This window comes from Lutjanus erythropterus, chromosome 1 (genome assembly GCF_056507025.1).
Source record: "Lutjanus erythropterus isolate fLutEry1 chromosome 1, fLutEry1.hap2, whole genome shotgun sequence".
NCBI classification, from domain to species: domain Eukaryota; kingdom Metazoa; phylum Chordata; class Actinopteri; order Lutjaniformes; family Lutjanidae; genus Lutjanus; species Lutjanus erythropterus.
The window spans coordinates 14,799,049-14,865,728 of NC_139317.1; the positions used below are offsets into that span (position 1 = coordinate 14,799,049).

Genomic DNA, 66,680 nt, shown 5'->3' on the forward strand with positions numbered 1-66,680 from the left:
CTCATTGTTTATTGTTGATTAGATGGCTGCTCTGCTCTGTGGGCGTCTTTGCTGCTGCCCTCCTGATCTAAGGCTCTACATGTACGCACCGTTGACATAAAGATGGGCAACGTGAGAGCTCCCCAAAGGTGAAAAGTCAAACATTTTAATCAGTGCCTGGTGGCTGGCTGCAAAAAAACTCACATATCACACAGTACACGTCAAGTAGCACACATACACATAAACATCAAATAAAGGTTTGGCAAAGATGGTTTCTGTGTATGGGGCAGCTACTAACAATTATTTTAAGTAACAAGAAATTACAGCGCAGCCTAAATTTAGGCCTACATTTATGGGTGTTTATTAACAGTGTTGTAAGTACAAAGTTTGGCCACTAGAGAGCACTGACAAGTTTTGTTTTTAAAATGAAAAATGTCCCACTCTATACTAATATCTTGTTACTGTCCTGTGAAAACCAAGTATCTCCAAATTTGGTGATTTTGATTGTTTTGATATAATTGAAGGCAGGTGTGCTCCTTTATAAGTGGAGACAATTGTCATATTTCCTAAGCCAAATTAAGCCACTCAATGTTATGAAAAATGCATTGGCACAAAGCTGAAAACATGACATGTGGGTTTCACTGGACAGTGATGATATTTTTGTCACTGTTTTTTAAATTTAAAAATACCAAATTTAAAGGATCCTTATCAAAAATATTTGTTTCTACCTTGTGTTTATATTAGAAGTGAATTTTGACCAAACCAAAAGTTTATAATTAAGTTTTAAATAGGTTTTTAACATTTTTATAAATACTTAATAAACAATTGACCCTTCCTAAATCCTGCTCTGTGACCCAGTTACGCAAGCTTGGTGCCTCAGTCAACTTCCCCTTTTCTGTTTCCTGTACTGAGATATGTTGAAAAGAAAACCACATTTTGAGGATAAAAAAAAATGAATGGGGTGAATATATAAAACAAAATAAATCCATATACAACTCCCAGAAAACAATTTTGTAGTGTACTTTTTGTGTTTGAGCACAACCGGTGCTTTTTAATCCAAACCTAACGTCTTAATTTTCCAACACCTGTGAGTGTATTTCTGTCATAGTTGATGTGCGTTTCATCAATAAAGCTGAAAAAATGACAGATTAAAGGAGAAAACACAGAGTGAAAGCGGGCAGGACATAGGAAGGGTCAGTTATAAACAAGTTATAACACTGTTGTCATACATCCATGTAGGCTCACTATTTGCCAAGGTCCAGTCACTGCTTACTACTAATTAATCTTAATGAGTTACTAACATTTACAAGTGTGAAAAAGGAGCCTACCAAGGTAAACAATATTACCAGAGCCTTAGTGTATGAATCTGGTAAACTGATTTGTAAATTTGATGCCAAATTAAACTTTTTGACTACTGAGATATGCTGATGGTGTTTAAATGCTGTAAACTTAGGCATAAATGCTGCTGATGGGGAGGACAAAGTAAGGGAAGTAAGCAACGAGATCTGAGGGTCAACAGTACAAATAAATATGAGCTCACTTTTTGGCAAGAACCAGGTCATTATTTCCCTTTTTATCCAATGTGTCGTAATAGTCTGTTAATGATATATACAGTGTCTACAACCTAATTAATAACCTTATTATAAACCATTATAAAGCATTTATAAGTGTAAAATTGTAAAGTGATCCTATGATGAATACGGTAAGTTTGCCAGCATCCATTTCACTGGAAGGTGTGGTTTTCTGTCATCTTCACACCTTTATTTCCACTCCTGCCCCATTAAAATGAGAAACAGGGAAATTTAGCTTTTCATTTATGTTTGACTGATTAAAACTAAATGGAGAGAAAGAGAGGAATGAAAAGGAGACAGTGGTCTTACAAATAGATTCACTGTAATGATGTCCAAGGCACTTTTCTCTTCACAGCCTTTATTTTATTAGTTTGTGTTTATAAGTTTTGTTTCCTTGATCATCAGGGGGCCTCAAACATCTGTCTTCTGTTATCACTCTGTACAGTTTAAAGGACCTCACATGTTCAGGCCAGGATACTTCATCTATCTATACTAAACAATCTACGACACGATTTTGTTTTTTATAAGTTTTGTTTTGTTTTTTTTTATGAGAAACAAATGTTCACTTGGACTGAATGATGAAGCGACTGCATTTTAGTGGCCAGAGGTCAAAGTCATGATGACCTTACTAAACACATATTTGGCCATAACTCAAGACTTCAGTTGCTAATTAATGACAAAATCATGTGTGGTTATGGCTGATGATGTTATAAATTACAATCTCAGAAGAGCAGAGCACATGTGACAGTCGTCTGCACAGTTAATCAGTAGGTACTGCGGTTATTGAATGGAAATATGAGGATTTGAACCACCTTGTTGTTCTCAAAGGGAAACTCCATTGATTATACACATAAAGGTCATGCCATTATGGGGGAGAACTCAGTCTGTGAAATCAGTTGAATAATAATTGCTGTGGATCTGGAGAATATTAGTCAAGTCGCTAAAAATAATCCATGATGATGTCATCAATGACGCTATCGGTGGCATTATGGGGAGTAGAGGATCCATTGTTTTTTTTTAGAACTAGACCCATATACGTGAAGATAGGGAGTGCCCTGACTGTATGGAAATACAATACTGTATCGCTAGATGTTTTTAAATGGTTTTGGCTTCTCATGACACTGGAAAAAAAAAATGAAACAATGTTCACTTGCAACCCATTGCAACTGGTTATCCATTAACCTGACATGTCCATATATGATCAGTTTCTAAAATATGCAATAAACTACCCAACTAGTTGTTAAAATTAATTTCACCATGACAACATTAAACGTATGTTTCAGACATGATATTCTACAGTATAAATATAACACTCTGGATGGTGACATGTTAGTACTTATTGATACTTTGCATACATTTTACCTGATAATAGTTCTTTATTTTTACAAACACTGTAAAGAATAATGCAGGGATTTAAATTAATTGTTAATTATATTTAAATAATTAAACTTAAATATGCAAGTTGTATTTATTAAAGTTAATTAAGCCTGAAAATTCTAGTATTTATTTTCAGACCACTTCAGAACTCAAGAATTAGAGTACTTCTAACTTTTGACATGAAATGAGTTGAATGAATGTGTGATACACTGTTCAATTAATTCATTAAATTAAGTTCGTAAAGAAATTTGATCATATCAGTAGACTTCCCAGGATGCACTGTTTGAGAGATAAAGCTCTCCTGAGACCCCTCTTTTTTATAGTCTGCAGGAAACATAGGATGAAAACTTGCTCTAATACACCGTAAGATAAGTCATGGCGCTTTTTATTCTCTATAATGAACCATGACGAAGGCTAGTGTTGAATTCAATCACTACTGCATTTGTCTTGCAATCTAATTAATTATGTTTTGAAAAACTGTTAAATGAATGAATGAATTTTATCTACATGGCACTTTTCAGGCAGGAATTACAGCTTAAGGTGCTTTACAAGTCAGCAGCAAATAAAAGCACAACAAAAAAAGTTTTCTTTTTTTTTAACAAGTATATAGACAAGGAGGATGGAAGAAAGCGAGTGTTAGTATTAAAAACTGTAATCAACACAGTTTCTTTATAAACAATATAAATGTTATAAATGTTCATGAGTGTGAGTTGAGGGTTGTTGGTTTACCTCATTGAACATGTTTTCTCAAGTACAACTGAATAACTTTCTTAAATTGAAACAAATTGTATTCATCTTATTTTTATAGTGTAACTATTAATATTAGTAGTATGGATAATAGTATTAATGGAGTACTTTTTCACTTCAGTATTGCTACTATTTACATTTTGCGGCAACTACCAATTTAGCCGCTACCGATGTTGGTTTCTTAAGCTGCAGTTGGACGAAAGCACTGAGACAACTTGCCTCAGAGTGTCATGTGCGTTACGGCAAGTTTTAAAACGAGCCAGCTTTAGTTCAGAACTTTGGTTTAGCTGTCAAAATACACTCTGTCTGTATTCTGTGTAAAAATAATTTAATATGCTTACTTATCAGAATTTTATCATATTAATAGTGCAGTCAATGATTTTACTTTTATGATAAAAAAGAAAGAAAATTGTTCTCCGCTCAGATTACAGTGATATATACTGCATGTCAAGAGCAAAATGACTTCAGGACACTGCCTTTTTGCACCAGATGTTGTAGTAATATGCAGTTTTTTTAAATGCCGGTACACCTGTCCAGAGTTAAAGAGGCTTGAGTTGCACATGCGACTGTTTGATCTTCTAGATAGTAGCCTCTGGTGTCTGAGCCCAGTGTGACAACTTACCCTTGTGATAAGATGCCCTGCTCTCCCCTGCTCATTAATGAATTAGTAATAAAATGTCCATAATATATAAAAATTAAAACCCTGAATGACACCATGGTTCATAAAGTGTTTTGACTTCTGTACTTTTACTTAAAGGTAAGTTTATTATTGTGTCTCATTCCCAGGACATCAAATACTGACGTTTTGGGCTGGGAAAGCAGTCCAAGCAGCTAAAAATAATGAGGAATACAGGCAGAGGGCAGTGTCAGCCACCACCACACACTTCTGAGTCTATACATTGTTTGTTTGTTTTGTTTTTGTTTTGGAAAATATTGCATATTATGCCTTAAGATTAGATTTTAAATGCAGGACCTTTCAAGAGTATTTTGTCATTGTGGTATTTCTACTTACAAGATATCAGTACCTCTTCCACCACTGCATGAATGCAACAGTTGGTTGCATGCAAAAATGTAAAAAATAACTGGTATTCTTTTTATGACCGTTTTACACCAACTTCTTTCTGATCCAAACTGCTATCTTCATCTGTCTTATCCTCCTTCTCCTCTGCTTATATTCCACTTTCTAATTTTTCTTGTTTTCTCTTGAACTTGTTTCTTCTGCCCAGCTTCTGCTGAGAGAAGATGGAGCTCCCCGGTCTTAGGTGGACCCCCTATCACAAGGACTTAAATTAGTCAGTGTCATGCTGTTTCCTGTGATCATCTGAAGCGGTCATACACCTTGGCAGGGCGCGTAACGAAGCGGGTTTCCCTGCATGTTTCCAGAACGCAGCGATGCGTTTTTCTTGCTTATGTCACTGCGGATGACACGAAACTACACCAAAGGAAGGTATTTTTATAAATTCAGGTTTCATTTTTTGTCATTCGTGGTGGTGGAAAAAGGTTAATATGAGGAAAGCTACTTGTAAATCATGAAAGTAAATAATCACTCCAGAAATAGGTCGATAAAAATAGCCTGTAATTTTTTCTCGCTGGGAGGGATGCAGGGGGTGTTCACATTGCGGTGACAGCATGGCGCTCTTCCTTAAGTTTCATTTTTTCATCACCACCCAAAGTGGTTTGGTAAGTTTGGGGAAACTGTAATTCAGCAGAACTGCATCAGGAATTTGTTTCCTTCGCACGTTTTTGACTGCGCTCCTGCATGTTTGGCGTGATCTGCTGCAGGTGATCATGACGGTGAAAGCCCTGCTGGTCCCCCTGTTTCTCCTCCTTACATCACTGACAGGTAAGACAAAATGCTCGTAGTGGTGTTAAAGGGTTAGATTTGATTTGATCAGATTTTGACGCACTTCTCCATGGACAAGGTGAGAGAAATAGAGGAAGAGGGGAAAAGAAGGAAACCAAAACTTAACAGATTCAATCGAACATGATATGTTGGAAATTTAATAAAAAACACAAATTTCAATGAACTCCATAATCAGCTATATACTGCATGTTAAACGGTGTTGTGCTTTACCAGTGATAAAAGAAGTAGGGGAGACTGGGGACGGTTGCAACACTTTCTTCATTTCTCTGAGTTACTCAGAGACTAGACCACCATTTTTGTATTTATTAAACTTACATCTGACAACCAGTGGCACCTGACGGTGGGTAAAAGTTGGGACATTTCTAAGGGCCCATTTCAATACTGAATTATTAACCTATCATCAAAAATAAGGATTATTATTTATAACGCACTAAAGCTAACAGTTTCTTTTTGATTTCTTGTTTTTGACGAACAGAATCTAGAGAGCCTCTATTGCTCCCAAAACCAGAAGTGCTGTTGGAGCAGCATCATATCTAATTGAAGATAAATCTGGCTTCCTAAAATGGAAAGAAAGGAAAGGATGAAAGAAGAGAGGGAAGAAACGGTGAATTTTTCAAATTGGATGTTCAAATTTCACTTCTTGTTTAGCTGATTTTCAATCAAGGCAAACTTTTAGCAAACTATTCTTGCTAAATAAGTTTTCCCTGCTGCTCCTGATGCAAGGTCCCACAGATCCAGATTCAGCTTCGGGCTTAGCAGCCTCGTCTTCCAATCAGCCCAAATGAACCTGCCCTACTCCCAGCTGAAGAAGAGGAGCAGCATTGTGTTTTGTTTTTTTATGCATAGAATGTAAGCCTACCTTGAATCATTGTGTGGATGTTGAAAATGATATTCAAACTCTATATTTCAATGTGAGGCAGGAAGAATGGAACAATTTGCGATGCAACAAACCTTTCTTAAACATGTATTTATTGCACAAAACAATCTGTTTTGATACAGCTGTGGGGACCGTTGCAGCAACTTGTTGCAACCGTCCCTACCATATCAGCCATGACAGAGCATCATGGCAGCACATGAGGTTTTCGCTAGTGCTAGAAATACTAATCTGTTTTATTTTTTCTAATAAATGGAGCAGCAGATGTTGTCTAGTCTTCCTGGTGGGGAGAAGATCTAACAGAGTGTGTGCAGTATGAGTATCATCACTCTTAAATGTTGCTGATTGGAGAAATGAGACTTGTTGCAACTGTCTCCAGTCTGCCTTACTCAAAACTCTTTCATTCTTAAACAATACCACAGGAGAGAAATAATTCATTACAAGTGCTTTTGATGCTAAAGTGTTCTACCAAAAGTATAAGCACTGATTATGCAGAACAATCTATTTCAGAACGATGTATATATAACATTGAATTGAATTATTGCCATATAGCCATAATGTAAATTTATTGTTGCAAAAATGATTAAAAAAATAGCAGAGTGGTGTATACAATCATTACTGCACATTATGCAAATATTACTAACATTTAAAATATTATTTTCCTTCAATGTACCAACCGATGCTGACTTCCACAAACTTTGACCCATTTTTCTTCACACTAAAATCATAAGAGCAGTAGGCACCAACAATTTAGGATGTGGTTAACAACCCGCACTGTGCTTTCATAACAGTCTTATCTGTCAAGCTGATGCTGTTTCACAAATTGAAAGAATTATCTGATTTGGAGTATGAGATTGAAGCCCTTTCAGTCCTAAGCAAAACATGCATTTTTGTCCTGCTTCCAGTCTGACAGTTTGAACTATTAGATTAGTTGCATTTAAAAAGTATGGTGGATTATTTAGGCTATATATAGATGCAGAATTTAGGTTTACTAAATTTTGTTTGTTACATATAAAAACTCATCACAGAGCAGTAATCCAACTAATCAGTGCAACCTGTGGGAGTTTGTGAGAATCTGACATGAAGTGTGGGCTTAAAACAGCAGCCTTATAACCAATATAACACAGGTGAAAACTGAGATCAGTGCAAACACAAATATTCAGAGGATTCAAGGGTCAACACCCTGAAGGTGAAGTAAAGCAACCTAACCAGTAAATAACACAGACAACTATTTACTGACCTCTTTACAACCTCCTCCCCCGGTACAGAGAATGGGACACAACAAAACTTTGATGGATCTCCGTAGCAACATGCAAAGAGGGGTTTTACAACCAAGCCTTGTAGGCCTGGGCAATATGGACAAAAGCAAATATCATGGTATTTATTACTAATTACACTGACAACAGCACGGCAAAAATCATTTATAAAAACACAAAGGAGCTATTACCCATTTAAAGTTATGCAGAATTCAAATAATTTTCTGGTATGTGGGGCAACCATATGGCTCTGCATTGTGTTTTGCTCACCCAAGAGGGAAGTTTACCAGGTATTGTCCACTTGAAGGTAGTGTTGCATGGTATTTTTTCAATATTTTTATTTTTTTAAAAAGTAGTCCGGTATTAGAATTTCCCAAAGCTCAGTACTTACTGTGGGTCAATGTTGGTGCGTTCCCACAGATAGTGAAATTAATTTCTACCTCACACTGAGGCTTAGTGCAGCCTTGAAACAGTCCAGTGCGCTCAGCAGCCCTGCAGCGGTCTGCCGGCGAGCGGTGCCTCTGTCCCACGGCTCTACACTCTCCAAAGCAACACACGTTAACTTTCACTTAAGTTGAATATTTTCAACTTGCGCGTTCTTCTTCTACAATGTTGCCTGCCACACTACTGGAAGGGCACTATACCAGATTTTGTGCACTGGAAGGGCAGCCCAGAGGGCATTTACCACGTTTTGTCTGCTAGAGGATTGCACATTTCTCCTGTGGTATTAAAAATGGTATTGTTTATAAATATTTTTTTCAAGGTATTGAATTGAAATGACAAATTCCAGTGTCGTGACAGTGCTACCAGCTGCCCACAGAACCAGTTCATGTTATAGTTTTGCACACGACAATTAACTAAAATGTGTTACGTTCATTTCCAGGTGCGTGTCCCCATGAACCCAAAAAGATATATGTCAGGGCAGGTGAGATGGTGGCGCTGACGTGCCCACATGACGGCAAGATCTGGACCAGTTACACTACCCAGGAGATGAATCTGACCAAATCAGCAGAGCAGAGGCAGATGGGCGTGCTGGTTCACGAGAGGAGTCTTGTGATTTTAAAAGCTTCTGAAAACCATCAGGGGAATTACTCGTGCTCTCTCTGGTAAAGTCCAGTCAGTCCTACAACTGTAGGAAATATTCTGTGGGTGTTGAAAAATCTGTGAATTTTGTCAAGAATGCTGGTGCTGGCTTGATGCTGGTGAGGAAAGAGTAAAAAGGAAAGTTAATGGAACACAGTGGTAAACGTGTCCCTGTCACAACCTTTTTGGAACATGTTGCAGGCATCAAATTCAGAATTAGCATACATTTACAAAAACAATATCAGTTTGAACATTAAATGTCTTTTGCTGAATATAGGTTGAAATTTCATTATATTCTGCTTTTAATTACATTTTACACAGCATTACAACATTTGTGGAATTGAGGTTGTAATTTGAAGTATTTTTGAATGAATGTGCTGTGCAGAGTTAAATCAACTCTTAAATTAAGTTTCTTAAGAAACATGATCAGCATGTTAGCAGACTTTCCAGCACAGATTTTTGAGAGTTAAAACTCTCCTGAGAACCTTCTTTTCAATGGTTTGAAGAAAAGTATATGTTAAAAAGTTGCTGTGTGTCTCTAATTCACTCTAAGATAAGTCAGTTGCTTGTTTTCACAATAATGAAAACACCTTGAACCATGAGGAAGGTTAGTATTGAATTGCGTCCCTACCCCCTTACACTCTTACAGTCTGATAAATTCACTTGGAGCAGTTTCATGTTGGTTCAGCTTCATCTTGGACTCACTGAACATGTTTTCTCAAGTACAGCTGAATTAATATCAAGTTTATTTGACTAGAAAGTGTATTTGTTTTCAGTCATTGCAAAATTACCCTTTACACAAAGTTTTTTTTACAGGGTTTAATAAAGGTGAAACAGCCGCAGCTTCTCAGGAATTACACCACTGCTAAATGTGATTCTCTGTAGGCTTTGTTGTCTGTCAACATGCAGAGGGACACATTCATGTTTATGGGAGTGACAGATGAATTTGTGGATGTTGTGAAGGTCTTTTATTTCACAGCTGAGCTGTAATGCTTTGTGAGATTACAGTGCTGGATGTTTTATTCACAACAGTCTAGTAATGTCAGGCAATAAGCCACGTCAGGGGAAGCCATACATCATGATGGGTCGACAAAGATGGTGTCTTCAAATGCTTCTTGAATTTCAACAGTATGAAACTGTAAATTACTATTTTGTCAACTGATCCGTAAGGTCGTCATATTAACCTTTTCTTTAATGAAATTACAGGAATGGCGACATGCTGTCCTGGTTCAAGCTGATCGTGTGCACAACACAGACCAGAGAATGTGAAAATAGTACCCAGTACCCTGACACATGCTACACAACAGAGTCTTGCCGGCTGAATTGCCCTGATGCAAATACCCCAAATAAAAGCAGCAACAGCATTATATGGCACAAGGTATTTATGCACAGCAGATTCTTCAGTGTGAATGAGTGTTGTTTATATAAAGAGAAGTTCTAGCAGGGTTTCTGCAGGTTCTTAAAAAGTCTTATAATTTAATAAACTGAATTTTAGCCCTTAAAATGTTTGAAAATGTATTCAATAATTTTGATAATTCATTACAATTAATTTGATTAAGTTAACATGTTTATACAGTTGCATTTTCCTTGCTTTTAGGTGTGTTTTGGGGAGATTTTGTCTTCATCACACCTTAATAACTACAAAACAACACCGACATAGAACCAGTAACCACTTTTGCAAACTGTGCAGCCGCGTCACAATCCATCAGAATACTCCCAGCCACTGTTTGTGATATGGTGTGGTGTGTGGGCTAACATGGCATCTCCTCATCATAAAAAATAGCACTTGTAAAACTAATAAGTATATATTTTTTTCTATTAATGTTAGTCTCCTCTAATAAGACTCGCTCAAATTAGAAACTTTGGTTTTAAGGCATTACTCCACATGGCTAAATACCCCACATTTCAGAAGCAGAGACTTTTGTTCATCTGATTGCATTGACTTGCTCAGATGTTGTTGATTTGGTCATTTTTTTCATGTTTTTCTGCTTCTACCATGGGTGAGTAGCCTACGTAGTTAAGTTCTTTTTGTATGTTTTTATGATCGTGAGTCTTTTATTTTGAAAACTGACCGGAGTCTCTGCTGTATCTGTGTGACTTGCCACCTATTTGAACCAGAACAGAGTGGAGAGATGCTTCTGGGATGTGCTGCAGCGCATTTGGTGGAATCATGGCTGGACCACACAGCCTGCTTGTACCTGTGTGTAATAGCTGCCTCGCTGAAGTGCTGAAGCTCGCACACCTGTGGTGTCCACACAGGCGACATATTGCTGCCGCAGTGACACTGAAACTGTAGTAAAGGGTGCCATGTTGATGGTATCTTTTTGATATGACTGTCTGTTATGACTGGAGATCATTGTCACTGTGAGAAATGTAGAGAAACTTGTGCATCACAAACAGGCGAGACTCTGAATCTCTATGAAGCGCGTCTGCTACTCACACAGGCTGTGCGGTTGCTCTAATTTGCCAATATGGGCACCAAAATAATAAGCAACAGGTTCCGCCATGCACACACAATGTTCAAGCAGACAGTGTGACCCAGATGTCACAAGCACTGTATAGAAAGGCTGCGATCAGGCCAGGTGGCCATGGCTTGATTGAAGCGTTCAGTAAAATAACAAATTTAAATCCAGCTGCACCTTGTGCGATTTGTTTGAAGAACATAAAGCTGTCGTCAAAAGCTACCAGCAAACGCCTGCCATCACCAAAGTCTGGCTCCAGCGCAACTCTGCTCTGGACTTTACACACAGAAGTTGGTAGCATAACATCAGTCAGTTCAAATCATATCCTTCATACTTTTTTCCTCAGTGTGAACATGAAACTGGCCTTAAATTCTATTTATAATGGTCTTAAAAACATTTTAAAATCTTAAATGTACCTTACTGAAACCTGCAGAAACCCTGTGGTCAGGTGATCTTCTGACAGCATGTTTTAACCCAGTTGGTTTACAGATCTCCATATACACTGTTTTTTATTTTTTTCCCAAAGCATACCATAGTTTTAGAGGTTTTTGATTAATTTCATTTTCCATCTTGTAGGAGGGTAAGCCAAACACTGGTCACATCAACAGTGTGAAGGAGGATGACCGTGGTCTCTACAACTGTACCAGATCTTACCTGTTTGATGGTCAAATATATAATATGAGTTTTACAGTGCTGGTTGATGTCCAACCAAAGAGTAAGAACACTTTGCAGATTCGTTTAACTTCTTGTAACTGCATATTTTCAGAAAAAGATGTAATATTTTTTCTTCTTTTTTGCACAGAAATATTAAATGAACCTGCAAGGATCATTGAACCACGCATGGGTCAAGTATTTCCTGTAGATCTGGGTGAGTTACAATCTTGTAGTTTGCATGAACACATAAGAGTTTACTGCCTTTCTAAATTACTACTTTTAAATCTTGTGTAAACTCTGTTTTGCCTAGGCTCACCAAAGGTGATTGATTGTAAAGCTGAAACTTATTCAAAAGATGATGAGGTGTTCTGGGTATCCGTGAAGGCAAATAACACATTACCAGTTTTCTACAATTTTACAAGGTAAACACCTGATATACCAGCTCTTAAGACTACGTTTGGAAGTGCAAATGTTACAAATAACACACATAAACACCATACACACACATTAAAAAAATGTCTTTCTTTCCTCTCCATTATTTCCTTTACTTTCCAGGGAGTCTAATCATGGAAAGATAATGCAAACGGCATCTCTAATCTTCCAAAAAGTGTCAGAAGAGCATCTCTCAAAGAATTACACCTGTAAATTGGCAACTGGCAGCAGCCCCAGCTTGATCAACATCACGTTGGCCCAAAAACGTATGTAAGATTGATGGATACATAATGTACGTAACTCAAAACTCAAACCTGTTAAGTCATCTTGCAGTAGTAGTCAATTGTTGTGCTTTTATAGCGGGACTGCAACCAGACCAAGTTCCAGAATAAAATGAGTAGGTGTGCACTACTAGCTACAGCAATGAAAAATAGCAGGTGTTACAGGTGTGGTCCCTGATGAACAGATTGTGCTGGAGCACAGCTGTAAAAAGTTGTAAATACTACAATACTCGAACAATACAGCGTGTTGTTCTTTTTCATCAACCATGTGCTTTACAAGTCAAAACGGCGGCAGTTATAAAATGCTGTTAAATCTGCAGCCTCTGAGAAATGCCACGCCAGTGCAATGCATGCTTTTGCACGCTTGTAGAGTTGTTTAGTCTAAGATCTGCTTTTGGTCAATCAACTAATCAATGAGCTCATTTCAGCATTATATTTAAGCTTTCATCCACACAGTGTCTGTCAGTCTACTACCATTAATGAGAATTCAAATTACTTTTAATAAATGTATTGTCTCTCTGTCTTTCCCTCCAGCTCGCCCCTCTTACACTTCCTTGGCTCTTGGTGTCGTCTGCCTTGTGGTGGTGATGGTTTTTACGGTGGTCATCTACGTAAAGTTCAAAATTAACATCACTCTTTTCCTGCGAGACACTCTTGGCTGCCATAGCAGCGCTCCAGGTATATGTCTTATTTTAACTTACGGGTAATGCTTAAAATATTTTATATCACTATTTTTAGTAAGAGAAGACTAGTTACTTTGAGTTGATTTCTTTTATGAACACTTATAATGTCTGATAAATTCCAATCGACCCTTTAATTATAGCAGATGCTTGTAATAACTGTAATTTTATCCTTCTCAACTTGAGTTCTGCTTTTGACACTGTTGATCATGCCATCTTACTAGATTGCCTTGAAAAGTTGGTTGGCATCAGGGACGCTGCACTGAAATTGTTTAAATCCTTTTTTATTAAGTGTCTTCAGTGGCCTCACTGGCCTGTGGTGTTCCACAAGGCTCTATCCCTGGCACCTTGCTGTTTTGCATATACATGTTACCACTGGGACAAATCAAAGCACAAAATCCAGTACCATTGTTATGCAGATGATACACAAGTATACGTTCCATTAAAAACCAATGAAGTGACAGACCAGTTGTCTGTCAGAAATCAAACACTGGATATCCCAAAACCTTCACCGACTAAACTGGAATAAATCAGAAATCATTCTCTTTGGTCTCCCAAAGTCCATCGCTGTTGTACAGAAACATCTTGAATACTTGTCCTCAAAATATCAAACCAGCAGGCAGGAAATTGGGTGTTATATTAGATAGTGAGCTCTCCTTTACCAAACAGATTACAAGTGTTGTTCAATCATGTTTCCACCAGTTAAAGAAAAACTTAAAATCTGGGCATTACTCTCTTAGCCTGATATTGAGAAGGTCATCCATGCTTTTGTTTCACTTTGGTAAGATTATTGTTATTATTCAGGTTTGAGCCAGAAAGCAATATCATGTCTTCAGCTGATATGCAGCTTCTCAGAGTTTAATTAATACTGTTTTAGCCTCTGCACTGGTTACCAGTGTTTTTTTAAGATTTTACTGATCATCTTTAAAGAACTCCAGACTGGGCAGAGACAGGCAGGCTGCAGGGGCTCTGCAGGTGTGCAGGATGTGTGCAACCACGTAAACTGACAATAAGAAGCATCAACATATATTCAACTGTAAGCTGATCAGCTGTTTATAACTGTCAATTGTCTGTCAATGTAAAGTTAAAGCTCACCACTCTGAAAATACACTCTCTGGATGACAACTGAAGTGCCTGCTTGTCTCAGAATTCAGATTATTAATGATTTCTTACAGCTCATAAACAGACACTAATTCATTCAGAAAAAATTCTGCATTAATTTGAACTCTGAATCAAATAGTGAGTCAAATAGATATACAAAACAGTTATTACAGTCTGGACTTTCTTTTCTGAAATTTCAAAGAATGATTCAGCAGCTGTAGCATTCATGTCAAGTTCAGCAAGTATTTCAACTTTATGTTTCCTTGATGTGATGACACATCGTGGTCAGATTTCTCCTTCAAGTTTTTTTTATATTCTCATTTTTGGACTGCAGACATCTTACAGTAATGACATGAGCTGTTGTTGATTGTTTAGATGGAAAGAGCTACGATGCCTTTTTGATGTGCTACAAGAGCGACACAGATGCAGGACTGAACGAAGAGGACAGAAGCTGGCTGAGGAGTGTTTTGGAAGAGACATTTGGTTACACTCTCTGTCTTAATGATCGTGACGTCCTACCAGGGGATGGTACGTATTTGAGCAGTAGCGTACTGTGGGGTCTCAGTCAGGGCCTTCATTAACAAACCGAACAGCTAAACGTTGTCATACAGGTGCTGATACAGCTAAATAAGCCGCTGCTGCATAAACACCATCAAGATAGTCGATCTTTAAAAACCAGAGCATGGACGCACACAGTGCACTTTGGCTGCTACTGCAGCATCACTATCAGATCTTAATTCATGTCACTCAGCAACCAGACTGCACAGCACACCATACGGCACAGAAACATGCCCCCACAGAACATGCCCAGAGTTCACCAGTTGCTCGCACAACTTCAACTCATGAAGTAAAGCCACGATATTATCAGTGCACCAGCTTCTGTTCAACAGCAAAAATGAAACGTAAGTTTGGCCTATATGCATCACTATCTCCTGCCCAAACTCCAGCATCACCAGACAGATAAAACCAGAACAATAAACAATGCTGTATAAACTAAAACACCACAGTAACTTTATCTCTCTTGAACAGAGTAAAAAGTAACACTCACCCATTACTTGTAATAGGCAGGAGGTATAAATATCATTAAGTAGCTTGGTTTACTCCCAATACATCACAGGTGCAAACTCCATTGAAGACAACAGTGGGGGGTAGTATCGACACATTGCAGGTCCCTTGGGGCATTCTGTCACTATGCATGAAAATTTGACTGGCTGATTATACAGTCTGTCAAATTGTAATCAAATAGCAGCTTCAGGCTTCAATGAAAGGCTAACGATAGCACTAGTGCTGGTCCACGGAGTTTAGATGGCATATAGGAAATCCCAGCTCTGCCTCACAAGAAAATAACCATATTCGTTCTGGATAATATTGTCGTAGCTTAAAAAGTAAATTATTAAAAAATATATGATTTTGATTCTGACAGGGTCAGCAGAGAAGGCCCTGATGTCCCTGACAGCCCACCACTGTATTTAAGATATACTTTGGAGAAAATCTGCCAGAAAATCTCACTGAAGCGATGTGTAATCTGAAGTCTGTTTGTTTGCAGCTGTGGCGGAGGCAGTGTTGGAGTGCATCGAGCGGAGCCGGACGGTGGTTTTGGTCCCCACCTCTCCAGATCCCTGTCCAGGATCTGAGGTGCTGAGTGCCATCCATGAGGCCCTTGTGGAGCGGCAGACACGCTTGGTTTTCATCAAAACTGAGGCAGCAGAAGTGTCAAGATCAGATTCATTACCAGAGGCCTTACAGCTTCTTACAAAGGCTGGAAACTATGTCACCTGGAAAGGCACAAGCTCCAAGCCGCCCACCTCCTCCTTCTGGAAGCAGCTACGCTATTACCTACCTGCCCCACAGAGTGCCCCAGAAATGAAGCTTTTATCCCAGCCAGTCTAGGATACCTCATGGTAAATTGTTTTGCCAGTTGAGATAATAACCTGTATAACATCTTTTTTCCCCGCATGATAGCATTGGAGGAGATAGTAAAATTTTTCCCCTTGTAATGAGCCTGAGTCCTCTGCAGCGGCCATCAGTTTGACTCCTGCCTGCGGCCCTTTGCTGCATGTTACTCCCCCGCTCTCTTTCCCCATTGTCTGTCCTCACAACCCCCTAAGAACTGTCTCAGCTGGGACATGTGTGCCAGCAGCAAGTTCACTAGATTACATAACTAGATGAATTTATTTGGCTTGTAAACTTAGCATAAAGCTTGTCACTCAAACTCAGAAGAAAAACACGCAAAACTCCCTAAAACTCTGTCACTCTGTGTCACTCTTCCATCAATCACCAGCAAGTCGAAATAGATCCTTAATTCACCACAACAGATGTGTGTGAAAAGAGCTCAGCGCGCTCAGGGTCAAGCTGAATGGATGCATAATGTGCTGCTGGATGAGAATATGTCGCAGTGCAGCAGGTCTCATTCTGCAGACCATTACATTAGCAAAATAAAATGGTAAATATTGCCCGAAGCATCTCCCAAAAAGACGTAGGCAATATATTCATCCAATAACCCAAATCCAACTGGACTACTATTAAACCTTTACCATCAAAAAAGACTATGATGCATATTTTAGTTGATGAAATATCAAAGGAGGAATATGTGAAATTATCCAAATAGCAATTTTGAGTGATACACAGTGTGTTAAATTACAAGTGCAACATTAAACTTCAACAATAAAAAGCGATGATGAGTCATACACTGTAAGTTTACCCACCAGACTCCATTAAGATTTTGCTGAATTAAACCTCAGTTAAATATCTATTCATCCCAAACGATTATTAATGATTTCTCTCAACTCATAAACAGACTTTTGCTCATTCAGTGAACACTTGGCATTAATTTGAATTCTAATAAACATGAAACAGGCAGTGTGCAGAAACACACAGGCCCAAAGCAGCTTTCAAAATGGTGTCATGTTTACCGTGTTCACAGGAAAAGTACACTCCTGTGGTTTTCACAGCTTTGTAAATTGAAAACTTTCTGAAAGCTCTGGGTTTAGAAGTCAGGACTTTCCATGTCATAATTGCCAGTTCTGAAGTTCTATTTGAAATGTTGTTGGAGAAGCCCTACATTAATGACAAATAAAAAATTAAAACACCATTGTTTTCCATATAATTTATTATATATAATTTAATTTTTCAATATAATTTTTTGTCAAAGCCACAGGGAGCCACCGTAGAGAGGCAGAACTGCTGCACACGGCTCCAGAGCTGCAGGTTGGCGACTCCCGCCCAATCAGAGTCCTGCACAGGTCCGGTTTTGCAAACCTGCCCTTGCACACACACGCAAAGCTGAGAACCAGAACCGACCCGCAACTGTCTCTAAGTGAAATACTCTTCTAGTCTTTGAGTGCACTAAAGTTCTCTCAGTCATCCAGCTTGTCCACAATATCTCCACTGTTTTTATCAAACAGTGATGTCATATTGTTTGGCAGGATGTGCGATCAAAGGCTGTGTTGTAGACTTTCACAATAAAAATCCTACCAGCTGAGTAGGCTTGATGTTACTGTATTTGCAGATTTAAATGTTAAAAATAGTGCAGTCTTTTTAATTTTATGATTTCTACAGGGGAAGAAAATATTATCATAATATACGTGTTTTTACATTATTATTATTGCATTGTATATTCTTACATTATTTTTCTCACCTGCTGCATGCCTGCAGTTAGACATTTTTGTACCCGCAGGTGGCCCTGCTGCAGGACTCACTCTACTATAGATAGATGGTTTCCTTTTTCCAGTAGAAAACTCTCTGATATGACAGCAGGTACAAGCAACCTTTTCATGTCAACCACAAAAACTTGTAATTTAAGTATGAATGTGATATAAATATTGCATGAGCCATGTATGTTGTTACACTACTGTCATATCAAGAGTTGTCCTAGTTGTGTATACATTACAGTGTAGTGTTGTTTTTCATAGCAGCTCATGAATTAAAACTCCTCTTTTCTATTTCAACAGTGTGACTGGATTGTCTGTCTTTATTTTTTATGCATTTCTTGTCATACCGCTGTGTCTGTCTAGGTCTTCTGTGGGAAACTTTTACCTACTGTACCATGCTTTTGAAATGTACTGTAGTAAATGTGATAAATTGTATTTTATACCTGTGTTAATCGCTGTCTTTTATACAAAAACCCACTGAGAATTAGTACAGACTACATTACCGACCGAGTTTCAGCACAATAATGCACATTTACTGTGTGATTGAGTCTGTAGTTTATAGAAAAAGGCCTCTGGAAAATCAGCTGTGTAGACAGAAAAATCCTGTTACTGTGCAGCTAAGAAAGGCAGAGATTTTTTTTTGTAGTTTTTGGAGTGCATGACAGAGGAAAATATCAGTGCAGATAGAACTTAAATGGAGTTGGATGTCTTGCCAGTGTTTACAGTGAATGTCGTCAACTGAAGCAGTCCATGCTATATTGAACAAGAAAGTTGAATCCAAGACTCAGCTAGCCTGTAGCTATTACTTTGTTGGACAGAGTATAACATTAGGTGACCAAATACTCATCTGTGATGCCCCCTGGCCATAGGTGTAGACGAGAAATCCAATCTGTAATAGTCTGTCCTTCATGCATGCAATTATACTGTTTAGTGTAATGTCAGTAAAGTTGACCGTTGACCTTTTGGATGTAAAATGTAACCGTGTTTCCTCTTAGATATTTGTGTGAAATTCTGTCATAATTAGCTTATGAATTCTTGGATTATGGCCAAAAACATTTTTGTGAGGGGGACAGCGATTCTTGACCTTTGACCTCCTAATTCTAATCAGTTCATCCTCGAGTCCAAACAGACAATTGCCAGTTTGAATAAACTCTCCCAAGGTGTTCCTGAGATGTCGTGTTCATGAGAATGGGAAGGATAGATGGACAAAAAAAACCCAAAGACACTGCTGTTGCGAGGGCATAAAAACATAGTAGTGACTAAAAAATTAGCTTCATAAAAGGTCAGAATTCTTACTTCATCAGACAGCAGTAGCAGCAGAGAGGGAGACAGAGGAGGGGAGATAGAGGCCAGAACATAGGGTGGGATTAGAAACCAGGCCAGTGAAAGTACAGGTGTGACCCAGAAAATCGGGGTTTTAACCACCAAGTGCTAGTTTAACCAATTTACAGCTTAAAGCAGTGACCACCATGCTTTCAGCTTCTAAATTTACTCTTAGAAAACTGTGTTTGGGTTCCTTGTACTATTACTTTTAGTCAGAAAACAGGCCTTACAAATCTACCTAATGGAGGAGTCCTCAAACTTTTGATAACGGAATGCTACTTTAGGGAACAAACGTATGATTGAAGGGCTGCACAGGAAAACGTGAGAACATGTTGCAGAATTTGTGATTAGATTCAGTTTAACATTAAATTCAACTGATTGCAGATGAACTGATCCATTTTTGCTGAAGCCTCCTTTTTCTCTCGTCCGTCATTTTTTCCCTCAGTGGAGTTTTTAATTGTACTTCTACATTAAACTGTAAACAGCTCTAACATTACTGGCAAAATAATTCCCATTGACACTCATAAGGAGCCTGTAGTTGCTGTGCAACCTATAGCTTTCACAAATTGTCATTACTGACCTGCAGACGCTTGTTCGAAGCCCTATAGTTAGGAGACCTAAACTATCTATTACAGTTAGTAAGTTTTTTCTCTTTAGCGTGCAATTTTTTATCTTATCTTATCTTATCTTATCTTATCTTATCTTATCTTATTTTCCATTGGTTATATTTTTATTTCGTTTTTAATTTTTTGTTTTCAATTCAATGTAGATTCAGTTAGTCTTCAGTTAGAGGGTTTGCTCATTTCAGTGTAGTTTTTATCATTAATAATATTTAGCTTTAGTTTAGTTTTTGATAGTGTCGATGTTGGTTTTAGATTTTTTTTTATTATAATACAAGAAGTATTCGTCAGGGACAAGATTTCAGAAGTTCAGAACAGGTGTTACATTGAAAGTTATTACAATACAAACACTCTGTGAAGGCATGTAGACATCACCGTCTCAATAATAATGTGCACCAATGTCTCTTCATGCTTGTTGTGAGGACATATTCAATCAAATTGACAAAGACTAAAATTACATTTCCTGTGTATTTTTATTTTATATTGTAAGTAAACTAAAATGTAACAAAAATGTTTTTTTAACTCATCTTTAGTTTTAGATAAATATAATAACCTTGGTCTGTTGTGACAGTATTACTTAACTTTTGCGTTTCCTATGTATTTTCTGTGGCTTACTGTTTCCTTTCACACCACAATAAAATATTACAAAAAGAGTCTCCTCTGCCGCTCTCATAGGAAGTGACTAATGACTAACAAGAAGAAGGTTCTAGGGCAGGTTCCAGTGAAGTCACAGCCAAACAGGAAACCATACGATACCACCTACTACAACAACTATATGTCCTGTGAAAATGTTTTTGCACCTCATGTCACCGCCTTCAGGGGCGAGGAGCAAACATGAATGATGATAAGAGAGTACCAGGAACTCCACATGTGGTTACAGACAAGTAAACATGACAGAGAAAACATTAAACTGTGAAGGACGCAGATTTTTCATCAGCATCATGACCGAAACCCACAAGTAGTGTTCATAGATTTACAGACACACGATGCAAACTGGATACATCGTGCTTTTTTTAATCTTTCCCATTTTCTCGGACGGATGCTGTGTGGGAAACCATCGAATGAAAAAAGAAGGTATTTCATTTATAACAATTTTTATTCCAATATGATGTGAAAAAATGTTTTTGTGTGTGTGTATGTGTGTGTGTGTTTAAAGGGGATGGTGCATAATGACATCCCCAACCTTGATACACCGTACAGTTAAAATGAAACAGAAATATGACTCTGTACCAAATGCAGAACTCACTGTCTGTCTCTAGGGCGTCAGCAGGATATTACACACAAGCACTACAGAGTTGTGCAAGGGGAAATCTTTATGATGCCATGCTTAAAAAGTGTGAACATGGAGGTGGTGTGGTCCAGGACTGATGACGGCACAGGAGGAAATGAACACCCATCCTTTGACTGTGGGAGGAAGATCCCTGCTGAAGCAAAACTTTCTGGAACATACACCTGCCTTAAGTGGTGAATAATCATCTTTTTTATTCCTATTATTACTTCTTTTTTACACTTTACACTTTTTATACACAAACAACAATAAGTGTTCTAAAAAGAAAGGACAAACAAATGCGGGGCAAAAAAGTAACGGCCTTTGTAATGTCAGATGGTGTGATGTGTTGAGGAGTAGGGATTTATATTTTTCCTGAAAATGAGACATTTGCTATCCTGGGAATAGAAGCTCAGTATCCTTGGAAATGCATTTCTTTTTAAGGTATAATTTCGGCTTTACCACGGATCAGCAACCTTTATGATCAGAAGAACCATTTTTCCCTCAAAAAAGAAAAAAAATCTGTCTGGAGTTGCAACTGGTGACTTCTCTGGTTTTCTTTGATTTTTTGTCTTTGGGCATCCATAACAAGCCGAGCAAGACTCAACGCAAAAGTTAGTGGAAAACACACCGAGCTGTAGATGCAGGATATGATGCACAGCTTAGGTGATGAAAAATTAAAACACTGTTTTTATACACGCATAGGTTACTCATTTTCCAGTTGGAGAATGTAAGAATCACTGTAAACCCACAACAATGACAAATAAAAATTTAAATCTAAAAAAAGAGCTATTATTCATTTCCATATAATATTTTGTCAAAGTCACAGGAAGCAACTTGAGAGGGGCCAAAGAGCCACAAGTGGCTCTGGAGCTGCAGCCTGTTGACCACTGGGTTATACCAGCAAAACACACTGGTCTGGTCACAGCCTATCTCAAGCAAATATTTAACAAGGAGAATTGTGGGTTCAGAACCTGGTCTCTTTAGTCATCTGGTGGTATTAATAATTACTGAAGCAGAGGAACGCCATTTCAACACAATTCAACATTAATTCAATGAATATCATATAAACTTTGCATGCGACATACAGCTTGACCACACAGCTGCCAAGTTTATTACCTGTGATCTGTGACCATGGAAGTGATATTTCAAAGTCACTCTATTAATCTGAGACATATATGAGGAAATATCTTCTGCAATCTAGAAGGAGGATCTATACACAACTTTGAATTTAATCAAAGCATGCAGAGCATTTATAGAACTACTGTGGATATTTTCAACGCAGGTTTTACACATAAGGCAAATTCTAAAGGGGTTTTGACACATATGACTGAAATTCTATTAAGCATTTAGGTCTCTGCTGTCCAGCGGCAGCAAGTTGTCCTTCCATCTGCAGGTGGTGGACAGAAACAGTGTGGAATGCTTCCGGCCTAATGAGAACAGTGTTTATCTGACCGTGGGTCAAGTTGGAACGGTCGACTGCCCAGGTCTCAACTGTAGTGACAACACAAATGTCATCTGGTATAAGGTAAAAAAAAACACACGTGAACAGAACCAACCATTTCACCACAGGAACATAAATCACAGCAAAACTTAACGAGGTGTGCTTTCTCACAGGGTAACACAGCCATGTCTGAGGAGCGTAGACAATCCTGTGAGGAGAACGGACAGTTACATCTCTGCAAAGTCAGACAAAAAGATGATAATGTGTTTTTCTGTGATAGACAAATAATTGAGCAAGGAGTCACCTGGACCTTCAGGAGGGCTGTCAACGTCACTGTTGTCAAGACAGGTTGAGTATGCTATAATAATAATAATAATAATAATAATAATAATAATAATAATAATAATAATAATAATAATAATAAAACAGGATTGGGAGGGTTACTCCATTTACTAATTACCTGTTACAATGTAGTCTCAATATTAAAGTAACGTAACTTAATTACTTCCCTCTACTTTCAGATTACAGCAAAACCAAATATGGTGAAATTGTTTAGCCTAATATGATGTGTAATGTTCGTTGTCGATTTATCAATTGTTTGTCCAGATGTTTCTTTCTTTGTTATGCATGAATGCACATTTAGAATAATAGCACTAAATGTGCAAACTTAAATGTAGGCTGTATATCCATCTAGATGGAGTTTTGGACATATAGGTCGTAGAAATGTCTGCCTTCTCTCCAGTATAGTGTATAATGTATAGGGTTGGGGTTAGGGCCATCCCCTCTGTTAAAACTGAACAAATCACCTACTGTATCAATGATATTTGATCTGGGCCTGGTAAGAAGAAGACGTTTGTTCCCTCAGCATCATTGAAGCATGTTAAACACCATTTAATTTAATCATAGTCATATGTTCTTTTATTTAAGCTTCCAAAAGGGACACAAAGTACTAAAAAGAAAGAAAGAAAGAAAGAAAGAAAGAAAGAAAGAAGCCTTTGCAGAGAAACGCAGCACATCACACAGACGTACCCCAGAGAGGTTTTATTTGTTTATTTCTTTTTCATGTTCAGTCAGAAACTAATATGAGATTGTAATGTACATCTTGGTATCATTCCTAGAATATATTTTCTTCACTACCTCCTATTTACGGTTATATAGCTATATATCTATTTATTTTGAACACTTGCTCTCTAAATTGGTTCACATCCGACTGCTAACCTCAAACACATCTGGCTTCACAGGCTGCACAACCAAAGATCATTAAAGATAAGATCTCATCAGAGTTTAGCAAAACTAGGTTTAAATTGAGTAATCCCTTCGCTTACTCATGTTGTTCTCTCCTTGCTCGTGTTGCATCAGCTCTCAGATAAACATCACTTGGGATACAAGTGTCTGTTAAATAAAACTGTAAGATTTTAAATCTAGATTTAAAATTAAGCAGCGCTCTGCTGCACAATTAAGAAGTAATCTCAGATTAGTAAATCCATGTTTAGTGAAGTAAACCAAAATTAAATAGAGTTTTATCAATATGGTAATTCTTGCTAAACCAAATTAAGAGGAGGGAGGGTTTAGCTTGACTTTTTTTTTCGATGCACTTGATTATTTTTCTAGTTCGATCTCAAAAAAGGCAGCCATGTTAAAAGTTAAGACTCCTCAAGTATAAGTTTAAAGTTAATACTGGATCACAGTTTAAATTGGAGTTTAAAGTTTTGGTGAAAATTAAATTTAATCTCAGTTTATAGTAAAAAAAAACAATCTGAGGTGTAAAGAGAGGTTTACATGTAACCTTTCCTAATTTTAAACTGGTTAAAAAGTTTGGTGCAACATAGTTTAGACCATGATTTAATTTGGTTTAAATATTAATCTTTGTTGGTAAAACCGAGCCTAAATCTTCCATATGAAGTTTGCCGGTGGGATGCAGTTGTTTATTTATTTTTCACATTCAAATGGCTTGATTCTATTCTCTTATATGTAGGCAAGTTGAAGTGGCTCTCAGATCTGATTTATACAGAATGCATGTTTTTCAGACATGCAGTTAACAGATTACACAGATAATACAAAGCTTATTTTCCTTGCCTAAACAGATTTTAACACACCAACAGAAGCTCCAAAAATCAGGTATCCTAATGGCAACACGACAGAGGACGTGGAGCTCGGTAAGTGTGTCCAAATGTACAACGATATTATCCTACAGCTATCAGAGTTAATAACAAATTTAGATGGTTTTGAACCGCTTTATCAGAGCCATATCAGACATGGGAACGTCACTCAAAATAAACACTGTTACCACTATAATCAGCTTTAAAATGTTGTATACATCAAACATCTTAGTGTTCATTTCGTCTGGTTCTTTGCTGAAAACCACACGTTGACCAGTTGTTGTATGTATTAACTCACAATTGATTTGGTTCTGGCAACTTTTAAAACTATCTAACATGTCATCTTCTGACGTTGACTGGTTCAAATGGTGCTCAACATGGAGCCGTAGCCAGAGACAGAAGAATAAGTGGACAAAGCTGCCGTGATGTCATCCACTGGTCGGTGGAATACCGTTTCGAAGCCTCAAGTTTTTGGGGGTCACCATCTTGGTTTTTTGCAACCAGAGTAGTAGTGATGAGAGCGTGGAGCTGGTGGGTCACGTACTGCAACTTGGCCACTGCCTGGTTTTTAGCTCGTCCATTCAGCAGAAAATAATGACAGCCTACCTGGTTGCCTTTCTTGTATTACAGCTAAACAGCACACTAAAATATGTTCCTGAAAACAATTAATTATTAATTAGCTGACAGTTTGATTACTATTTTTTTCAGTAACATGGTGTCAGTGCCATATCATAGCCAGAAAGGGGAAATTTTGTTGTAACTGTGGACTCCCGCCCCTGCCCCTGGTCCCACCCTAAAGCATATACTGCTGGTCTATTTTACTCTAACTGGGGCCATAATTTACGAAACGAGCATCATGCTGTATAGAAGAAGATTTGAAACTAGCGATTGAGACCATAAATTCATTGGGAAAATGTTTACTGGGGCCATAAATCAAGTGAGAAGTAGGGTTGTTTTCTCAGAAGTTTTCATAGAATCAGATTTCAGTGGAGTCGCCCCCTGATGGCCATTAGGTTTAGATTTAAGGCACTTCTGCATTGCTTTCACTTTTCAGACCCACAAGCTCCTTCCACTTATTTTACTGTTTGGCTGCAGCTCAAACTTACTTACATAAGTAAGGTAATAAATGTTGCTCAGGTGTGATTATAATGGCCTTGTTCTTGTACTTGTTCTAGGTCAGTCTCACACTCTGACATGTGAGATATATGTTCCTTTTGAGAAAAAGTTTTCACCAGAGGTGTGGTGGTACATGCATTACGGTGGCAACATGGAGAATAGGACTCCATTACCCCTGGAGACACCGAAGTGAGTCACTTAGTCAGTGTTTGCTTTTTTGCCAGTTAGTACCCGTCTCTCATTATACATCAGCAGTATTCGCTTGTTAGAATTTTGTAAAATGCAAACAAACAAACTTGTATGTTAAATTTTCATTGACTCCTTGATTCAGGCGAGAAGGAAACCCACTTGATGGGTTTGTAATCACACAACAAGCCATCATTGAAGAGGTGACTCCGCAGCACTTGAACAACATGTATACCTGCATCGCTAGTAACACAGTTGGAAACCGCAATGTCACTATCAAGCTCAAGAAGAAAATTAAAGGTACGATTGTTTCTAATATTACCTTCATCACTTTGTTTGATTCATGCTGTATTTTGACAAGTAGAATATTTTTGACACACACTTTACTTGAATATTTATTTTTCTGACAACTTTTTCCTTACATTCTCAAAGCAGACTTGATACTTTAATTTTAATGCATCTGAGGTGAATTATTGATTCTTCTTATTTTGTATCTTTGCACGTTGTCTTCCCAACTAAGGATGCTCCAAACGACAAATTTCCCTGTCAATTAAATTAAATTTGTAATTAAAAGTAGTGGACCAGTCTAAAAGTAAGAAAACACCCAGAAAACAGTTCAAATTAAGCAAAATATGTTAATTAATAAAGTTAAACGTCTGAAAAATATATTTGTATTAAAGGGACAGTTCAACCCAAAATACAATGTTTTTCCCCTGAAAAATGTGCTGTGTTACACCTTTTACAGCATTTTCATCTTGTAATGACTTTTATGATGTTTTTGCCTTGTTATATCTTGCATTATAACTAAAGTAAGCCTTGAATATAAGGAGCAGAAAGTACAAATATTTGTGTCAAAATGTAGTTAGTAAAAGTAAAAAGTTGTCAGAGAAATAAATACACAAGTGAAGTACAAATACCTCAAAAGTGCAGTAAAGAAAGTATTTGTACTTAGTTACTTCCCATCTCTGAAGTTACATAATGTTGCTTTGTATGATTACACAGTATAATACGCGATAAAATGTAAAGGAAAGTCCCTCCAGGTTCGTAGAGGGTGGGGTGGTAAAAGGTTCTGGAAGCACGCTGCCCTGACCCAGTGACCGGAGCAGCTGCAGCTGTCTCTCTGTGGGCAATACTCAGCGCTCGGAGCTATGAACCCCAAGGCCCTCAGAACTCCTATTTATACCTGTTGCGGCTGGAAAGAGAGCAGCATTTGACCCATTTTCACGTCTTTGCTCAAACTGAAAAAGTTCCATTTATTGAGGTCAAAGATTATGTAACCAATCCAGTGAATTCGACAATGACAACAACTTGTACCTGAAACAAACATGTTCACACGGTTTATGTCTGCTGACTGATGAGGCTTAATTTTGTGCAGGCAACATATAACATTCCATCAATCAATATTTTTATATTTACAAAGGATGAATTGACCAAGTTTAATGTGAAACTTAAATGATGACTGTGATGAAGCCCGACTCTTGTTGGACTCTGCAGCTCTCCTCCACATTACAGAGCCTTTTAGAGGCTCCCAGCATTTTAGCTGCAATTTACTCCTGGTCCACACTGTCCGCATGTACCCTCTGCATGATCTCAATGATCAATACTACCTCTATACAATGTTGTAAATTTAACTGTTGAGTCTGTTTACATTGTGTATAGTGTTCCTATTTTTATTTTTCCTTTTGTTTAAATTGTAATATTTTTATATTTCCCCTCATATATATATATTATTTTTATATTTTTATTGATGCCTCTTTATAATTTTGTTATCCACCCTGCAGCTGTAACACTGAAATATTCCCCACTGTGCAACAAATAAAGGAATATCTTATCTTATCTTATCGTATCTTATCGTATCTTATCTTATCTAACTAGCTAGTGAAGACGGTGCTGGAGTCTTTCTGCTAACAAGTTTGATGATAAAATGTCACTTTTGTGTTTACAGTTTGTTTGTGTGACCCAAAGTCAATTATTGCAGAATTAAAAACATAATACAACCTAATGAGTGTACTTTTTGACTGGGTTTCAGTAACATGGCCGTCACTGGTTGGTTATCCTATTGGGTCTTTGCTGCTGGTAGCTGGACTGGGAATCGTTTTGCATGTGAAATGGCTGGAACTACAGATTATCTACAGATCCCACTTTCAACATGGAAAACAAGATGGAGGTCAGAATGCAGACACAGACACACACACACACGATAAAGAGGAGAAACCCAAAGGCAAACTTAGTTTGCATGCACGCTCTGACCACAGCTGCTGCTCCTCTTCACAGGATGTGGTTTCTCTTCTCGATAATTTTCTACCACAACATGAAGATTCAATTCTTTTCAGTTTTTATGTTCGAAAAGCATTACATTAACTACCTAATTGAGACATAATGATAGTTTGAAATTAAAAACATATATATATATATATTTTTTTTTTTTAATTTAACTTTTTGTTTTCACAATCATCTTTTCTCATCCACCACCAATCAGATGAGAAAGAATTTGATGTGTTTCTGTCGTATGTGTGGAGCCCTCCATCAGGACCTGACACTGACGAGGAAGGTGAGCCGACATGTTCAGTGTATGGATTTCATTTTCATTAAACTACTGTGGTAAAGTGCATTAACAATGACTTTTACTGGCAGCATGTGTACCCAGCAAGGACCTGCTGGACGCTGAGGAGGGAAAATCCACCCAGCAACCACTCGACACGCTGCTGCCCCACGTGTTAGAGAAGCAGTGGGGGTATCGCCTCTGTCTGCTGGAGAGGGACGTGCTGCCTGGAGGAGGTCAGGAGAGAAATACTCTCAATTACTTTGCACAAGTCTCTATTGAGGGTTTTTTTTTATTTTTACTCTTCAATAATACTGGTAAAATATTTTATAAGAGATCAAACTCTTGGCTATTAAACCTTGTAATGGGCCAGCCTCCTGGTGATTACATTTTTTATTAAATGTAGACGGTGTTGACAAAATGTAGTGAGCAGCCATTTTATTTTTTAAAGTTATTAAGAGTTCTTAGCATGCAAATCAAAATAAACATCTGTAATTCATAACTGAGACAGAGGAGCTTAGATTATAGCTAAAACCTTTTTATGCCTGATTAAATCGTGTGTTTCTAAAAAGTGACAGAAATCTGGGGCATAAATTTAGAGGGTCAACATTCTCATAAGAAAATCCATCTTTAAAAAAAGATGATTATAATAGCACATTTTTATGCCTATATTATCAATAGGCATTCCAGTCTATATATATACTATTTATTATTTTATATTTACATACAGTTAATCCTTCACATCACTTTCATATTTTATTCTATTTTTATTTTACTTGTATTCTATTCTATTCTATTACTCGCTCCTTTTTCTGCCTGTACTTTCAATGCTTGAGCTGCTGTAATGTGTGAATTTGTCCGGTGTGGGATCAATAAAATTGATCATATCTTTTCTTATCTTATCTCATCTCATCTCATCTCGTCTTGTATTTTCTTGTATTGCAGTGTATACAAATGATGTGGTCCTTGCAATACAGAGAAGCCAAATGCTCATCTGTCTCCTGTCAGCTGATTACCTCTCCTCCAGCAATGCTGTCTATGTACTGGAATCAGGAGTTCAGGTAGGCTATAATTATCCTGCGAGTTTCCCGCTTTCTTGGGAAACTCTTGGGAATGCCCCACATTCACCAGAGACTGTTTTAAATGTGATTTAACTCACCATAAGAATGTAATTTTGGCTCAAAATTTTATCACATACCAGCTGTCACTGACAATTAAAAAGACAACTGTGTGAACATGATAAGATGAAAGCTGACCATTTAAGTACTGAACAAATCCAGTAGGTTTTCAACATCTTAATGCAGAAATGTTAAATATTATACATTTAAGTCCTAACCAACAATCCCACTTTTAGCTCACAGGTATATAACAGCTCCTGACAGCCTGCAATTACATACAGAAACAGTTTATATGCAACATTACTATTCAAGACCTTTGTAAATTAGATTTAAGACTTTTTAATAACTTCCATAAGCTCTTTTTAAGACTTTTTAAGATCTGCAGATACACGTCTGCCATTAGGGCTACTTCCTTGGAAACGTGACAACATCATTCTTCTGCTTTCCTGGCCAGTCCACTAGTAGGATGTAGGATGTATAACTGAACAATAACCTACTTCCAAGAAATGAATGTCTTCTGAGGTTCATTTCCCAGCAACATATATCCTGAATGCAGTTTTCTTAAAATAACCACACTGGTTTTGTTTGCTTCGCTGACATAAACTGAAACCAGGAAGTTAGTGAATGATGGGGAAATCTTTCTAAAAATGTAGCGACAAGCTTATATTTAATGACAAATGAGTTCAGGAAGAGTCCTTGATTAAGTGAGACGCTGCAGCCGTCAACTGCGTTCTCTAATATTAATTATAATATTAAGTCTTGCCCTTGGAACCTCGGTCAGCTTTCTCCTTTCCTGTCTCCCGTACTTATTACACTATTATGCAAGACCCAGCTATGTTGAACAGAAAAAAAAAATGAAGCTGTTTAAAAGATGTTGCCGGGAGACAACCCTCTATTTATGCATATACACATTATGATGCAGTTGGTAAAACATTTGTAATGTTTTTTTGGCCATAAAATAGATCAAGTTAACATAATCTTAAGAAATCTAGGGTCTGTTACCTTGAAGCAAAACTGTAGTGGTAAGGAATGAAAAAAGTTGTTTTTGTTTAAATTTTACAACAAAAAAAAAAAAAAAAAAAAAAAAGATCACAATACTAATGCAAAATATTTAATTGCCTCACCAGATTAACATTTTCAGTTTGTGCTAAAGGGTGTTGTTACATTACAGCAAACTTTACATCAAAAGTCTATAAAGCAAACTATAAAAAAAGATAATGTGTCACATTTTGTCACATTTCCTGACATAAAGTATGTTGCAACCATTTGTTGTGTTCTTGTCATCTTACTGTTTATAAGTTAAAATTAAATTAAATAGTTAGCAATGCATTTTATTGGTTATCTTATATTGTTTGAACCGTATGTACGCCGAAATACACAATACCTAAAATGTCATGGTGGGAATCCAAAGGGCCAAACGTGTGTTACCTGGAGGCAACACTGTGCTTTAGAGGGTTAAGTTAGCTATTGTTAGGAGAACACTTGTTAACTAGCTTCCTAGTGTACACCTTCGTTAGCTAGTTGGTTAGCTAGTGCTGGGCTCCATAGCAAATTGCTAGCTAACTGGCTAGCTAAACTACAGAAATTGTTGGCTAGTTACATCTGATAGCTTATGTTAGCAAAACACTAGCTAACTAGCTAATCTACACCAATCATTAGCTAGCTAGTTAATTAGCATTTTACCAACATTAGCTAACTCTGTGACCATATGTTGCTTCAACAGGTCCCAAAATACTGCGCACAAAAACTACTCAGAATATTAGTTACTTTTAACCGTTGATGTCACAGTCATCTCTTCAAACTAGGGTTGCAAATTCTGTGCATTTGCTTAACCAGTCGTTGGAAATGCTAACAACTGATTAATCATTAATAATTTTTAAGATAAAAAACACATTATTTTCTCATCTTCGTTTTTTTCTTTCTCATTTTAAGTCTAAGTTTAATTTTCCTTGTTCAACAAATGGCTTCGCCAGTACATTACATCTTGTAATGAGTAAATATACAGGCTTGAAAATCCGCTCATAAAAATACAAGTACCCCCAAAAAGCACTTACTTACAGTAATTCAAGAATTTGTAATTAGTTACTTCCACCCATGTATCTAAGTACAAGAAACATGAAAGGAGGAAGTTGGCTGAGGTTCAGCAGGGTAAAAAAAAGTTGCTCAACTGTGATTGGAGCACAGAGCAAAAAGGGGCAGGACTTATGAAAGGTCAGCTGGCCTACTAGACCACTTTTAAAAATTGTTGTCCTTATTAGTCATATAGACATAAAAACGTGGGAAAATAGGATCCACATTGAAAAATACAGAAGCTACCTTTTAACTTTCTTGGCAGCACAAACAGTATTAGAGGATTTACATGCTGAACTATATATTGCATATACTTAAATGCCAACTATTTGACCCTTTCCTGGCATTACCTTAATCTTTCTCATCATTCCTCTACTCAGCAGCCAGTCACTGTTTTCCAGTTCATTTTTAGTAAAGTATGACTAAACATAAGCCCACCTGCATCAACTATTGTCTTCTGGGTTTCACTTTCCAGCAACGTAAACCCAGAACACACTTCTCTTAAAATAACCTCAGTGGTTTCATTCTTTTACTTCAGTGACATAAACTGAAACCAGGAAGGGCATAGATGATGGTAAAATCTGCCTGATAATCGTAGCCACAAGCAAAATCATATCAGTTCAAGTCAGGATTTATCAGTTGGGCTTTGTAAACACGCCAGAAATACAGTTGATTGTTAATCTCATTTCCAGGACATCAAATGATTGAGAAGAATTATTTATGCATGAGACTGTGCATTGTTTTTGGGTTAAATCCTGCATAATTTGTCTTTAAACTACTATTTTTATGACAAAAAACACAACTGATTAATAATTTGCTGCTTGGTCCAAATCTTTAGGCTTTGCTGCAAAAATCTACCTTCAAGCTCCTGCTAATATGGATCAATAGAGCATCAGCATCTCTTGTCCAGCCGGACCCCCCGCTGCCCACACTGGTCCAGAGGGCCCTGAAGGTGCTGCCAAGTCTGGAGTGGACCTCAGGAAAACCTGCCAGAGCCACCAGAAACTTCTGGACGTCTTTAAGGAAGGCAATGCCCGATCACACTCAGAGAGTGAGGCTGGTTTCACTTACATAAGGGACCAACGATCAGACTGCATTACGATTAACGTTTTTTCCTAACTTGATGTACAGCATATTTATTTTACAAAGCAGTTTACTGAAACTGTTTCCAGTGTGAAAAAAAAACGTGTGAAGGAAATTTCCATGATGGTAGGGGTGTCGAACAGGGTGTAACGTTTTCAATTGTATGGGGAGAAAAAGTGAGTCACCCTGGGAGCCACGATCAGGGTCTGGTAGTGGTGTGTACTCTATAATTTCCATCTGTACCAAAAATAAACTGTTTCAGTTAAACAGTGTGGAATAATCGATTACCTATCGACTCTACATTTAAAATGGGTTTTCAAAGGCTGAGAATTCAGGCCTCCTCTCAGACAAAGCCTAGAAAAAGGTATCACCCCTCCATCCTCAGTTTACTCAGGATAAATGAGAAAGATGAGATTAATTGTTGTCAATAATTATAGATGAAAGTTATCATTGTTGTTCGAATTAATACCACAAACATGAATACTGCGCACCATTTAGTATGACATCTTTGTATAGACTATTCTGTCAGCTCCAACTGTAACTGATATCCAGTGTTCCTGCTAATGATCATCAATCATAATAATCATAATGATAATTATTTAAATTTAGGGCTGCAACTAACAAAAATTTTCATTATTGATTAACCTGTAGATTATTTTCTCAATTAATCAATTACTTGTTTGGTCCATAAAATGTCAGAAAAATGCTGATCACTGTTTTCCAAAGCCCAAGATGACCTCCTCATGTCTTCTCTTGTCCAGGACAAGATATTCAGTTTACTGTCATCGAGTAAAAATAAATAAATAAATAAATAAATAAAAAACAGAAATATTTGAAAAACTTAAATCAGAGAATTTGGACATTTTACTTTAAAAAAACGACTCACATGATTACCTGATGATCAAAATTGTTGGCGATTAATTTTAATAGCCGATTGATAAATGATCGATCGTTGTAGTTCTATTTAATTTAAATATGAAACACAACTGTTTCACAACAAAACATCCGGAAAATGGACTCAAATGAAAAGGATGAGACTGAAGAAAAACACCCGTGCACAGCCATCTGGTGTTTCAGGTCCACATTAGGATTGAGCCCTTTCATTGAGTATTTAAAAAAAAAAAAAAACAGCCTACATACTCACACACGGCAAACACACACAGATGACTATGGTGCAGTGGCTGTGTTTGGCTGAGTCAGGCTATATCAAACCGTGCCTGGCTGTATTTGGCTGTGTCAGCAATCCTGCACACAACCATGACCAACGTTTGCTGCTTCTTATCGGTGCAGCTGGCCTGCTTGGCTATAGTTCAAGATAAGCTGATGATTTGACTGATGTATACATGATCGGTTGAAAGATGATTGGGCACACACATACAGAGAATGCTGACACTTCCAGAAAAATAACACAATTATAATAGGAAGCCACCATTAGACCATTTAAAGCGATCGAAGATACATATAAAAGCTTAATTATAAAGTTTTGCATTCATTTTAAATTGATGCACACACAATATCAGCAGCAAACACCCACATTACGCAATCTTGGTTCAATTGCTGAGTATCTAGATCAGGGGTATTCAACTAAAATTCAAAGAGGTCCAGTTAGAGAAAATTTCCTAAAGCAAAGGTCCAGAACATCATAATGTTTAACTTGCTTCATTTAAGAACAATGGTAATATACAAAAGAGAAAATAAGACAGGTCTATTAAATGAACAACTATAAATTGCTAAAGTAAAAATACTCAGTAAAGTAAGTTTACTTTTAATGTAGATTTACTTTTACTTTTTTTTTTTACAAAGGTAAAAGTAAAGGTAGTAATGTCTGCAGAAACCACAAAAGACAAAAACAGAAGATGGAACTAACTCTTTTAACTGAAATAGTCACCAGAATGTTTTGTTAACATGTTAAAATCACAACATTTTCCTCGCTTTTCTCGCCCCCAGACCCCCAGGGGACAGACGACGGTACGGACTTGGACCGCGGTCCGCCTGTTAGGGACCCCTGATCTAGACGGATAAAGAGCTCTAGTTATTTTTGATATTGGGGTGAAACAGGTTCATCATGTATGTTGTTACAGCAGACACGTCAGCAATGAACATTTGACACACCACATATGATCCAAATACTTTATTACTATAACTGGCTTTTAAGTATGTGTTCAAGAGAGTTCTGGCTGATAAATCAGGTCGTGGCAGTAGATATTCATATGATTCATTTGGGGGAGGAGCCCCCTCACAAGAGTTAGGTAACCCACAGAGGAATTCAACATTTATATTTTTGATTGAGGGAATCTTCCAGAAAGTCACTGAGGTACAACATTTATCTAAAAGGATTGGGGCTGTATTTCTGAAGCGTGGGCTTTCTGAGGTACAAGTGGTGATGAAAAGAGTTTGAATCATTACTAAACAATATTTTAATCACCCAGGAATCATTTAACAGGACCAGTGGGGATGGGTATCAAGAGCCAGTACTGGTTCCTGACTGGTCAGTACTGAAATATCAACGAGGTCCTGGACAAACGATACTGCTATCGGTAGGTATGTAACATTACATAAAGAGTGACATGGTAAAACATTCAAAATTGATGGCTCACACAAAAATGAGGTAAACGCAACTCAGGAAACAATTTAACTTGATACTTCTTCAGTAAAAAGTATTAATAAAATAACTGTGGAATCCTTCACATCTTTTCATGTCACGTCTTTATTTTTTGCACCAAATTATGGCGAGTAGTATCAATAAGAGTAACGATAAGTAGTATTAGTATCAACAACTGTATCAATAAAATCTTAACGATACCCATCCCCACTCTGGTATCAGTGTCACAGCTGTATGATTCTGGTCAACTAAAAACACGTCATCAGTCTCTCCATTTGCCAGATTCAGTGAAGCAGACGGAAATATAGAACCGAGTAAGCAAAACCAGAAATACTGGCTCAAAGCTCAAACACAAAACTAAACATAAAAATCAAACAAGACTGCCTATGTGGTGGCACAGCTGGTGAAAACAAAGGATTGCACACTGATGTTGAGAAACTAAATGAAACAAAACAATATGTCAGTACGTCTAGTCTAGCCCCCCCACCAAAACCACACACACACACACACACACACATCTACATTAACATAACACTCACCCACACACACTCCCATTTGTGGATTTTAAAAATAAAACGTCACACTTCTATGTACATTTTTACACAAATGTTTGACAAGCAACACTGAAGAGCTTGCTCGGGACCACGCCTAACCAGCTTCAGATAGGAACGAGCATGTCACAAAAGGGGCACGAGGGCTCTAAGATGCTAGGTTTTCTCATTAGCCAGCAGAAAGCAACTGTAGCTAATTTTACACAGTTTCAACAAAACTCTGGCTATTTTGTTTGTCACATCTCGCCACTCTCCACCTGTCATCACCAAGTCTTTACACACTGGTACCTCTCCTCTCAGTTAGCATCAGCCGGTAGTGGTTAGGAACGTAAACTTGAGCTCAGTCACAGAGAATCATAAAGGGCTTAAAGTATTCTTCATCTCATGTTCACAAGGATGAGACATTGTAATAACACAAGGCTACAGTGAGGAATAATTTGAGCCTCCATAGATATCTCTGACATGCTTTAAACTATACAAAAGTATCCATCAGTGACAAAAACTGTGGTAGTCATTTACAGTTTGTCTGCTTGGGCCTTTATCTTCCTCTCCCAAAGTTTTTGATGATCAGAGAAGCCCTGCTTGCCCTTGTTGAAGGAATTGGGTCCCGCAGATGTTGGTGTCTCCCTGAAAAGATAGCAGATTAGAGATGAAAAGGTAGGAAAAGTTAGATTATTGTGATCAAAATGATCAAGTTTATCAGTGTTATCTTTTTTTTTCTCTTTTGTTTCCACCATAATGACCACGAAATAAACATAAAAAATAAAAAGATCTGAATAAAAATCTCCTGCTTCTTTCAACTGGCTAATATACAACTTACTGTAAGTTTGGCTGGGAAAATGTAAACAGGCTAATTTCATCAGATTTCAAGGAGAATCCGACCTGATGGCAGGCATTAACAATAACCAAGTCGAAATAACTGATCTTCCCTCGAATGGTCTCGCAAAACGTATTTGGGTCAGGTTATTGTTAGCGGAGACCGTTTCATTACCAGTTCAAAACTGTTTGTAGTAGCTTTAAAACGTGCCTGAAATGTTCATAAAGTACTGACACACACACTGAAATCACTTCACCAAGTTTTATGGGAAACCTTTCAGTTATTTGAAATGGCACCATGTCCTTTGCCTGCATATGAGAAACTGTTGCTAACTTTGGTTGATGCTGGTTAGTGTTAACTTTGAGTTTTTGAAAGAAAGGTAATCAAATGATGAATGATGAATAAAATTTGAAACAGTGATACTAATCATCAGGAATTTTACAGTGGTTTATCAGAAAATCTGTGATCATTTCATCCCTACAGAACAGATCCTTCAAACTCTAATAGAAACACGACAGGTGGTCAGGTCAGCTAAATATGTATATGTGAACTGTAGAAATTAATTCAAAAAAGTCCAAAGCTTTATGTTTTGATAAAAGCAGAAGCTGAGAAAGCAATTATGATATGTGATGTAGGTCTGTGTGTATACCTGCCAATGTTCTTCATCCTCATCTTTGCTTCTGGAGGCATCTCCTCAGGTTCACTCTGCACAGTGAGACAAAGTTAAGATCAGCTCTCCATATTTGTTATTTAAGGATTTGTACAACCATGATATTATTGCGTGCGTGTGCTCTTACATCATCGTCTTCATTAAAAACAGATGCCAGCCCTGGCTTTTTTGGAGTAAGTGATGGTAAAGGCTCTTTGGGTTTCTAGGACAGGTTGGGGACACAAGATTGAGGGCAAACAAAATAAAAATGCACAGCATCACACATCTTGACTCTCTTCATAAAATGCACAAAAAAAGCTGGAAAACCTCACATTAGGTAAATTTAACTATCAAATGTTTAACACTTTTACTTGAAATTTGATTAATAGTTTAGTTGTACCAAATTATTCATGAATAGTGATTGTTTCATCACCTCTCACAATGAGGGTAACAGCTCGACAGTGTGTGTTTATGACTGTTGAGGACACTGGTCTGAATAATTTTCTTTCAGCCTCTATTAGCAGTGTGTTATGAGAACTGCACCATTTACACCTCCAGCAGTATCATATATGTGCATTTACCTCCACACTCAGGCGCAACTGTCTAAGTGACCAATTAATCATTTAGTGGACTGCTAAAAAATTAGTTGCCAACTATTTCAATAATCAATTAATTGTTTCAGTCATAACATAAGTTAATACCATTTTCATTGTAATTTATGCTAATAAATGAAGAATCATTGGGTTCTGAGTTGGTGATAAGACAAAAGAAGCAGTATGAGCACATCACTTTAGGCTCTGGAATATTGTGACTATTACTGTGAAAATATAATTAATTGTGAAAATACTTGGCAGATTAGTGGATTATGAAAATAATCTTTAGCAGCAGCCCTAACAGACAATTTTTAAAAACAAGGTCAGCAATATCCACTGTTACACACTCACTGTTGCTCCAAGTTTGATAGATATGGGGTTCGACTTCTTCCCAATCTGACCGCCCATGCTAAAGCCTATCTTGGAGACTTTGCGGGGTGCTGATGGGTCTGCGGAGGGCTCTTCCTCATCTTCAGGTGTGAGATGCTGGGATGTGCGTTTGACTGCTGTCCCTTCTCCTCCCACAGTGCTACAAGAGACAGGCTTAGTTTTCACTCTGCCTTCCTCCTCCTGCGGCCCTGCTTGAGGCAAGACAACTCACCAAGGTGAACAACAGTTTCCTGAGAACTGGAGAATAATAAAAGCTATCATCTTTACCTGTGTGGCTAATGTTATAATACGTCTCTAACTCAGATTCCACTCTTAACATTTAACTTAGCTACAGTTTGAAAAGTCCATCTGGGGACTGTGTTCAAAAACTTAGTTACAACAGTATCAGGGTTTAAGGTAATATAATATCAGCACTGTCCGCAGGGGTCTGAGAGCAGATAATAATAACGTTGTGACTCATTCATATCGTATTAACCTGCGCCTGTGTTATGGGTTAACATAATAGCTTATGTTAGCTACATGCACACTAGCTAGGCTAACGCCAAGTTAGCAAAGGTCGTGTCTAAAAGGGAATCCCAGATTTGAGAAACACTCGCGAGACCTGCAGACGTTGTTTCTTCATTATGCATGTTGTACAAACTAATAAGGATTTATGTGACAACGCTAGGATTCAGATATACTTATTTTTGGGACCAAAACATAGTTTGGGTTAGCTTAGGGTCGCAATTTATACTTCTCGCGAGATTTTTCGCGGGTGTAGGGTTCCCTTCTGGACACGGCAGTTAGTAAGCTAACAAGAGACCTGTCTGCTACAAGTCTTTGCTTTATCACCAGGCTAACGTTATCAGTAAGTTTAGCCAAATAAGTTAGTTACAGTCAGCCCCATTTCTAACTTAAATAAGGAAAACCAATACAATGTTACCTATTAACTGTTTTACTTTGTGTTAGCATTAGCTGGCCAATGATATGTAGCGAAGTTTTAAGAACGTTTCCTCTGTCTAACATTAGATGGTGTCAGTTTTAATAAACAGGCAACAAATGAAGCTAACGCTAAACACTGCTTTTTTCCCAACCAAATTTAACATGTTAAACCAGCACAAATGTCACCTCCGTCGTCGGTGGGACCCCTTCGGTAATGCTTGTAATCCGCCATGACTGCTCCTCTCAAAGTTACCAACTCCTGCCGCTAGTCTTCTATTGGCGCTGTGTAACAAACAAGCGCCGTGCACTGTTTATATTGATATAAGAGAAGAAGGGAAAAAACAGCTCGTATCTAGAAGAGAATCCCAGACTTGTGAAAGATCTCGCGAGAATAATAATAATTGTAACCCAAAAATGATATTTCCTTAACCCTGACCAAGTGCTGTCCGTCCTGAAGACATCCAGATTATATGTACGGCATTGTCACATCACAAAACATAATTTGTTCGTGCAACGAAGGGAAAAAAGCAAGAGTCTCGCGAGAGTTTCGCGAATCAAGGGTTCCTTTCGAACATATGCAGAAATATTACTGAGCAAAAACGGAGCACATGAAAAACAAAATTATAACAGAAATAGGACAGAAAAAGCAATAAAATGAAATAAAATGGTCTCTTCTAGTGATTTCAAGCCCTGCCAGTTCTCTTATAAATACCACCAATAGGGGTTTTGCTGGGCTATTGCTGATTATTATTATTATTATTATTATTATTATTACCATTATTATTATTATTATCATTATTATTATTATTATTATTATTATTAGTAGTAGTAGTAGTAGTAGTAGTAGTAGTAGTATCATTATTATTATTATTATTAATGGGTAGAATTTTATCTACGGTCCACACTCGTTGAGACAGAGGGTGGCGGTAGTGCACTTAATACGATGGCTGACAAGAGAACCACAAGTAAAAGCCAAAGAGAAGAAGAAGAGGAAGGAAGAAGAGAAAAATGGCAGTAAGCTAATTTGGTAAACAGAAAGCTAGCTGGTAAGATTAAATATGTAGTTCTACCATTTACAGACTCGATGTGTAATACATACCTGTCCACTGTGTAGGTCGTGAATTAAAATTACACAGCGATTGGTGCTAGCGTCTAAAACGGACGATACTGTCGCAGTTTGGCTGTAGCTTGGAAGTTGCTATGCTAACGTTAGATGTTGGTGATGTGTTGTTAGCTAACGTAGTAGTTAACTGTCTAACAGTTGGTTATGGTAACATATGTTGATTTTTACAATGGGTCCACAGCTTATCTCGCAGCTTGCGTTCAATATTGAATAATACAGAGATAAAAGGCAGTGACACTGTGTCACTGCCTTTTATCTCTTTGCCTATCTCTCTCATATTACTTGTGTTTGTCCTGTTTCTCCCAGGCCCTTAAAAGCTTGGTGTTAAACAATGTACCTGTCAAGATGGGCCAGACCCTGTGCATATGCTCCCGTGGCTCCATCACCATCGATAACAAAAAATATTACTTTGTCCAGAAGCTAGATGAAGGGTAAGTTTTTAAGTTCCACATGACTCCTTCAAGCTTAAGTGTGGTGATATTTTGTATTTGTTTGTCAACAGATTCAATGACGAGACCGAAACCCTACAAGTCCTAAAATGTCTTAAATTTACATTTTACTTAAAAAAAAAACCTTTAAAAGTATTGAGTAGTCTCTCTGAGCTTTAAAAAGTGAGGCAATCATCAGTCCAATCTGAAAGAGGAAGTTTACCAGATTATGACAACAGACTGTCTGTAGGCTATATGAGAAAGGATGGCATCTACCTATTTATTTACTATCCATAAACATATTTTGACAAATGTTCTCTAACTTAGCCAGTTATTGCCATTTTGCCTCAGTTATAATTTTTAACTGACTATGTATTTACTCAGTGTGCCTTTATTTTCACATTCACTGCTTAGCTTTTTTTTACAAAACTGTTCTTACATTTAATTAAACAGTGGCATTAAATAGTAAAAAGTTTTTGATTTAACTTGATGATACTTCTAGACATCCTGGCATAAATTAGCATACCAAACCTCAGTTAAAGCTAGTGCCCCCCAAAATTTACTGTTTATTCCTTTATTGCCAAAATTTCTAAAAACTGTGATTCATAGCTGTCATAGGGAATATTAGTAAAATAAAACAGTATTTTTGTGACTTCTTTTCAGATCTTGACCTCCTCAGTAAACGATAAAGGTCAACTATGTTGTCACACATTATACTGATTACATTATACTGATTACAACATACAATGAGAATTAGAATCTTTTAACCTATTTAACCTATCCTGATGTTAGGAGCAGTTTGCAGCCACTGTGTTGAATTTGGTCTTTTTATGTGATTTGTTGATGATAGGAAAAATATGGAATATTGACTTTCAAATTTGGTCTAATAGACTCATCCCGAACTCTAATCTCTCTGTGTCCTCTCATCAGTGGTTTCAGTTATGTTGATCTGGTAGAGGGGGTAAAGGATGGCCACTTCTACGCCCTTAAGAGGATCCTGTGCCATGACCGTGAAGGGCGCCAGGAGGCTCAGACAGAGGTGGAGATGCATCAGATGTTTAATCATCCCAACATCTTGACCCTGGTTGCACACACCTTTGTTGATCGTGGAGGCAAGACTGAAGCCTGGTTACTTCTGCCTTATATCAGTGTAAGTATACAGCAGTTAGTATGACCATAAGAACTGCGAGGGAAATTATCTGATTCTGATATGATATTGGTGTGTTTGTGTGAACAGAAAGGCAGTCTGTGGTCTGTTCTGGAGAAGCTGCGAGACAAGGGGAGCTTAATGCCTGAAAAACAGATTTTGCAAATTTTGCGTGGCATCTGCTCTGGACTCAAGGCTATTCATGACAAAGGCTACGCACACAGGTAATCTGTTGCCAAACACACACACACAAACATATATATATATATATTTACAACAAACATGTATGTGTGAAGGATCAGTGTCTGTTTTCTTGCAGTTCTTTGAACAGTCTAGAAATGTTAGAATTTTATAAATAGCCTTAAAGGTCAATAAATAGTCTGCATTTGAAAGTCTATAACATAAAACAAAACTTGATAAAAATCATGTCACTCATGTCATGAAGTGCATTAAATTTAAGTTTCTCATACATGTAGAACTCTGTTACAACACTAATTTTATGGTTCAAAACACATTCTGAATTAACTGTTTTTGTTGCTTGAAAATCATTGCTTCTGATCACAGTTTATGCCCTGCACTGTGATCAGAAAGCAGAAACAAATATTTTTAGGACACACTCAGAAACGTTTTCTTCCGTACCTTGTCAACGTAAAACTCAGTGGTTGGCAAGCATCACCTGTATTTCCCATGACTCTGATGTAAGCTGACATCTGAACACTGTGTGTCGGGTATCATTCCACAGAGACCTGAAACCTACAAATGTGCTCCTGGATGAGGATGACAGGCCAGTTCTGATGGACCTGGGCTCTATGAACCGTGCCAGGATTGAGGTAAGAGGATGGGGCCTATGAAGAATTTAATGGTTTAGTTTAATCAGATTTCCGCCTCTAGTGCAGAGTAATATAAAATAAAGGCACAAAAACTACTTGGGTAAGATATTAAGAAACAAAACAACCTGAGCAGGTTAAGCAAAAGATCCTGCTTTGAGTTAAAGTAAGTGTGTTACTTTCATAGTAAGTTCACGTATGTGAGGAAGTTTCTCTTGTTTCTTCAGTGTTTCCACCCATATTAGTTGCACTGGCTACAAGATATTGCAGCTTATTAGTTTATTGTATCATAATTGCTGTCTTGTAGCATCCAACACTGATCGTGCCTCTTGAAACACAGTGGTAATATTGGAATATTTGGGATTGCACTGTTTTTTGTTTGTTTTGTTTTGTTTTGTTCTTTACACACCTGACATAATTGCAACAGCAATGGTGTCAAATTGCTGTAAAAAAGTATTAACATACCAGTTTGAGAACAACAGGTGACACACAGCTGTCTGTGTTGCTAAAGGTGTATCATCAAATTATTAAGTGAATGATCCTTACTCTGTAATGATTTTAATAAAACTGAGTTTATTTCAGGTTAGAGGGACCAGAGAGGCCATGACCATACAGGACTGGGCTGCCCAGCGGTGCACCATTTCCTACAGGGCTCCTGAACTCTTCAATGTAGAGAGCCACTGCATCATAGATGAGCGCACTGATATCTGGGTAAAGCCTTGTTTTCCTCATCACTTGAGACTTGTTTTCTTTAAGTGACATCACTGAAATCAAGTGGTTGATCCTTAACTGACTGGTTCTTTTTCTCATCTTTGGATGTCCTGCCATACTCGTCCAGTCACTCGGCTGTGTGCTTTACTGCATGATGATGTTGGAGGGGCCGTATGACATGGTATTTCAAAAGGGGGACAGTGTTGCCCTCGCAGTCCAGAATCCAGTGGCCATCCCACAATCCTGCAGGTCAGTCTTCAGACTGTAACTTTATCCTACAGTATAACTTGAGGAAAGTTTCCTGTTGATGTATCAGTTACTGTCACTGTTTTCTGCTCCAAAGTAAGAGTGTGTTATTGGTTTTAAGGATGTGTTGAGTACTAGGAACTGCAGGACTAATTCCCTCGACATGTAAAATAAAATGTGTAAGTATTTAATGCTATTGTAGACCAAGATTTTCTTTTACTGGGATTTTCGTTGCATTTAATAATAGATAGGCCTGGGTATTAAAAAAAAATACAACACCAGTACCAATATTATATTCCATTTCTGCCACATTCTACAAACAAATCCCCGTAAATCTTATGCACTCGACCTTCAAGTTTAAAAATTAAGGTCTGTCTAACCAAATAGTGATCAAACTTAAGTTGTTCTAATTTAGTGTCTGCTCATCTTCTGCTCAGTTACTCGCAGGGCCTGCAGATGCTGCTGAGCTCCATAATGGTGTCCAACCCCCAGGAGAGACCAAACATCAGCTGGGTTCTTGACCAGGTACAGGACCTGCAGAGTCGCAGCCCCAACACCCAAACCAACATGGTCTGATCTTGCACGGTGCACTGGATGTGGCAGACCTTTGCACACATAAATGAACATCTTGAGCTTGAAAATATTTCTTTTATTTATTGACTTTAGTGTAAAAGCTTAGGTACAGACTTTCACTCAGTTCGGAGAGCTTGGCGTAGACAAATTTTCTGAAGAATCTGAAAGGCCTCAAATATAATTTGATGCTGTAACATGGTCCTTTCATGAGGGTAAAATGTTGTATCTAATAATGAAATGGCTTTTCTTTGTAATCTTCAAAAAAATATAGTCATTTGCTTTCTCAGAGTGTTACATGAGAAGATAAGATACCACTCTTATGTCTGTGCGTTCAATGTGAAGCTGAATCCAGCAGCCTGTTAGCATAGCTTGGCATAAATGCTGTAATAACGGGGAAACAGCTAGCTTGGCGCTGTCTGATTGTCCAAAAATCCACCAACAAGGACTTCAGTAACTCACTTATTATCACGCTAGATCATGTTTTCTTAAGCTGTACAAAAACCATGTTAAAACAACAAGTGGTTGTAAGGAGGTTCATGTGCAGAGTTACTGTTTTACACTGTAGTTATTGTATGGATAAATATATATGTGTTAATTAGTAAGCTTTAGAGGTGCTGGCAGGTGGATTTTGTTACCTTTTGACAAAGCCAGGCCACCTGCTTCCTCTCATTTCCAGTCTTTATGCTAACCAGCTGTTGGCTGTAGCCTTAGTGTTTAAGCTGATTTCTAGCCTTTTCCTGTTAAAAAAAATAAATCATAAAAATTGTAGTTTACATACATACATAAAAGGTTTGCCAAACTTTCCATCTGATGAAAGCTACCTGAGTTTAATACATATCAAGATTACATTCCCTACCAAAAAAGAATATGGTCCAGTTCCCCTTGTTTTTTTATCTTGATTCCTGAGTTTTTTTGTGTGTGTGTAACATCTTGTGATTATACGCGTGCTGTAATAGCTTTGCCTACAGCTTTTCTCTTTCCCTACATTCACACGGTTTGTCTTTACTGGGGAAAAGTCAAGAGGCAGAGTGCTCCTCACCTGCAATGCTGCATTCGAACACACAGAGGTGCTGCACCATCACAGTCCCCTGCTCCACAATGATCTGGTGACTGACCATGTTTCTGTCTGTACAGTTGATAATGTGTGATTGAGTCTTTGTACAACACAGCATAGAGCGTCTGATTACTGAAAAAGAAACAACTAGAGACTATCATGTGATGGGATCACACCAGCCACGACGCTCATCAACATGTTGGTGTCCTGACCCATGAGTACTCAGTAGTTATTACTGTTTTATTACATGAGTACTCAGTACTCATGGTTCAGAAAACACCCATCTTCCAGCTCACTTTGATGTCAACTACACACCTGTAAAGTTTCGACTGCAGCTTGCATGATTGTGGTGCTATTGCGTTGACAAAATCTGTCCACAGACACATAAGTACTTGGCAGAGTACTCAAACCCACCTCTGTGGTGGCTCCTGCTACAGTAGCTGTCCACAGCACCACATTTTGCCATGTTGATACACACACAAGGAGACTCACAAGGTGAAATTTTACCTAATATCTGAGAGTAGACGGGTGATTGAAACTGTGGTACACTGATCCACGACTTAAATCAAATTTGGACCAGGGGCCTCATTACAAAAAAATGTGTCCTATTTTAACTTAAGTTTTTGAGATGGGAGAAATCCTGTCTTCCTAATACAGAAGCAATTCCTAAACTCATTGCTGTGTCCTATATTCTGTCTCATACCTCTTATCTTAACTTAGGAAATCCTAACTAGAGCTGTAGAACTTGATTCTTCAGTCGGTACTCGTCTAGCTTACAAGAAAAGATGGGCATTCAATTTTAACTTTGAGTCAGGAATAGGGCCAGGTATCATTCAAAAAATTTCAATACCAATACTGGTAACGTTACGTTGGCTTCAATAACACCTCCTAAAACTATACTTTTTTTGATACCAAATCCATTGTTTTTTCAAAAGCTTAATAATTTATCTGCAAAATTGTGTCACACTTCATGTGAAGGTGAAAATGATAAAAGATCTTCAAGAAGGGGTCAGATGTTACTGTTATACACCTAATCAATAGGAAACAAACTTTTAATCAGTTTAAGGAATGACTTAGAAATATTTTTATTAACTGTAACTCAAAGGCATTGTCGTATCTGCCATTGCAGTTTAACCTTTTTTTAACTGCACTTTTCTCTGTATTGTGTTTAAACAGTATTTTCCATTTCAGCCTTGCTTGTGTTAAATTCTGGGTGTACTGTCATGTGAGAATGTGGTCTCACACTTTTGTTCTCTCAGGGTTCACCCACATCTCAAAAGGGTCTGACGGTCTCAAGTAGTAGACCTAAATGGTACCTTTAAATCTGTTATTAGATAAAATAATGCTTTGGGCATTTAAGTTAAGATGAACGCTTTGGTGACTGTAATGCAGTGATATTGGACCACATTAGAACTGAAACAATTCCTCGTTAGGTAACTGCAATTAATTATTGGAATGGTTATTAACATACTGTTTAAATATATTATCTTTTTAATGCTTTAAGTTTGTTAAATGACTATGAATATTTGTGTGGTTGTTAATGGAGAACTAATACTGGTGTCACAACACTGGTAAGCTAAGGAATTTTTTAAGTGTACTAGTAAAGTTCACAAATATTGCTAAGAAAGAGTGTGTAATTTGATTATGGAAAATTCTGTTAAAATTCTGTTTCATCTCTTATTCACTGCACATTAAATGATAAATAAATATGAAATATGTAGCACTCTGTATACACTTTTTAATATAATTGTGAAATAAAAAGGCATCCTACATTAAAAAGTAGTCGGTCGAGAAAACTGTGAATTACAACTCGGTCACTCATGATAATCCACAAACCTTGTTGAGAGCAGTTTTATGTAGGAACTACTTTAGTTAGTAGAACAAAAGTAGTTCCAGTAGATTCTACTGCAGAAAGAAAATAGTTCCTACATGAAACTGCTCACAACAAGGTCTGTGGATTATCTAGAATAACCTGGTCATTATTTCTGGAAAGAGACACTGGTATTGTATTTCTCAAATGTGTTTTTCTTTTGGTGCTTTGAGCACCACATGCTGAGTGCCACTTAGTCCCATTATATTTGAGAGAAGGCAGACATCACTACAGTCAATATCTCTGTGCCTCAGACCAGAAGTATTCAGATGGATAAATTGCACTATAGGCCAGAGGAACATATGTATTTTTGATTTTTTGGGGGGTGAACTATCCCTTTAAAGCTGGGGTAGGCAGTTCAGTGCATACCCTTGTTAATTCTTTTGAGGCTGAATGGGAGGAAAGCAGTCGGGTTCCAACATCTTTTGTAAAACATTCTCAGCAGGGTGGACGCTCTTGTATCAAAATTCGACATTTAAGAACATCATCTGTGTAAAATGTTCCCAAAATGTCCCAAGACAGTTCCACCTAGTCCCACCCTACTGTCCTGTGATTGGCTACTGCTACTGTGCTCTAATTGGCTGTGAGCCCGAGTGTAGATATTGGCAGTTGGGAGAAATTGAGCAGGGAGTCAATTTCTCACACAGGGGCGTTTAATATCCCGTGTGAAGCTGTTGTTTAGACATAGCTGGCTTATTGTTTTTTTAAGCGGTCTTGTTGTCAGTTGAGTTATTGTTTTCATGTTTTTTTAAACTTCTTTAAAATCTTAAGTTTTCAGTTGTAATTTGAGTTAAGGCACAACTATTACACTTAATCATGTTTGCCAACTCCTGAATGTTATAGCAGCTAACAGCTAGCAGGAAACGCACATATATCTTGAGTTTTTAGACATTTTAATGCAGAAATGTTACATATCACAACATTAAGTTTTAGTCGGTCTTCGGAGAATTTTCTCCAATGGCAAACAAGTGCCACCTTCATGCGGCAGTACTGAGAACTAGTGGCCATTCTCTGCTCCTCTGTGTGTGTATTTGTGCGCACGTGCTTGGAAACAAATATCAAACTGCCCATGCAGCAGAATTTACAACTCTGACGTCCACTCAGATCGGTGAGATGTCACACTTCACTGTTGTCCCAATTACTTTCAAAGGTAATGCCGACCTTACCAGACACACACACACACACACAAACACACACACACACAAATGACTAGTCATAAAGTATACATAACACTCCTAGGAATAAAAGATGCTAACTAGAGCCATGAAGGGTTCTTCAGCTTATCCCTATAGGAGACCCCTTTTTGTTCCTGGTAGAACTTTTTATAAAGGTTCTGCATATAACCCTTTCACAGAGTTGTACCTTAACCCAACATAAAGGGTTAAACCTAGAACCATCTGTGAAAGGGTTCACCTAGAACTCCCTATGAGAAGTTCTGAAGAGGATCCATCTATGGTGTGATGGCTCCACCCATAACCCTCTCTGGGGGTTCTATCCAGAACCATTCCACCCTCTGATGTTGATAACAAGAACCCATCCAGGGGCTTCTACGGAGAACCTTTTTATAATCCAAGTGTTTTCTTTCTTTCTTTTCTTCTTTTAATAGTTGAGGAGTTGTAGCTTAGCTTAGGAGTTCAACAATCTCTTTTTCAAAGGTACTTTATATGAAAAGGGTTCCTCATTGAACCCTTAGTCTTACAAAGAACACTTGACGAACCCTTACTTCGAAAGAGGGTTCCTCACAGGCAAATGGTTCAGGGAGCAACCTCAGCCCTTCAGGAAGAACCCTTTTGGAATCCTTTCTAAGAGTGTGCACATATTTACAGTCCACATGCCCTTTTATCCACAAACACCGTAAGGATGCATTACACTTGAATTAATGATATCTCAGCTGATTTCTTCCTCAGGCCCACCTACAAACCCCAGACTCCCCTGGGACTGCGTTCAGGACGGAGCTGTGTTTATGGGTTCAACATGTGCACACACACACACTGTCACACTCTGCCCCCACCTTTTATATTCACCATCATCTGCCTGTGAGGGGCTGAAATGATGTCATACAACACAAGCTCAAGGTCAACTCGATGCTCGCCTACATTTTAGCACCAATTTCATGTGCTTTTGCTTATCATTCAGTCAGGGGGGTGCTCTGGCAGTTTGGATCTTCTGTGGGTGTGTGTGTGTGTGTGTTTCATTTGAAACCCAACCCCAGTCCTCAAACGCAAACACACTTTAGCTCTCACACCATAAACCATCTGCAGGCTTTATTGATTTGGCAATGAATCAATTAGTGAATTATTTAATTAGCAAAGCATTATGGGTCAGCACAGAGCTGCTCCCACCCTGCAGTGTTCCTAGGTCCCTTTAAATCATTTTACACATATGTTTCGACCCCATGTGGGTGTCTTATCTGTGCAAAATGACCACACAAAAGTTCTCGAAACAGAGAATTCGGGTACGATTCCAGTGAGACCTTATAAAGTCGCCCAGTAAAGTTCCTGTTGCTACCCGCCAGACGAGGGGTCCTATTTCTTTTAAAGCTTTATGTGTACGGACCCAGAACTTTTGCTGTCACTCAAGTCCAAATTAGTCTTGGCTGCGGCTGAAAGACGGAGAAATATGGACATTACGTCTGCCCCGTTGAGTGGATGAGTTACGGCTTGTGTTCGTGATCGAGGCGTCCTTTTCCATTCAGGAGCTTTCTTTGTGCTCATTAATTCATGGGAGTGTTTGGGTTAAAATGCATAATGAGTTCATTAAGGGGGATTGGCGTAATCAGGAAAGGTATTGCCTTAATTACTGGCTCACGGCCAGACCAATCCGTTCTCCGAAAGATCGGCAACCCACCCTGTCCACAGAGCTCACTAATTTAATTAAGTGTACAAAATGCTACACCCTAACGTCGCCCTTGGGGGCAATTATGGCACTAGAGATTGAAAGATCTCCACCGGGGGTATTTTACTTACTGGCAGGAGATTGCCTGTGTCAGTTAGCTGATTGCATTGATTATATTGATTTGTAACAGCTTTTCGGGTAATTTCATCTGCAAAGGTGAGAGCAACACGTTGGCCCGGGGACTTTTTTATTTATTCTTTCTTTATTTAGACCCTGGACTCTTTTGCCAAGTGATTAGATGAAATGGAGCTCCACAATAAGTCTTTTAAAGTGGGAGTTGGGGAGGGAGGATCGATAGTTTTTATTTGCCGTATAAGGTCAGTACAGGTTTGATGTTATGAATTCTTTTAAAGACATCACAACTCTTTTACCTAAAGTGGAAGTGCCTCATGGTTGTGCTGAAGCAGCAAAAGGTGGCTTAAACAGGCAGCGAGGACAAGATCTTCAGCTCCGAAGTCAGACTGGACAGGTCGAGTGTACCTGAATCATATGGAGACAGATTCCCTCATCTCTGCTCTTCACTCTGTACTCAATTTCACAGAGCTGGAAATAAATACCTCAACAGTCTCCTTACAGTATTGATGCACACAAGAAAGATGTTAACAAGTTTTGTATTAGTTACCCTTTGTTAAAGTTGTAATATGTATCATTTCTGCATTAAAAATGTCTAAAAATGCAGACGTACATTATACATTTTGTTGAGCTGTGTACTTGCATTATCCCAAAATCCCAAATCCAACAATCTTATAATGCAGAGAAACACATCATTTATTCAAGATAATGGTGCGTTTTCTGCTAGCCTTTGTTAGCTAGTTGCTATAACCTGCCTCTGACAGGTTCAGAATGTTATTCTAAGTGACTGACAACATTATGAAAATGATCCCCACATGGATAAAAGTTTTTTAAAATAGTAAGATATGTTTTGTTTCGCCAAACTAACTAGACCCCTTTCACAAATTTTATTTTAATTTTAGCATCATCTCCATCTTCCAACAATCACCAACTCAGGTTTGATCAAAATCAATCCTTAATTCATGGTGTTAAATGTGAAAATATTGGGAGGAGTGAGAGATAGGACTGACATCAGAGAAGCAATGAGTAGATATGGCATGTAAAGCCAGAATATATATATCTAACAAGGTGAATTAAGGGTTTATTTCATCCAAACAACCAGAGTTGGTGATTGGTGGAACTGTGGAAAGACAAGCCAAGACATTTATTTTGTTTCTGTTGAGTATAAATGAAGATGATGATGTTAAAATGACAACAAGAAATATTTTTTTCCATGTGTTGTTGTCCCACTCATTTAGTTTGCAATCACTCGCAGGGTGCTGTGCAGTGATGCAAAATAATCAAATTCCCTTAAAATGCATCAAAATAAAAGCATGAAAAATCTACTTAACAAAAGGAACAAACTTCTCACCTGTGGAAATAATGAATGAAATGGGAAATTATTTTAAAAGTATATTAAAACAAAGGTAAATAAATGTGTAAGCAAATTAAAACAAATATCAATTTATGTCACATTTTATAAATGTACTAATGCCTACATTAATATTATTGTTGGTGCATTTAATGGCGTTCATTTATTTATTGAGGCATTTATGTACTTTTCATGTTTGCCGTTATAGTCCTCTATATATAACAGCATACTGAAAAATAATGCAAATCATATTGCTGAAATTACATTTTATTAAGGACAGTTCAGACTGAGGAGAATCTGGTAAACAGAGAAATCATTTCTGTCTATTTTGTTGTTTATTTCACATCTATAACAGTTTTGCTTCAGTCGCACAGTTTGCCTTTCCTTCTGAACAGAGCTTAACACACTGTGGTTTAAGAAAACACAAGTGGATAAATCAGAACGAGCTTCACTGGCCAAGAACATTTATGCATACAAGGAATTTGACTCAAGCTTGTTATCAGAAAGAGTCAGTGTACGAAAAAACATCATCACTTTGACAACACATAGGCAGAATTTTGGGGAAGTTGCTGCAAATAAATAACAGACTCCTGATGCTGCTTGTGTTTTATTTATTTGCAGTGTTTGCCTAAGTGTTTATTGTGTTTTTCTGATTTTTCAGCACATTGAGATTTGAGGTGTCTCGGCCACTGTAGGAATGCTACTGAAACGGCTACTATTCTTCCAATTAAAGAGAGACATGTGACCCAGCAGATCAGTTTTAATTGCAGGCCTCTAACCTTTGCTAAGCATAAGGCAAAAGGCAGAAGGAGGCTAATAGTTTGATGAGCAGTTCATCAGCGCTGATTAAGGGGATGGGATGACAAGATAATCCAGAGGTGGCGCGGTCATTAACGGCGGCCAGAGGAGAGCAAATTAGCTGATTAAACAACCTCCCGCCCAGCCAATGCCAAACAGGCAGAAGGGAGGGGCTTCACCGTGATTGATGGGACGAGGCGGCATGGAGGAAGTGTTTATGTCGCTTGCCAGTGGAGTTGTCACTGAATGAGTGAAGTGTCTTCATCAATTTGGAGCCATTACCATGTCAAAGGGAGAGGATGGTGCTCAAAGGAGAGGAACAGATTGGGGGAGGAGAGAACAGAAAGGCCATCTGCATACTACAAGCTTATTCATTTTCACACACACACACACACACACACACACACACTCCTCCAGCCCCTCCCCTCCCCACAGGCAGGCCAGTTTACCGTAAGGCTGTTTAATTTTCCTGAAATAGGGCTGTGACAGCTGTGTCATGCTGATGAGAAGGTGTTGAGAAGAGTGGCAGCCTGTCACATCTCATCTATCTCAGCTCTGATACTCCTAAACCACCACCACCACCACCACCTCCTCCTCCTCCTCCTCCTCCTCCTCCTCCTCCTCCTCCTCCTCCTCTGCCTTTATCTCCTTGTGTCTCTTTACTCCCTCTGATATGTCAAGATAAGATAAAATAGAACTTCATTAATCCCAAAGGAAGTTCTTGTGCCAAATGTCTCCAAAAACATTACAGAACGTAAGAATAACAACAATAGAGCATCAAATATTTAGTGAAATATAAAATTTAAGTGTGTAAGGAGTAAATGCAACGAAACAGTGCCACATAGAATTACCATAGAAGTAAGCAGAAGAAGTAAGCTGAAAAAAAAAATAATAATACTATTGGCAGTTACATAGGAAAATAATATCGACAGTGACACTGAGAAGTAATAAAAAGTTGCATTGCACCAGATAATGAATGTAATAAATAGCTCTTGATATTAAACATAATATTTTACACGTTAATAATGAAGAGTAACATTGCACATGATAGTAAAGGTAATATTGTACGTGATAATTAAAAATAATATTGCATAGGATAATGAAAAGGAACAGTGCACATGACAGTGAAAGTAATATTGCATGTTATATTAGAACGTGACATTGAACATAATACAAAACAATATTGCACGTAATAATCAACATAATATTCTCTGATAATGAAAAGTAATGTTGCACATGAAATTAGAACATATGTTATGATGTTAAATGTAATAAAAAAAATAATACTGCACATGATAATGAACATAGTATTCTCCATGGTATTGATTAGTAATATTGCACATGGTATTAAACATAAAACATATTAAACCTTTTTCTCAAATAAACGCAGTAGTCCCAGTCTGTTAAACTGGTGCGTGTGTGGGTGTGTGTGTAGAGGGGGGGGGGCATTGATTGACGCTGGAAAAGGACAAAAGTAATAACTGGGAGCTGTTTTTTATTTCACCTGCATTGATTGTTATAGGTCTCTTTATCATCTGACCCAGCTCAATTATGCCAATTGGATAGCGCGGTGACACTGTGAGGTTGCGGGGACAGTAAAATGAAACACAGAAAGTGAGAGGGGGATTAAAGCATGTGTGTGCATGTGTGTGTGTGTGTGTGTTTGACAAAGGTGGAGTAAAGATGAAGTAGATGAGAGTAGAAATAGCTCAGTGGAGGAATATGCATCACTTAGGACGTATTACTCTGCACAGAGAAGGACAACGATTTAAATGTTAGTGATGTCATTTCCACCTGTCAGTCATGTCAGGGTGCGATAAATGTGGAGCCATTACATAAATGAGATGTTGACGTGAACCTCTGTATGCATGCATGCAGACACACACACACGGGTATCTCTTTAGCTGTATGTAAATAGAACACAAATCTAGCAGATGACCTGAATCCATCGTGTTCAGTGTTACAAGAAACGCTTTTGTCGGTTGTTCATCAGGAATGTTTTGCGTCAAATTAATTGAGATTGCTGACAAAATTACTCATCTGGATGCTTAGAGCTGAGTTACTGTTAAGGACCTCCTACACTGCTGCATAATGCAATTAAATTTGTTGCAAGTGTTGTTGTTTTTTTGATGTGTTTGCCTTCACTTAAAGGCATAGTTTGGATTATTTGGTGTGGGGGTTGTATGAGTTACTTATGGATTATCAGTGTATTACCTACAGTAGATGCTGAACCTCAGCTCCCAGTCTGGAGCAGCAGACAGCAGTACCAGCACAGAAGCTGTTGCAATGTACTGCTGTGGACAAGGTCAGCAACAAGATCCACCTAAATAAATCGGTGTCAGTTTAAAGCTACAACAGATGAACTTTCATATTTTGTTAATTTTTCTCAGGCCCCCTGTGGACAAAAACGGTAGTTTTTCCCATCAAATAACCACAATATGTAACATCAAAAATAAAATTCAGTCTAAATAAAAATCACCTCGTGCTTCTTCTTCTTGCGAATGTAGTACTCACTATAACTTTCATCTGATTTCAAGGAGAACCGGACCCAGTGGCAGGCATTAAGAATAAGTGTACAGAAATAGCCCATCTTCTTGTGGATGGTCTCGTTTCCTTATGTATGTTATGTCGCGTCATCAGTAATAAATTGAGACAGTTTCATAACCAGTTAAAAACTCCTTGTAGTAGCTTTAAATGTATGCTTGATTTAGAATATCAGACAGCCCTTTCTGATAGAAAGCTGCTTTTAAATAAGCCAAATTACATTCTCTCCAAAATAACCAAACTCCATGGACAAAATCAGTTCATTTTACCTTGCAGAACACAGGAGTTGCAGGTTTACCGCTGCTTCAGTCATTTAGTTTATTTGTGTTACTGTGTGACTTTGGTTTAATAAAAGGAGAATTCGGATTCATCAAGGTCTCACAATTACACAAACAAACTAACAAATCGAGACGGTGGTAGACCAGCAACTCGTAATCTGTGAGGTAAAATTACTGATTTCGCCCATGGAGTCTGGTTGTTTTGGAGAGAGCAATATTTGGCTAATATAACAGCAGCTTCCTGTTAGAAAAGGCAAAGTAAGGCAGAGAAAATATTCTGAACATATCTGACTATCAATAAGTACCTAATACAACCATCAAATAATCCAAACTATCCCTTTAAATTGCCCCTTAAAACTTTTTTTTTGTAATTTCCCACATTTCCTTTAAGATCTAGTGGTGTTCTAGGTGCTTTCATTGGAGGGGAGCAGGGAGACATTAGCAGATGAAAATTAAACCAATGACACATATAAATTAGGGCCTTTTAATAACAGCTGCATGTGAACAAAGCCAGTTTTTTAATGTGTTGTCCTACCTGGTAAGTTTCTCTTTTTGTACCACTCCTTCTGCCGCTCTACCGGCTGCTGTTTGATCTACAGCTGATAGAGGTTAAACATAATACCTGCTGCTGGCAAACCAAGTGTTTTTATCTTTGCACTTGATGTCCCTTACTGGCACGAGCTAATGTAGCCGCTTTGTAGGTTGAAAGCAAGTGTGGTGGTTAAGGCATATTATGAGAGATTTAAAGGTTGTTGAGGGCAAGTGATGACTGCAGTATAAAATGTTGTGGATGCATTGCTCTAGTGTATTTAACAAATTAATTATTAGTTGTTTTTTTCCAAGACCTCGTTTCAAGTTATTGGCTTTTGTTCATTTCTGTTCTTACAACAACTCAGCGTTCTCAGTAAATGCCTAACATAAAATATAAATAGGTAATTACAGGGGAAGGAAACTAAACAAAGAAACTGCAAAATAAAAATGGAAGAATGAATAATAATGTAAAAATTCAGGCTGCACAATCAATCGCAATATTATCCAGATCACAGTATGGTTAAGTGCAATATCCAATCGCAGAACAAAATCACAGTTTTTTTCAGTTAAAATGGAAATTGTAATGTAAAAATGATAATTCCCACTCATCATATTTTCAGCCAAAATAATGACTGACCACCTGAAATCGTATATTGAGCAAAAGTGAGAAAGAATTTTGCTTTCAAAACTTCAGGAATCAGCATCCCCAGTTCCAAAATGCTTACTGAGTGTTGTTAAAAGAAAAGAGTAAAGTTAATCAGTTTTGATTACTGCATCTTTGTACTGCATTCAACTGAAAATAGGCCAAAAAGTTTTTGTAAATCAATGCATTCTGTTTTTATTCACAGGGTTGTACTTTGTGTTAATAAAATAGTAGCTTTGCTATAAAAATGTTAACAAAACTCAAACTGAGCCCAGATATGAAACATCAACATTAGTTTTATATATTTATTGTGAAACAGTTAAGGTTGTATTTCTTCCTCTAATTTGTGCACATTTCTGTGCACACATGAATAAGGATTTCTGTGCGTACATGCGGACATGCAAGTTCATGTGTAACCTTCACAAACAGTGGATGGAGCCGCTGCGACTACGCCTCAGCCCAGAACTGTATTAATGATGCCAGCCGCTTTGATGCTGTCAGCAGGACAGATTACCCTGCTCTTAACCCTCCTTTGAACCCAGTGTGCCACACAAAAGCCAGCTGTGAGCCTTCATAACAGTGCAAACACATTAATGCCACTTTATTCACTGTCATTACTTCACATGTGAAGGAAGGACACATTTATTTTGAGTCAGCATTAAGATCATATGTCACTCACACTGAAAACAGACTGGATTAGAAAAGGTCAATAGCACAGTGAAGGCATACATAATAGCTGAAAGGGGAAAAGCATCATCATCATATGTTGATTAGCTCAACGGCCCTGGGAAAGCAAATAAAGTTATAAAAACAAAAAACTCAAATCGATCAATTTGTGAAGTGCATTACACAGTTGACCACAATGTTTCTGTTGTTTTCTTCAAATATAAGTCGAGTCATTTACTGCTTTGTGGCCACAGTTTGTGAGTGAAAGAGAGAAGCAGATCATAACATCGGTGTCTTCTGATGAGATTTATATGTGATGATTTATGTGGACATGAACTGTGAGCAGTGTTGGAGAATGGTCATTTTGAAAGGAACTCATAGCATTACAAGATTACTGCAATTAAAAAGTAACTCCTGAGAAAAGTGCTTTTGCATTACCAAAAATGACTTTGCGATTCCTTGCACATGTTGGCAATGCTGATCGAACTGCGAAATGAGCAGAGACAGATTGCAAAGCTGAAAGCAATAAAACACCAGCTTGTTTCGCCAAAAGTGCATTGTGGTTCAATGCAGCTAATGAACATGCTAGCTTCATGTTAGCATGTTAGCAAGTACATACCTTCATAAAAACTATAGGAGTGCACAGGCTTTTCAAATCATGTAGACTTGCCCAATCAATGTTCTCTGCAGTTTACTCTATTTTAAAGTCATAGTTGGTTCCTCTGAAGTCTCTCCACAGACACACCAGTCCGGATGGTGTTGGAGTGTTGGCTCGAAGAAAGACTTGATCATGGGGAATTTGTCATACATCCATCTCGAGACCCAACTTGAGATACGCCACAGTGTCTGCAGAGACCGTAGGCTGTTTGTCCCCTGTGTCAAAGGAAAAAAGTCACCCTCAGAGTCTCCTCCAGTGACACGTGCAGGTGGCGGTACTTCTTGCTGTGGTGAAAATGTGGTAAACTTGTGATGGTAACAGACTGCCTAATTTAAGATATGTCTAAAAAACTACGACAACAAACTAAGAAATGCAAAAGTAACACATTACGTTGCTTGTTACAACAAAAAAGTAATCTGACTACTATTAATGCATTTCTTTATTGCACATTATACCCAACGTTGACTGTGAGGTGTCATAATCTTAACATTCATACTTAAAACAAGACTAGAGCGCACAGGCATGACCAGCAGCTCTGTGAGGCTGCAGAATGCTAATGCCAGGATGCTAAAGTGTCTATGACACATGCCTACATGCTGATGTTTTTATGTTAATGTGTGTGGTATAATCCTATGGATGTATTGAACACAAGATACAATGTCGCTGCTCAACATTGCTTCCAGTTTTGCCCACTGTCCACTCGCGTATTTCACAGTGAAAAATTCCCCTGCAACCCAAAAAGCATTCGCCCATAAGCCACCTTTATAAAATAAAAAGAATGATTGTCATCCCAAGTTGCGCTTTCCTCCCTCGCCATGACCGGATCCACATTCTCCTCCTCTGATTTGGATTTTTTCTTCATACACATAAATATTACTATTGCACGGGCTCGATTCTTGATTAGCATCATTGTTTACAACTACAACATCATAGATGCATGGTGCACGCCGATGAAATTTTCTTGTGTATTTACATGTGTTGTAGCCTATGATTCAGTAAGTCTGAACATCGTACAGTCTACATACAACACACTTGATGTCGTTCCCAGGTTTATTGGATCCATGTTGCAGTGTAGCCACAATAAACTTAAACAACTGCTGAAATCTCACAGTCTGTAGGCACCATTAGACAGCAGAATATTCAGACTAGTTAATTATTCCTCATAATGATTAGAATATTGGGGGGAAAGGCCTTGTACAGAAGAGTGTTAGAGCCAGGCATACAGGAAAAAAAAATTAGAAGAGGTGACTCTAAAGTAGACTTTCACCAGTTCATCTCCACAAGGTATTTTATGGAGGCAATCATAAGCGCTAACCTTAGTAGTTTGATATATTCTCAAACGTTTGACTTTAGTCTTGAAATTTCAAGTTTATTCTTAACTAATTTAAGTCTAAGTTTATTCTTAATTTAACTTTATTCTCAAAATGCAAAATAAAAAGAAAGAATCTTCTCTGATTTAGTTCAACTTTATTCTCAACATTTTGACTCAATATTTCAAACTTATTCCCAAAATGAAAAATGAAAAAACTCTTCCTTTTCTGATTTAGTTCGACTTTATTCTCGAAATGCAAAATTTAAACACACATTTGATTAAAATATGATTTGGTTTGAACTTATTCTTAACATTTTGACTTTATTCAAGAAATGCAAAATGGAAGAAAAAACACTTCCTCCTCAGATTTAGTTTAACTTTATTCTCAACATTTTGACCTTATTTTTGAAATGCAAAATTTAAAAAAAGAACCCCTTTGATTTAGTTTGACTTTATTCTTCACATTTTGACTTTATCCTCAAAATCCAAAATGAAAAAACAGCCCTAATATTCCTCCATAGGGTGACTTAAATTAATGTGTAAACAGAATTTCTCTTCATGCATTAACACCGAGCAGTGAATGGCAAGTACTGTCTTTCATTAAGCTTAGTGTGATGTGATAAATTAGTAATTTAATTTGAATCAGTAATTTATGGTCTGAACAGTTCAGGAATGTTTTTTAGTCTAAGTGACATTAACTTAGATTGGGGTGTAAACTCCCATTAGAACAGAAAACAGTTTGCAGAGCTGAGGTGGGAGATGCAGGCAGCGGGGGGGGGAGGTCTGGGTTGGAAGGTCAGTGTCTCTCCTCCCAGCAGAGGGGAGGTAGTCTGTGTAGGTGGAGGGGGGATTTAATTAGAGCAAGTGCCTGCATCCCCCTCTGGTCTCCTGCTCCGTATTACTACTTGCTGCCAAGGGTTAACTGGCCTGATAAATGGGATCAGTCACACTTACATGCACACGCACACCTGTGTTGTTGAGAGGGAATGACTCAGGCCTGCATGATACCAACAAGATGGGTGGAGATACAGATCTGGAAACAGCATGTAGCTGATGCACAGTTCTGAGTCGCTGCACTCAGACAAAGACACTGTAACACGACGTCAAGTCTTGCAGAAGACTTATTCGTGACTTGGCCTAAACGATCGCTTGTTAAATGTTGGATTGGTCCGAAGCATCTGGCACCAGGACTCTGAAAAGCTGCTTATGAATTTGTAGCTAGCATCATGTCAGATTTAAGGATGCATCTGGCTCTGTGTCCAACTGCAAGCTCTCATAAACACACTCACCACCTCATCTCATTCGTAGAGATAGTATTACTGGAAGATGGCATGCTTTTGCTGATCTATATATGGCAGTGTCAGTCGATCCCTTCACCTCCACACTGAAATATATCAACCAAAAAACTACTGGATGCCATGAAATTTAGTGCAGATATTTGTAAAACATCAGGCCAGAATTGTTATTGTCCAATAATTTAGTTTATGACCAAATAACTGCAAAACTAATGACATTCCCTTCTTTAGCCGCAGCTGTGCTAAGTAGCTAATGTTGGCATGCTAACAGGCTAAACTGAGTGAACATGGAAAACTCCAGAACTATAAAGTTGCAGTCTGGACTCCGCTTTTACTAGAAAAAGAATGATTTTTAAAATTATATTTTTACTATTACTACTACAATTATAGTTCGTGTGGATGGCCCTTTAGACTTTTTTATCCGTATGGCAATCTTTCTTTTATGTAACACGCACCACACTAATATAAAAGAGACAAAAGCCATATTCACACAGGACAAATATTTCTTAGGAACCTGATGTGATTTAGAAAGTATCCCTCCTCGTCTTCAGTATGTGATGTGCTTTCAAAGTAGGGGAGGTCTATATTTATTTTTAATTTTATTTTATTTGTTTATTTGACAGGGACAATGCTCAACTCATAGCATGATTGGGTTGATTTTAGCCACGATTTCATCTGGAATTATAAATGAGTAAAACTATGGCACTCTATTATCGCAAACTCTGTTTTTAAAGGTGCAATGTAAATAAAGTTATTATTATTATGATTATTATGATTATTATAATTACTAACTCATTTGGTACTGAGGTGTGAGGTCTGTGAATATCAGCCTGTCCAGAACTGTAAAATTTAGAAAATTGTCCTTTATTTGTCAACTTGTAGCCCAGGTGTCTTCCAGGTTGGTGACATTCATGAGGTCACTTCCTGTGAGAGGGAACACACCTCAGTGAAGGAACGTATGTTGGCTGATAACATCACCAGTGCGTGTTTTTTCATAAATCTTCAGTCTTAATCAAAGCGCAGGCCGTGTCCATTAATAACCCAGTGTGGTTGGCCTGAGGACAGAACACAATGCACCTAATGGAACAATTTATTTCCATAATGCTGCATTGTCAGGGCGGGCGCTCAGCCTCAGGGAGGGGGAACAGACGGGAGCGCGGGAGAGGGAGAAGCTGCAAGAAAACAAAAAGGACAATGAAGGACATTAAAGACAGATTCAGTGAGTTTTGAAAACATTAGTTGATATAACCACAGTAATATTTAAGACTTAAGACAGACGTAGGAATATTTCATCGAAGGAGTTGGAGACACTGAAGATGAACATGTTTCTGCTCTCTTAATCCCAAATCCCACCATAAATATCTAAAAGGCAACTGTATAATAATAAACTCAACCAGCTTGGGTGGGAGGTCAACCTTCCCAGAAGTTATGTGATAGAGACTCAGTGCCTGTCATATTACAGGGGACTTTCTCAGGACAGGTAAAACACCTGTTGACTCTGAGGTTCACCGGCACAAATGTGTCTATACGTTGTCGCTAAATAAGATTATTAATAACACCCCTTTCTCATCCCAGGTTGTCAAATACCATCTTTGTCACATTCCTCTGTGTCTCAAACTGATGCACAAGGTACCTTTTAATTTCCAAATATAGACCTGCAACAATTAACTGTTTAATTGATTATTAAACGACTCTTAAATTAATCACCAACAATTAACTAACTATATTGATTAGTGATTAAGTGTTTTAACTTAGTTTTTAATAATACATGTAATACATTTAATAATACACCAAATTCTCTGATTCATCTTCTTAAATGTGAATATTTTCTCGTTTCCTTACTCCTCTACGGTAAACTGAATATCTTTGAATTGTGGACAAAACAGTTTTGAACATCATTCAGCATCAGTTCCTTGAAAGGAACTAGTTGCTGAGAACATGTGAAAACACTGAGAACTATGTAGTACTGAATTCTAGAGTTAGACTGCTGAACTGTTGCTCAAGATTTCTGTGTTCAGGATATTTTGGGCGGACCCGAAACATGTCTCGGTGACATGACAGAGCCATGGTCCCCCAACACAATATAGGCTCCACATGCAGACTTGGGAAAGGACACCACCTCCCCTCACCCTCCCAGGCATTCAGTCGCTGTAAATGAATAAATAAATTAAATTAAATTAAAAAATAGTTGTTTCTAAAGTGATGTTAACTCAGCTTTTAATGCTTTGTTTGTCCATGCTGTCGTAGTGAGATTTGTCATCATGGTTTAAAGAAAACCAAGTTGACACATGGCAGGAAACAGGAAACAAACAGCAGTCTTCCATGTTAAAGTCTGAAGTGTTGTTGAACCCATAAACAAATAACATGTAGACGCCACACTGACTGTTTCGGCCCATTGATGCAATATGTCAACATCACCACCTGTGAACAATTACGTGTAAACAAGAAAACTGCAGTTTTACTGGATAAAAAGCACTGTAATGTTTACATTTCTCAACTGACCTCAATGAGTCATGTTATATTCAAGCGTTTTTTTCTAACTTATTTCACACAGGTCATGAACTCTTGATTATAACATGACTCATTAAAATTAATTGAGAAATGCAAGTAGTGGTTTTTGTCCAGAAAACTCACAGCTCCCCTGTTTATTTGTATTTGTTTACAAGCCAGTTTTGACCAGACTGTCCAAAGCCCAATATAGCATCTACAAATATACATCTGAGGGTGACCCTTCCATCCACCTCGATCTTCAGCTTCTTCTTCTTGACTTCGTTTCTCTGTCAGAACAACACCTGACCTCCTCCTTTACCTCGATGGATAAAAGTCAGTGTCCCCTTTAACTACACAGACTGCCTTGTGCTCTTGGATGTGACACAGTAGATGTTATAATTAGTGACTGAAGTTTTGTGTTGGGCACGATGTGAGACGGAGCAGGAGACAAATCACTTAGTGACCGCTTCATCATCTCAGCCTGTCACAACCTCTGACAGAACGGCCAATTATGGAATTGCTAATTCCTCAGTTAGCTCACTCGGAGCCAGTCCCAGCTTGGCACATCTGGAACATTTCCTATAGCTTGACACGTCAGTGCGCCGAGGGCAAACAGAATATCACACACAGTGCTAATCTCATAAGGATATTTGAACAAAACCAAATGTCAATAAACATGAGATTTAACTATGTAAATATGGGAGGTGTAGAGCTTTTTTTTTTTCTTCCCCTGAATCATTTTGTGACATGTGATGTGAACTTACAATTATAAACACGACGGCTTTAGAACCATAAAATGAATATTAAAACAGTAAAAAAATAAAATAACAAAGCATTGAAAGATAAATTTAGACAGACAGTAAAATTCATTGTGCAATTCACAATGACAAGAAAAGCATTATACTCTATTCTAAACACCAGAGGACACGCTTCAACTCATAGGGGATAAAATTATCTGTAATTTGGCCAACAGCGATGAAGAGATAGCTACTTTAGCAACAAAGCTAAAACTATATCTGTTCACCAGGCAACTTACTAATAACTGAGAGTTGAAGCTGAGCAGCCAGAGGGCATCAGAGGGGAAAACAGAAAATATCCTCCTCCAGCAATCACAGAAAAACTTCAGCCAGAGAGGTAAAAGTAAAATCTGTAGCAGAACCTCTGATGCAAACCCTGTTTTTTAAGGAAACTGATCAGAAGTTTACTGTTCATTCAAGTGTAAGTTCTGCCAACAAATGGGAAGTTCAAACTGCCACTACAAAAGGGGTAACAAAATAAATACGTTTATCAGATTCACCAAATTCTTTCTGCTATCTCTTTGTAAAATACCTGTATAGAAACCTGCTGAGATTTTGTTTATTTAATATTGTTTCTCTGTATGTTACAAAATAAGAATAAGACTCAAAGTTTGACTCTTTGACAGCTGCAAAACACATTTTGTATTCAGGATGGAGAATTTGTCCTCTAGTTATTTGTGACAAGCCAACTAAAATGATTTAGGCTACCTTTAAAGATTGAGCACATATAGTTTATTGGGAGGAGGGGCCGCTTATTCAAACCAATTAGCACACTGACAGAGAGGTATGAGTTCCCTGACCTCTCTACCCTTGTAGCCATAAATAGAATAAATATAATGAACGAGGAGTGAAGAAAAGACGAGTGAATGAGGCAGAGACGACTGCATTTAAACCACTTCAAAACTTTCATTGTTCCCACAAAGACAGTGTATTGTTCTCTGATGTGAGTCAAAGCTTCGAAAGGTTAAAATTAGCTACAGAAGTGTTTGTTTTGAAAGATAAAACTTGCACTCTCTGAAGTTGTTTCAAGTCAAAAAGGGCAAACTCTAATTAACACAGATCTCATTTTAGATGTATTTCTTGTCTTGTCATTTATAAAAACGTTAATGCTAAAATGAAACTAAATGAATGGCGATCTGTCTGTTGCTACCCTGTGAGGGTATTTTGACCGTTTTGCCACTTCATCAGAGCTTGTTGCCGAGGGAGCCCGACTGACCACACTTTGTCACACCTCTGATGACGTTTTGATCAATTGAGAGCCATTAAAATACACCACAATGCTGTGATTTACCTCTGCCATAACTTCATAGATTGACAAATCTTAACAGCGCTCCATTAGTCTATTGACAAAGTCAAGTGACTGATCAATTCATTTAAATTTTTGGAATATTGACTGCGTCTAACAGAAATTACCTGATGGGAGGTGGCACTATACTAGCATTACCACGAGGAGATTCATTTGCTTAAAAGATTAGCCTGATTGAATTTGTTTTCTAATCTGCATGGGCAGGCACGCACAGCTCACAACAACTCCGTGAACAGTAACAGACAAATCTTAAGAATTAATTTTGGGAACTGGAACTTGATTTCAATCTTTGTGTGCATGTGGAGTGTTGGTGTCATTGTGCATATGATTGACCTCAAGAGAAATGTCATGCTTATGGTAGCAACTAATCTCCTCTGCACTGTTTGTGCTCAAACTGACATTTAAACAAGGCTAAGAGTCTGCAGCTCTGTGAGATGGCTCTAAATGCTAACATTAGCTTGCTAACAATCATAGGTTAGGAATATATTTTCAGTAGGAATCTAAAACATACATGCTTAAAATGTAGGCCTATGGGCTGATTGAGGCGGGACCAGGTCTCTACAAAATCTCAAGTCTTTGCACTCAAGTCCCAAGTCAGAACAGTCCAGTCTGGGAATAAAAAAAAAAACAAGCACTTTAGCACTTTGGCACTTGCATTTGGATTCTTCTTAATTCTCACAGTTTTCTTCTCGTATGGTTGATGTCAAATGTATAATCAAATGTATCTTTATGTTGCTTTTGTGCAATATGACAGCCTAGTGTTATGTGAACCAATGACTCTAGCACTGTGTCTGAGACAAATTTCCCCTCTGGGACAGTAAAGTGAAATCTGCTCTACTCTACTCTACTAATCCCAAGTCAGGTCCCACCGAGTCGGTCTTAACTCTTGATCATGTGGTCAGTTATGGTTAACTAATGTATCTAAACTTGCAACTGTAGGAACAGTGGTTACAGACCCGAAACTATTTACATGTGCACATTAGTGAGTTCATCTGAATCTGCATGCATCCTTCAAACGTACCATATGTTTCATACAGTTAAGTATTCAAAATATCAATATACAGTATGTTGAACAAAATGTCAAAATTGACTTGAACTTTATTTTTATTTTGTATCTTTTTTCGCAAATGAATTACACTGGAAATATGAGTTATCATGTGTATTATTAAAATGATATCAATATTGCATTTTTTAAATGTCACAGTTAATGATGATATCATTAATTGTTATATCATGCTATTAATTAATAGTATTATTCAGTCAAGTGCTGGTCAAACCCTGTCGATGCAAAATAATCAAAAATGAAGAAAAGACTTTCTGCTCACTAGACCAACTTAGAATTTCTTAATAATGTGTCTTGCTCTCGCTCTCTTTCACTGCTTTCCTGTCCTTCTGCCCTCAGTAACCTTTGGTTCGGGTTAACGGGTAAATTGGGCAATAAGAAGACATTACCTGTGTGCTAATGGCAGTGGGCGATTTCCTCACAGCGGAAAACATGGCAGAAGACACACTATCATGAGCAATAAGCCTCATCCACAAAGTAGCAATTAGATGCAGATTTAAATGTCATTTCAGACAGCAAAGTATGGCTCGCAGTGCACTGAAAGACCTTGTATTCATAACACTTTATAACACTCTGTAGAGTTGAAACTGAGATGATCTG

General features: G+C 37.8%; 4 protein-coding genes across 7 annotated transcripts; 3 read left to right on the plus strand and 1 right to left on the minus strand.

The window, feature by feature from the left end:
* Nucleotides 1-5,015: 5,015 nt before the first annotated feature.
* Nucleotides 5,016-16,341, plus strand: LOC146332732 (interleukin-18 receptor 1-like). The gene is made up of 11 exons (XM_084714551.1): nt 5,016-5,354; nt 5,457-5,517; nt 8,552-8,774; nt 9,958-10,129; nt 11,790-11,928; nt 12,016-12,081; nt 12,178-12,289; nt 12,423-12,565; nt 13,115-13,258; nt 14,737-14,889; nt 15,908-16,341. The coding sequence occupies exons 1-11, from the start codon at nt 5,304-5,306 to the stop codon at nt 16,249-16,251; spliced, it is 1,608 nt and encodes a 535-aa protein (XP_084570677.1). The 5' UTR covers nt 5,016-5,303; the 3' UTR covers nt 16,252-16,341.
* Nucleotides 16,342-20,695: 4,354 nt separating this feature from the next.
* LOC146332733 (interleukin-18 receptor accessory protein-like) lies at nt 20,696-33,670 on the plus strand. Of its 2 annotated transcripts, none has more exons than XM_084714577.1 (12): nt 20,696-21,028; nt 21,214-21,418; nt 22,575-22,749; nt 22,839-23,013; nt 24,750-24,821; nt 25,940-26,069; nt 26,212-26,366; nt 28,096-28,233; nt 28,546-28,617; nt 28,701-28,844; nt 29,554-29,669; nt 32,635-33,670. In XM_084714577.1, the coding sequence occupies exons 1-12, from the start codon at nt 20,941-20,943 to the stop codon at nt 32,869-32,871; spliced, it is 1,707 nt and encodes a 568-aa protein (XP_084570703.1). In that variant the 5' UTR covers nt 20,696-20,940; the 3' UTR covers nt 32,872-33,670. The 2 variants fall into 2 exon arrangements, with proteins under 2 accessions (XP_084570703.1, XP_084570711.1); XM_084714585.1 differs by having other exon boundaries at nt 20,699-21,028; nt 22,590-22,749; nt 32,635-33,661.
* A 1,325-nt stretch (nt 33,671-34,995) lies between these two features.
* Nucleotides 34,996-39,729, minus strand: pcnp (PEST proteolytic signal containing nuclear protein). Its single transcript, XM_084714597.1, has 5 exons — nt 39,589-39,729; nt 38,443-38,669; nt 37,647-37,721; nt 37,499-37,554; nt 34,996-36,659 (listed from the first exon to the last, which is right to left on the minus strand). Exons 1-5 carry the CDS (start codon nt 39,632-39,634, stop codon nt 36,548-36,550), a joined length of 516 nt encoding a protein of 171 aa, XP_084570723.1. The 5' UTR covers nt 39,635-39,729; the 3' UTR covers nt 34,996-36,547.
* Nucleotides 39,730-40,281: 552 nt separating this feature from the next.
* stk16 (serine/threonine kinase 16) lies at nt 40,282-46,006 on the plus strand. 3 transcript variants are annotated; one of them, XM_084714604.1, is made up of 8 exons: nt 40,282-40,416; nt 40,832-40,956; nt 41,884-42,103; nt 42,191-42,324; nt 42,843-42,930; nt 43,510-43,638; nt 43,766-43,887; nt 44,322-46,006. In XM_084714604.1, the coding sequence occupies exons 1-8, from the start codon at nt 40,411-40,413 to the stop codon at nt 44,458-44,460; spliced, it is 963 nt and encodes a 320-aa protein (XP_084570730.1). In that variant the 5' UTR covers nt 40,282-40,410; the 3' UTR covers nt 44,461-46,006. The 3 variants fall into 3 exon arrangements, with proteins under 3 accessions (XP_084570730.1, XP_084570738.1, XP_084570747.1); XM_084714612.1 differs by having other exon boundaries at nt 40,302-40,448; XM_084714621.1 differs by having other exon boundaries at nt 40,383-40,429.
* The last annotated feature ends 20,674 nt before the right edge of the window (nt 46,007-66,680 follow it).

Bases quoted from the DNA above. Each gene is read 5' to 3' on its own strand.
- pcnp (XM_084714597.1), bottom strand. From the start codon at position 39,634: ATGGCGGATTACAAGCATTACCGAAGGGGTCCCACCGACGACGGAG. The intron at 37,722-38,442 runs GTGAGTGTGTAA...AACCTGTCCTAG, and splicing joins CTATCAAACTTGGAGCAACA to AAACCCAAAGAGCCTTTACC. The intron at 37,555-37,646 runs GTAAGAGCACAC...CTCACTGTGCAG, and splicing joins TTTTTAATGAAGACGATGAT to AGTGAACCTGAGGAGATGCC.
- LOC146332733 (XM_084714577.1), top strand. From the start codon at position 20,941: ATGCAAACTGGATACATCGTGCTTTTTTTAATCTTTCCCATTTTCTCG. The intron at 23,014-24,749 runs GTTGAGTATGCT...TTGCCTAAACAG, and splicing joins CGTCACTGTTGTCAAGACAG to ATTTTAACACACCAACAGAA. The intron at 29,670-32,634 runs GTAGGCTATAAT...CCAAATCTTTAG, and splicing joins TACTGGAATCAGGAGTTCAG to GCTTTGCTGCAAAAATCTAC.
- stk16 (XM_084714604.1), top strand. The intron at 42,931-43,509 runs GTAAGAGGATGG...AGTTTATTTCAG, and splicing joins TGAACCGTGCCAGGATTGAG to GTTAGAGGGACCAGAGAGGC. The intron at 43,888-44,321 runs GTCAGTCTTCAG...TCTTCTGCTCAG, and splicing joins GCCATCCCACAATCCTGCAG to TTACTCGCAGGGCCTGCAGA.
- LOC146332732 (XM_084714551.1), top strand. From the start codon at position 5,304: ATGGCGCTCTTCCTTAAGTTTCATTTTTTCATCACCACCCAAAGTGGT. The intron at 12,290-12,422 runs GTAAACACCTGA...TTTACTTTCCAG, and splicing joins GTTTTCTACAATTTTACAAG to GGAGTCTAATCATGGAAAGA. The intron at 12,566-13,114 runs GTATGTAAGATT...CTTTCCCTCCAG, and splicing joins CATCACGTTGGCCCAAAAAC to CTCGCCCCTCTTACACTTCC.